Consider the following 72,089-nt stretch of genomic DNA (forward strand, 5'->3'; position numbering starts at 1 on the left):
TTATTTCCTTTTCTACCGTTGGCCCCAAAGCGCTTGAAATGTCCACTTGCAAATTCCACAAAAAGAGGGTTTCCAATCTGCTCTGTCAAAAGGAAGGTTCAACTCTGTGAGTTGAACACACGCAACCCAAAGAAGTTACTGAGAATTCTTCTGTGTAGCATTAGATGAAGAAATCCCGTTTCCAACGAAATCCTCAAAGAGGTCCAAATATCCACTTGCAGACTTTACAAACAGAGTGTTTCCAAACTGTTCTATGAAAAGAAAGGTTACACTCTGTGAGTGGAACGCACACATCACAAAGCGGTTTCTGAGAATGATTCTCTCTAGTTTTTATACGAAGATATTTCCTTTTCTACCGTTGGCCACAAAGCGCTTGAAATGTCCACTTGCAAATTCCACAAAAAGAGGGTTTCAAATCTGCTCTGTCTAAAGGAAGGCTCAACTCTGTGAGTTGAACACACGCAACCCAAAGAAGTTACTGAGAATTCTTCTGTCTAGCATTAGATGAAGAAATCCCGTTTCCAACGAAATCCTCAAAGAGGTCCAAATATCCACTTGCAGACTTTACAAACAGAGTGTTTCCAAACTGTTCTATGAAAAGAAAGGTTACACTCTGTGAGTGGAACGCACACATCACAAAGTGGTTTCTGAGAATGATTCTCTCTAGTTTTTATACGAAGATATTTCCTTTTCTACCGTTGGCCTCAAAGCGCTTGAAATGTCCCCTTGCAAATTCCACAAAAAGAGGGTTTCAAATCTGCTCTGTCTAAAGGAAGGCTCAACTCTGTGAGTTGAACACACGCAACCCAAAGAAGTTACTGAGAATTCTTCTGTCTAGCATTAGATGAAGAAATCCCGTTTCCAACGAAATCCTCAAAGAGGTCCAAATATCCACTTGCAGACTTTACAAACAGACTGTTTCCAAACTGTTCTATGAAAAGAAAGGTTAAACTCTGTGAGTGGAACGCACACATCACAAAGTGGTTTCTGAGAACGATTCTCTCTAGTTTTTATACGAAGATATTTCCTTTTCTACCGTTGGCCCCAAAGCGCTTGAAATGTCCACTTGCAAATTCCACAAAAGAGGGTTTCCAATCTGCTCTGTCAAAAGGAAGGTTCAACTCTGTGAGTTGAACACACGCAACCCAAAGAAGTTACTGAGAATTCTTCTGTCTAGCATTAGATGAAGAAATCCCGTTTCCAACGAAATCCTCAAAGAGGTCCAAATATCCACTTGCAGACTTTACAAACAGAGTGTTTCCAAACTGTTCTATGAAAAGAAAGGTTAAACTCTGGGAGTGGAACGCACACATCACAAAGTGGTTTCTGAGAATGATTCTCTCTAGTTTTTATACGAAGATATTTCCTTTTCTACCGTTTACCCCAAAGCGCTTGAAATGTCGACTTGCAAATTCCACAAAAAGAGGGTTTCTAATCTGCTCTGTCAAAAGGAAGGTTCAACTCTGTGAGTTGAACACACGCAACCCATAGAAGTTACTGAGAATTCTTCTGTCTAGCATTAGATGAAGAATTCCCGTTTCCAACGAAATCCTCAAAGAGGTCCAAATATCCACTTGCAGACTTTAGAAACAGAGTGTTTCCAAACTGTTCTATGAAAGGAAAGGTTACACTCTGTGAGTGGAACGCACACATCACAAAGCGGTTTCTGAGAATGATTCTCTCTAGTTTGTATATGAAGATATTTCCTTTTCTACCGTTGGCCCCAAAGCGCTTGAAATGTCCACTTGCAAATTCCACAAAAAGAGGGTTTCAAATCTGCTCTGTCTAAAGGAATGTTCAACTCTGTGAGTTGAACACACGAAACCCAAAGAAGTTACTGAGAATTCTTCTGTCTAGCATTAGATGAAGAAATCCCGTTTCCAACGAAATCCACAAAGAGGTCCAAATATCCACTTGCAGACTTTACAAACAGAGTGTTTCCAAACTGTTCTATGAAAAGAAAGGTTACACTCTGTGGGTGGAACGCACACATCACAAAGCGGTTTCTGAGAATGATTCTCTCTAGTTTTTATACGAAGATATTTCCTTTTCTACCGTTGGCCCCAAAGCGCTTGAAATGTCCGCTTGCAAATTCCACAAAAAGAGGGTTTCGAATCTGCTCTGTCTAAAGGAAAGTTCAACTCTGTGAGTTGAACACACGCAACCCAAAGAAGTTACTGAGAATTCTTCTGCCTAGCATTAGATGAAGAAATCCCGTTTCCCACGAAATCCTCAAAGAGGTCCAAATATCCACTTGCAGACTTTACAAACAGAGTGTTTCCAAACTGTTCTATGAAAAGAATAGTTACACTCTGTTAGTGAAACGCACACATCACAAAGTGGTTTCTGAGAATGATTCTCTCTAGTTTTTATACGAAGATATTTCCTTTTCTACCGTGGGCGCCAAAGCGCTTGAAATGTCCACTTGCAAATTCCACAAAAAGAGGGTTTCAAATCTGCTCTGTCTACCGGAAGGTTCAACTCTGTGAGTTGAACACACGCAACCCAAAGAAGTTACTGAGAATTCTTCTGTCTAGCATTAGATGAAGAAATCCCGTTTCCAACGAAATCCTCAAAGAGGTCCAAATATCCACTTGCAGATTTTACAAACAGACTGTTTCCACACTGTTCTATGAAAAGAAAGGTTAAACTCTGTGAGTGGAATGCACACATCACAAAGTGGTTTCTGAGAATGATTCTCTCTAGTTTTTATACGAAGATATTTCCTTTTCTACCATTGGCCCCAAAGCGCTTGAAATGTCCACTTGCAAATTCCACAAAAAGAGGGTTTCCAATCTGCTCTGTCAAAAGGAAGGTTCAACTCTGTGAGTTGAACACACGAAACCCTAAGAAGTTACTGAGAATTCTTCTGTCTAGCATTAGATGAAGAAATCCCGTTTCCAACGAAATCCTCAAAGAGGTCCAAATATCCACTTGCAGACTTTACAAAGAGAGTGTTTCCAAACTGTTCTATGAAAAGAAAGGTTACACTCTGTGAGTGGTATGCACACATCACAAAGCGGTTTCTGAGAATGATTCTCTCTAGTTTTTATACGAATATATTTCCTTTTCTACCGTTGGCCCCAAAGCGCTTGTAATGTCCACTTGCAAATTCCACAAAAAGAGGGTTTCAAATCTGCTCTGTCTAAAGGAAGGCTCAACTCTGTGAGTTGAACACACGCAACCCAAAGAAGTTACTGAGAATTCTTCTGTCTAGCATTAGATGAAGAAATCCCGTTTCCAACGAAATCCTCAAAGAGGTCCAAATATCCACTTGCAGATTTTACAAACAGATGTTTCCAAACTGTTCTATGAAAAGAAAGGTTAAACTGTGTGAGTGGAACGCACACATCACAAAGTGGTTTCTGAGAATGATTCTCTCTAGTTTTTATACGAAGATATTTCCTTTTCTACCGTGGGCGCCAAAGCGCTTGAAATGTCCACTTGCAAATTCCACAAAAAGAGGGTTTCGAATCTGCTCTGTCTAAAGGAAGGTTCAACTCTGTGAGTTGAACACATGCAACCCAAAGAAGTTACTGAGAATTCTTCTGCCTAGCTTTAGATGAAGAAATCCCGTTTCCAACGAAATCCTCAAAGAGGTCCAAATATCCACTTGCAGACTTTACAAACAGAGTGTTTCCAAACTGTTCTATGAAAAGAAAGGTTACACTCTGTGAGTGGAACGCACACATCACAAATCGGTTTCTGAGAATGATTCTCTCTAGTTTTTATACGAAGATATTTCCTTTTCTACCGTTGGCCCCAAAGCGCTTGAAATGTCCACTTGCAAATTCCACAAAAAGAGGGTTTCAAATCTGCTCTGTCTAAAGGAAGGCTCAACTCTGTGAGTTGAACACACGCAACCCAAAGAAGTTACTGAGAATTCTTCTGTCTAGCACTAGATGAAGAAATCCCGTTTCCAACGAAATCCTCAAAGAGGTCCAAATATCCACTTGCAGACTTTACAAACAGATGTTTCCAAACTGTTCTATGAAAAGAAAGGTTAAACTCTGTGAGTGGAACGCACACATCACAAAGTGGTTTCTGAGAATGATTCTCTCTAGTTTTTATACGAAGATATTTCCTTTTCTACCGTGGGCGCTAAAGCGCTTGAAATGTCCACTTGCAAATTCCACAAAAAGAGGGTTTCAAATCTGCTCTGTCTAAAGGAAGGTTCAACTCTGTGAGTTGAACACACGCAACCCAAAGAAGTTACTGAGAATTCTTCTGCCTAGCATTAGATGAAGAAATCCCGTTTCCAGCGAAATCCTCAAAGAGGTCCAAATATCCACTTGCAGACTTTACAAACAGAGTGTTTCCAAACTGTTCTATGAAAAGAAAGGTTAAACACTGTGAGTGAAACGCACACATCACAAAGTGGTTTCTGAGAATGATTCTCTCTAGTTTTTATACGAAGATATTTCCTTTTTTACTGTTGGCCCGAAAGCCCTTGAAATGTCCTCTTGCAAATTCCACAGAAAGAGGGTTTCAAATCTGCTCTGTCAAAAGGAAGGTTCAACTCTGTGAGTTGAACACACGCAACCCAAAGAAGTTACTGAGAATTCTTCTGTCTAGCATTAGATGAAGAAATCCCGTTTCCAACGAAATCCTCAAAGAGGTCCAAATATCCACTTGCAGACTTTACAAATAGAGTGTTTCCAAACTGTTCTATGAAAAGAAAGGTTACACTCTGTGAGTGGAACGCACACATCACAAAGCGGTTTCTGAGAATGATTCTCTCTAGTTTTTATACGAAGATATTTCCTTTTCTACCGTTGGCCCCAAAGCGCTTGAAATGTCCACTTGCAAATTCCACAAAAAGAGGGTTTCAAATCTGCTCTGTCTAAAGGAAGGCTCAACTCTGTGAGTTGATCACACGCAACCCAAAGAAGTTACTGAGAATTCTTCTTTCTAGAATTAGATGAAGAAATCCCGTTTCCAACGAAATCCTCAAAGAGGTCCAAATATCCACTTGCAGACTTTACAAACAGAGTGTTTCCAAACTCTTCTATGAAAAGAAAGGTTAAACTCGGTGAATGGAACGCACACGTCACATAGTGGTTTCGGAGAATGATTCTATCAAGTTTTTATACGAAGATATTTCCTTTTCTACCGTTGGTCCCAAAGCGCTTGAAATGTCCACTTGCAAATTCCACAAAAAGAGGGTTTCTATTTTGCTCTGTGTAAAGGAAGGTTCAACTCTGTGAGTTGAACACAGGCAACCCAAAGAAGTTACTGAGAATTCCTCTTCCTAGGATTAGATGAAGAAATCCCGTTTCCAACGATATCCTGAAAGAGGTCCAAATATCCACTTGTAGACTTTACAAACATAGTGTTTCCAAACAGTTCTATGAAAATAAAAGTTAAACTCTGTGAGAGGATAGAACAAATCACAAGGTGGTTTCTGAAAATGATTCTCTCTAGCTTTTATACGAAGGTATTTCCCTTTCTGCCATTGGGCCCAATGCGCTTGAAATGTCCACTTGCAAAATCCAAAAAAAGAGGGTTTCAAATCTGCTCTGTCTAAAGGAAGGTTCAAATCTGTGAGTTGAACACACGCAACCCAAAGAAGTTACTTAGAATTCTTTTGTCTAGCATTAGATTAAGAAATCCCGTATCCAACGAAATCCTCAAAGAGGTCCAAATATCCACTTGCAGACTTTACAAACAGAGTGTTTCCAAACTGTTCTATGAAAAGAAAGGTTAAACTCTGTGAGTGGAACGCACACGTCGCAAAGTGGTTTCCGCGACTGATTCTCTCTAGTTTTTATACGAAGATATTTCCTTTTCTACCGTTGGACCCAAAGCGCTTGAAATGTCCACTTGCAAATTCCACAAAAAGATGGTTTCAAATCTGCTCTGTCTAAAGGAAGGTTCAACTCTGTGAGTTGAACACACGCAACCCAAAGAAGTTACTGAGAATTCTTCTGTCTAGCATTAGATGTAGAAATCCCGTTTCCAACGAAATCCTCAAAGAGGTCCAGATATGCACTTGCAGAATTTACAAAAAGAGTGTTTCCAAACTGTTCTATGAAACGAAAGGTTAAACTCTGTGAGTGGAACGAACACATCAGAAAGTGGTTTCCGATAATGATTCTCTCTAGTTTTTATACGAAGATATTTCCTTTTCTACCTTTGGCCCCAAAGTGCTTGAAATGTCCACTTGAAAATTCCACAAAAAGTCGGTTTCAAACCTGCTCTGTCTAAAGGAAGGTTCAACTCTCTGAGGTGAACACACGAAACCCAAAGAAGTTACTGAGAATTCTTTTGTCTAGCATTAGATGAAGAAATCCCTTTTCCAACGAAATCCTCAAAGAGGTCCAAATATCCACTTGCAGTCTGTAAAAACGGAGTGTTTCCAAACTGTTCTATGAAAAGAAAGGTTAAACTCTGTGAGTGGAACGAACACATCACAAAGTGGTTTCCGAGAATGATTCTCTCTAGTTTTTATAGGAAGATATTTCTTTTCTGCCGTTGACCCCAAAGCGCTTGAAACGTCCACTTGCAAATTCCACAAAAAGAGGGTTTCTAATCTACTCTGTCTAAAGGAAGGTTCAACTCTGTGAGTTGAACACACGCCACCAAAGAAGCTACTGAGAATTCTTCTTTCTAGCATTAGATGAAGAAATCCCGTTTCCAGCGAAATCCTCAAAGACGTCCAAATATCCACTTGCAGACTTTACAAACAGAGTTTTTCCAAACTGTTCTATGAATAGAAATGTTAAACTCTGTGAGTGGAACGTACACATCACAAAGTGGTTTCCGAGAATGATTCTCTCTAGTTTGTATACGAAGATATTTCCTTTTCTACCGCTGGCCCCAAAGAACTAGATATGTCCACTTGCAAATCCCACAACAAGAGAGTTTCAAATCTGCTCTGTCTAAAGGAAGGTTCAAATCTGTGACTTGAACACACGCAACCCAAAGAAGTTACTGAGAATTCTTCTTTCTAGAATTAGATGAAGAAATCCCGTTTCCAACGAAATCCTCAAAGAGGTCCAAATATCCACTTGCAGACTTTACAAACAGAGTGTTTCCAAACTGTTCCATGAAAAGAAATGTTAAACTCGGTGACAGGAATGCACACATCACAAAGTGCTTTCTGAGAAAGATTCTCTCTAGTTTGTATACGAAGATATTTCCTTTCCTACCGTTTACCCCAAAGCGCTTGAAATGTCTTCTTGCAAATTCCACAAAAAGAGGGTTTCTAATCTGCTCTGTCAAAAGCAAGGTTCATCTCTGTGAGTTGAACACACGCAACCCATAGAAGTTACTGAGAATTCTTCTGTCTACCATTAGATGAAGAATTCCCGTTTCCAACGAAATCCTCAAAGAGGTCCAAATATCCACTTGCAGACTTTAGAAACAGAGTGTTTCCAAACTGTTCTATGAAAAGAAAGGATACACTCTGTGAGTGGAACGCACACATCACAAAGCGGTTTCTGAGAATGATTCTCTCTAGTTTGTATATGAAGATATTTCCTTTTCTACCGTTGGCCCCAAAGCGCTTGAAATGTCCACTTGCAAATTCCACAAAAAGAGGGTTTCAAATCTTCTCTGTCTAAAGGAAGGTTCAACTCTGTGAGTTGAACACACGAAACCCAAAGAAGTTACTGAGAATTCTTCTGTCTAGCATTAGATGAAGAAATCCCGTTTCCAACGAAATCCTCAAAGAGGTCCAAATATCCACTTGCAGACTTTACAAACAGAGTGTTTCCAAACTGTTCTATGAAAAGAAAGGTTACACTCTGTGAGTGGAACGCACACATCACAAAGCGGTTTCTGAGAATGATTCTCTCTAGTTTTTATACGAAGATATTTCCTTTTCTACCGTTGGCCCCAAAGCGCTTGAAATGTCCACTTGCAAATTCCACAAAAGAGGGTTTCCAATCTGCTCTGTCAAAAGGAAGGTTCAACTCTGTGAGTTGAACACACGCAACCCAAAGAAGTTACTGAGAATTCTTCTGTCTAGCATTAGATGAAGAAATCCCGTTTCCAACGAAATCCTCAAAGAGGTCCAAATATCCACTTGCAGACTTTACAAACAGAGTGTTTCCAAACTGTTCTATGAAAAGAAAGGTTACACTCTGGGAGTGGAACGCACACATCACAAAGTGGTTTCTGAGAATGATTCTCTCTAGTTTTTATACGAAGATATTTCCTTTTCTACCGTTTACCCCAAAGCGCTTGAAATGTCGACTTGCAAATTCCACAAAAAGAGGGTATCTAATCTGCTCTGTCAAAAGGAAGGTTCAACTCTGTGAGTTGAACACACGCAACCCATAGAAGTTACTGAGAATTCTTCTGTCTAGCATTAGATGAAGAATTCCCGTTTCCAACGAAATCCTCAAAGAGGTCCAAATATCCACTTGCAGACTTTAGAAACAGAGTGTTTCCAAACTGTTCTATGAAAGGAAAGGTTACACTCTGTGAGTGGAACGCACACATCACAAAGCGGTTTCTGAGAATGATTCTCTCTAGTTTGTATATGAAGATATTTCCTTTTCTACCGTTGGCCCCAAAGCGCTTGAAATGTCCACTTGCAAATTCCACAAAAAGAGGGTTTCCAATCTGCTCTGTCAAAAGGAAGGTTCAACTCTGTGAGTTGAACACACGCAACCCAAAGAAGTTACTGAGAATTCTTCTGTGTAGCATTAGATGAAGAAATCCCGTTTCCAACGAAATCCTCAAAGAGGTCCAAATATCCACTTGCAGACTTTACAAACAGAGTGTTTCCAAACTCTTCTATGAAATGAAAGGTTACACTCTGTGAGTGGAACGCACACATCACAAAGCGGTTTCTGAGAATGATTCTCTCTAGTTTTTATACGAAGATATTTCCTTTTCTACCGTTGGCCCCAAAGCGCTTGAAATGTCCACTTGCAAATTCCACAAAAAGAGGGTTTCAAATCTGCTCTGTCTAAAGGAAGGCTCAACTCTGTGAGTTGAACACACGCAACCCAAAGAAGTTACTGAGAATTCTTCTGTCTAGCATTAGATGAAGAAATCCCGTTTCCAACGAAATCCTCAAAGAGGTCCAAATATCCACTTGCAGACCTTACAAACAGAGTGTTTCCAAACTGTTCTATGAAAAGAAAGGTTACACTCTGTGAGTGGAACGCACACATCACAAAGTGGTTTCTGAGAACGATTCTCTCTAGTTTTTATACGAAGATATTTCCTTTTCTACCGTTGGCCCCAAAGCGCTTGAAATGTCCACTTGCAAATTCCACAAAAGAGGGTTTCCAATCTGCTCTGTCAAAAGGAAGGTTCAACTCTGTGAGTTGAACACACGCAACCCAAAGAAGTTACTGAGAATTCTTCTGTCTAGCATTAGATGAAGAAATCCCGTTTCCAACGAAATCCTCAAAGAGGTCCAAATATCCACTTGCAGACTTTACAAACAGAGTGTTTCCAAACTGTTCTATGAAAAGAAAGGTTAAACTCTGGGAGTGGAACGCACACATCACAAAGTGGTTTCTGAGAATGATTCTCTCTAGTTTTTATACGAAGATATTTCCTTTTCTACCGTTTACCCCAAAGCGCTTGAAATGTCGACTTGCAAATTCCACAAAAAGAGGGTATCTAATCTGCTCTGTCAAAAGGAAGGTTCAACTCTGTGAGTTGAACACACGCAACCCATAGAAGTTACTGAGAATTCTTCTGTCTAGCATTAGATGAAGAATTCCCGTTTCCAACGAAATCCTCAAAGAGGTCCAAATATCCACTTGCAGACTTTAGAAACAGAGTGTTTCCAAACTGTTCTATGAAAGGAAAGGTTACACTCTGTGAGTGGAACGCACACATCACAAAGCGGTTTCTGAGAATGATTCTCTCTAGTTTGTATATGAAGATATTTCCTTTTCTACCGTTGGCCCCAAAGCGCTTGAAATGTCCACTTGCAAATTCCACAAAAAGAGGGTTTCAAATCTGCTCTCTCTAAAGGAAGGTTCAACTCTGTGAGTTGAACACACGAAACCCAAAGAAGTTACTGAGAATTCTTCTGTCTAGCATTAGATGAAGAAATCCCGTTTCCAACGAAATCCACAAAGAGGTCCAAATATCCACTTGCAGACTTTACAAACAGAGTGTTTCCAAACTGTTCTATGAAAAGAAAGGTTACACTCTGTGGGTGGAACGCACACATCACAAAGCGGTTTCTGAGAATGATTCTCTCTAGTTTTTATACGAAGATATTTCCTTTTCTACCGTTGGCCCCAAAGCGCTTGAAATGTCCGCTAGCAAATTCCACAAAAAGAGGGTTTCGAATCTGCTCTGTCTAAAGGAAGGTTCAACTCTGCGAGTTGAACACACGCAACCCAAAGAAGTTACTGAGAATTCTTCTGCCTAGCATTAGATGAAGAAATCCCGTTTCCCACGAAATCCTCAAAGAGGTCCAAATATCCACTTGCAGACTTTACAAACAGAGTGTTTCCAAACTGTTCTATGAAAAGAATAGTTACACTCTGTGAGTGGAACGCACACATCACAAAGTGGTTTCTGAGAATGATTCTCTCTAGTTTTTATACGAAGATATTTCCTTTTCTACCGTGGGCGCCAAAGCGCTTCAAATGTCCACTTGCAAATTCCACAAAAAGAAGGTTTCAAATCTGCTCTGTCTACAGGAAGGTTCAACTCTGTGAGTTGAACACACGCAACCCAAAGAAGTTACTGAGAATTCTTCTGCCTAGCATTAGATGAAGAAATCCCGTTTCCAACGAAATCCTCAAAGAGGTCCAAATATCCACTTGCAGATTTTACAAACAGACTGTTTCCACACTGTTCTATGAAAAGAAAGGTTAAACTCTGTGAGTGGAACGCACACATCACAAAGTGGTTTCTGAGAATGATTCTCTCTAGTTTTTATACGAAGATATTTCCTTTTCTACCGTTGGCCCCAAAGCGCTTGAAATGTCCACTTGCAAATTCCACAAAAAGAGGGTTTCCAATCTGCTCTGTCAAAAGGAAGGTTCAACTCTGTGAGTTGAACACACGCAACCCAAAGAAGTTACTGAGAATTCTTCTGTCTAGCATTAGATGAAGAAATCCCGTTTCCAACGAAATCCTCAAAGAGGTCCAAATATCCACTTGCAGACTTTACAAACAGAGTGTTTCCAAACTGTTCTATGAAAAGAAAGGTTAAACTCTGTGAGTGGAATGCACACATCACAAAGTGGTTTCTGAGAATGATTCTCTCTAGTTTTTATACGAAGATATTTCCTTTTCTACCGTTTACCCCAAAGCGCTTGAAATGTCGACTTGCAAATTCCACAAAAAGAGGGTTTCTAATCTGCTCTGTCAAAAGGAAGGTTCAACTCTGTGAGTTGAACACACGCAACCCATAGAAGTTACTGAGAATTCTTCTGTCTAGCATTAGATGAAGAATTCCAGTTTCCAACGAAATCCTCAAAGAGGTCCAAATATCCACTTGCAGACTTTAGAAACAGAGTGTTTCCAAACTGTTCTATGAAAAGAAAGGTTACACTCTGTGAGTGGAACGCACACATCACAAAGCGGTTTCTGAGAATGATTCTCTCTAGTTTGTATATGAAGATATTTCCTTTTCTACCGTTGGCCCCAAAGCGCTTGAAATGTCCACTTGCAAATTCCACAAAAAGAGGGTTTCAAATCTGCTCTGTCTAAAGGAAGGTTCAACTCTGTGATTTGAACACACAAAACCCTAAGAAGTTACTGAGAATTCTTCTGTCTAGCATTAGATGAAGAAATCCCGTTTCCAACGAAATCCTCAAAGAGGTCCAAATATCCACTTGCAGACTTTACAAAGAGAGTGTTTCCAAACTGTTCTATGAAAAGAAAGGTTACACTCTGTGAGTGGAACGCACACATCACAAAGCGGTTTCTGAGAATGATTCTCTCTAGTTTTTATACGAATATATTTCCTTTTCTACAGTTGGCCCCAAAGCGCTTGAAATGTCCGCTTGCAAATTCCCCAAAAAGAGGGTTTCAAATCTGCTCTGTCTAAAGGAAGGCTCAACTCTGTGAGTTGAACACACACAACCCAAAGAAGTTACTGAGAATTCTTCTGATTAGCATTAGATGAAGAAATCCCGTTTCCAACGAAATCCTCAAAGAGGTCCAAATATCCACTTGCAGACTTTAGAAACAGACGGTTTACAAACTGTTCTATGAAAAGAAAGGTTAAACTCTGTGAGTGGAACGCACACATCACAAAGTGGTTTCTGAGAATGATTCTCTCTAGTTTTTATACGAAGATATTTCCTTTTCTACCGTTGGCCCCAAAGCGCTTGAAATGTCCACTTGCAAATTCCACAAAAAGAGGGTTTCCAATCTGCTCTGTCAAAAGGAAGGTTCAACTCTGTGAGTTTAACACACTCAACCCAAAGAAGTTACTGAGAATTCTTCTGTGTAGCATTAGATGAAGAAATCCCGTTTCCAACGAAATCCTCAAAGAGGTCCAAATATCCACTTGCAGACTTTACAAACAGAGTGTTTCCAAACTGTTCTATGAAAAGAAAGGTTACACTCTGTGAGTGGAATGCACACATCACAAAGCGGTTTCTGAGAATGATTCTCTCTAGTTTTTATACGAAGATATTTCCTTTTCTACCGTTGGCCCCAAAGCGCTTGTAATGTCCACTTGCAAATTCCACAAAAAGAGGGTTTCAAATCTGCTCTGTCTAAAGGAAGGCTCAACTCTGTGAGTTGAACACACGCAACCCAAAGAAGTTACTGAGAATTCTTCTGTCTAGCATTAGATGAAGAAATCCCGTTTCCAACGAAATCCTCAAAGAGGTCCAAATATCCACTTGCAGATTTTACAAACAGATGTTTCCAAACTGTTCTATGAAAGGAAAGGTTAAACTGTGTGAGTGGAACGCACACATCACAAAGTGGTTTCTGAGAATGATTCTCTCTAGTTTTTATACGAAGATATTTCCTTTTCTATCGTGGGCGCCAAAGCGCTTGAAATGTCCACTTGCAAATTCCACAAAAAGAGGGTTTCGAATCTGCTCTGTCTAAAGGAAGGTTCAACTCTGTGAGTTGAACACACGCAACCCAAAGAAGTTGCTGAGAATTCTTCTGCCTAGCTTTAGATGAAGAAATCCCGTTTCCAACGAAATCCTCAAAGAGGTCCAAATATCCACTTGCAGACATTACAAACAGAGTGTTTCCAAACTGTTCTATGAAAAGAAAGGTTACACTCTGTGAGTGGAACGTACACATCACAAAGCGGTTTCTGAGAATGATTCTCTCTAGTTTTTATACGAAGATATTTCCTTTTCTACCGTTGGCCCCAAAGCGCTTGAAATGTCCACTTGCAAATTCCACAAAAAGAGGGTTTCAAATCTGCTCTGTCTAAAGGAAGGCTCAACTCTGTGAGTTGAACACACGCAACCCAAAGAAGTTACTGAGAATTCTTCTGTCTAGCACTAGATGAAGAAATCCCGTTTCCAACGAAATCCTCAAAGAGGTCCAAATATCCACTTGCAGACTTTACAAACAGATGTTTCCAAACTGTTCTATGAAAAGAAAGGTTAAACTCTGGGAGTGGAACGCACACATCACAAAGTGGTTTCTGAGAATGATTCTCTCTAGTTTTTATACGAAGATATTTCCTTTTTTACTGTTGGCCCGAAAGCCCTTGAAATGTCCTCTTGATACTTCCACAGAAAGAGGGTTTCAAATCTGCTCTGTCAAAAGGAAGGTTCAACTCTGTGAGTTGAACGCACGCAACCCAAAGAAGTTACTGAGAATTCTTCTGTCTAGCATTAGATGAAGAAATCCCGTTTCCAACGAAATCCTCAAAGAGGTCCAAATATCCACTTGCAGACTTTACAAATAGAGTGTTTCCAAACTGTTCTATGAAAAGAAAGGTTACACTCTGTGAGTGGAACGCACACATCACAAAGCGGTTTCTGAGAATGATTCTCTCTTGTTTTTATACGAAGATATTTCCTTTTCTACCGTTGGCCCCAAAGCGCTTGAAATGTCCATTTGCAAATTCCACAAAAAGAGGGTTTCAAATCTGCTCTGTCTAAAGGAAGGCTCAACTCTGTGAGTTGATCACAGGCAACCCAAAGAAGTTACTGAGAATTCCTCTTCCTAGGATTAGATGAAGAAATCCCGTTTCCAACGATATCCTGAAAGAGGTCCAAATATCCACTTGTAGACTTTACAAACATAGTGTTTCCAAACAGTTCTATGAAAATAAAAGTTAAACTCTGTGAGAGGATAGAACAAATCACAAGGTGGTTTCTGAAAATGATTCTCTCTAGCTTTTATACGAAGGTATTTCCCTTTCTGCCATTGGGCCCAAAGCGCTTGAAATGTCCACTTGCAAAATCCAAAAAAAGAGGGTTTCAAATCTGCTCTGTCTAAAGGAAGGTTCAAATCTGTGAGTTGAACACACGCAACCCAAAGAAGTTACTTAGAATTCTTTTCTCTAGCATTAGATGAAGAAATCCCGTATCCAACGAAATCCTCAAAGAGGTCCAAATATCCACTTGCAGACTTTACAAACAGAGTGTTTCCAAACTGTTCTATGAAAAGAAAGGTTAAACTCTGTGAGTGGAACGAACACATCAGAAAGTGGTTTCCGAGAATGATTCTCTCTAGTTTTTATACGAAGATATTTCCTTTTCTACCTTTGGCCCCAAAGTGCTTGAAATGTCCACTTGAAAATTCCACAAAAAGTCGGTTTCAAACCTGCTCTGTGTAAAGGAAGGTTCAACTCTCTGAGGTGAACACACGAAACCCAAAGAAGTTACTGAGAATTCTTTTGTCTAGCATTAGATGAAGAAATCCCTTTTCCAACGAAATCCTCAAAGAGGTCCAAATATCCACTTGCAGTCTGTAAAAACGGAGTGTTTCCAAACTGTTCTATGAAAAGAAAGGTTAAACTCTGTGAGTGGAACGAACACATCACAAAGTGGTTTCCGAGAATGATTCTCTCTAGTTTTTATAGGAAGATATTTCTTTTCTGCCGTTGACTCCAAAGCGCTTGAAACGCCCACTTGCAAATTCCACAAAAAGAGGGTTTCTATTCTACTCTGTCTAAAGGAAGGTTCAACTCTGTGAGTTGAACACACGCAACCAAAGAAGCTACTGAGAATTCTTCTTTCTAGCATTAGATGAAGAAATCCCGTTTCCAACGAAATCCTCAAAGAGGTCCAAATATCCACTTGCAGACTTTACAAACAGAGTTTTTCCAAACTGTTCTATGAATAGAAATGTTAAACTCTGTGAGTGGAACGTACACATCACAAAGTGGTTTCCGAGAATGATTCTCTCTAGTTTGTATACGAAGATATTTCCTTTTCTACCGCTGGCCCCAAAGAACTAGATATGTCCACTTGCAAATCCCACAACAAGAGAGTTTCAAATCTGCTCTGTCTAAAGGAAGGTTCAAATCTGTGACTTGAACACACGCAACCCAAAGAAGTTACTGAGAATTCTTCTTTCTAGAATTAGATGAAGAAATCCCGTTTCCAACGAAATCCTCAAAGAGGTCCAAATATCCACTTGCAGACTTTACAAACAGAGTGTTTCCAAACTGTTCCATGAAAAGAAATGTTAAACTCGGTGACAGGAATGCACACATCACAAAGTGCTTTCTGAGAAAGATTCTCTCTAGTTTGTATACGAAGATATTTCCTTTCCTACCGTTGGCCCCAAAGCGCTTGAAATGTCCACTTGGAAATTCCACAAAAAGAGGGTTTCAAACCTTCTCTGTCTAAAGGAAGGTTCAACTCTGAGAGTTGAAGACGCGCAACCCAAAGAAGTTACTGTGAATTCTTTTGTGTAGCATTAGATGAAGAATTCCCGTTTCCAACGAAATCCTCAAAGAGGTCTAAATATCCACTTGCAGACTTTACAAACAGAGTGTTTCCAAACTGTTCTATGAAAAGAAAGGTTAAACTCGGTGAATGGAATGCACACATCAGAAAGTGGTTTCTGAGAATGATTCTATCTGGTTTGTATATGAAGATATTTCCTTTTCTACCGTTGGCCCCAAAGCACTTGAAATGTCCACTTGCAAATTCCACAACAAGAGGGTTTCACATCTGCTCTGTCAAAAGGAAGATTCAACTCTGTGAGTTGAACACACGCAACCCAAAGAAGTTACTGAGAATCCTTCTGTCTAGCATTAGATGAAGAAATCCCGTTTCCAACGAAATCCTCTAAGAGGTCCAAATATCCACATGCAGGCTTTACAAGCAGTGTGTTTCCAAACCAAACTCTTCTATGAAAAGAAAGGTTAAACTCTGTTAGTGGGACGCACACATCACAAAGTGGTTTCCGCGACTGATTCTCTCTAGTTTTTATACGAAGATATTTCCTTTTCTACCGTTGGCCCAAAGCGCTTGAAATGTTCTCTTCAAATTCCACAAAAAGAGAGTTTCAAATCTGCTCTGTCTAAAGGAAGGTTCAACTGTGTGAGTTGAACACACTCAACCAAAAGAAGTTACTGAGAATTCTTTTGTCTAGCATTAGATGAAGAAATCCGTTTCCAACGAAATCCTCAAAGAGGTCCAAATATCCACTTGCAGTCTGTAAAAACGGAGTGTTTCCAAACTGTTCTATGAAAAGAAAGGTTAAACTCTGTGAGTGGAATGCACACATCACAAAGGGTTTCTGAGATTGATTCTCTCTAGTTTTTATCCGAACATATTTCATTTTCTACCGTTGGCCCCAAAGCCCTTGAAATGTCCACTTGCAAATACCAGAAAAAGAGGGTTTCAAATCTGCTCTGTCTAAAGGAAGTTTCAACTCTGTGAGTTGAACACACGCAACCCAAAGAAGTTACTGAGAATTCTTCTTTCTGGAATTAGATGAAGAAATCCCGTTTCCAACGAAATCCTCAAAGAGGTCCAGATATCCACTTGCAGACTTTACAAACAGAGTGTTTCCAAACTGTTCTATGAAAAGAAAGGTTAAACTCTGTGAGTGGAACGCACACATCACAAAGTGGTTTCCGAGAATGATTCCCTCTAGTTTGTATACGAAGATATTTCCTTTTCTACCTTTGGCCCCAAAGTGCTTGAAATGTCCACTTGGAAATTCCACAAAAAGAGGGTTTCAAACATGCTCTGTCTAAAGGAAGCTTCAACTCTGAGAGTTGAACACACGCAACCCAAAGAAGTTACTGAGAATTCTTTTGTCTAGCATTAGATGAAGAAAACCCTTTTCCAACGAAATACTCTTAGAGGTCCAAATATCCACTTGCAGACTTTACAAACAGAGTGTTTCCAAACTGTTCTATGAAAAGAAAGGTTAAACTCTGTCAGTGGAGAGCACACATCACCAAGTGGTTTCCGAGACAGATTCTCTCTAGTTTGTATACGAAGATATTTCCTTTCCTACCATTGGCATCAAAGCGCTTGAAATGTCCACTTGCAAATTCCAGAAAAAGAGGGTTTCAAACCTGCTCTGTCTAAAGGAAGGTTCAACTCTGAGAGTTTAACACACGCAACCCAAAGAAGTTACTGAGAATTCTTCTTTCTAGAATTAGATGAAGAAATCCCGTTTCCAACGAAATCCTCAAAGAGGTCCAAATATCCACTTGCAGACTTTACAAACAGAGTGTTTCCAAGCTCTTCTATGAAAAGAAAGGTTAAACTCGGTGAATGGAACGCACACATCACAAAGTGGTTTCTGAGAATGATTCTATCTAGTTTGTATATGAACATATTTCCTTTTCTACCGTTGGCCCCAAAGCGCTTGAAATGTCCACTTGCAAATCCCACAACAAGAGGGTTTCAAATCTGCTTTGTCTAAAGGAAGGTTCAACTCTGTGAGTTGAACACACGCAACCCAAAGAAGCTACTGAGAATTCTTCTTTCTAGAATTAGATGAAGAAATCCCGTTTCCAACGAAATCCTCAAAGAGGTCCAAATATCCACTTGCAGACTTTACAAACAGAGTTTTTCCAAACTGTTCTATGAAAAGAAAGGTTAAACTGTGTGAGTGGAATGTACACATCACAAAGTGGTTTCCAAGAATGATTCTCTCTAGCTTGTATACGAAGATATTTCCTTTTCTACCGTTGGCCCCAAAGCGCTTGAAATGTCCACTTGCAAATTCCACAAAAAGAGGGTTTCAAATCTGCTCTCTCTAAAGGAAGGTTCAACTCTGTGAGTTGAACACACGCAACCCAAAGAAGTTACTGAGAATTCTTCTGTCTAGCATTAGATGAAGAAATCCCGTTTCCAATGATATCCTCAAAGAGGTCCAAATATCCACTTGCAGACTTTACAAACAGAGTGTTTCCAAACTGTTCTATGAAAGAAAGGTTAAACTCGGTGAATGGAACGCACACGTCACAAAGTGGTTTCGGAGAATGATTCTATCAAGTTTTTACACGAAGATATTTCCTTTTCTACCGTTGGTCCCAAAGCGCTTGAAATGTCCACTTGCAAATTCCACAAAAAGAGGGTTTCTATTTTGCTCTGTGTAAAGGAAGGTTCAACTCTGTGAGTTGAACACAGGCAACCCAAAGAAGTTACTGAGAATTCCTCTTCCTAGGATTAGATGAAGAAATCCCGTTTCCAACGATATCCTGAAAGAGGTCCAAATATCCACTTGCAGACTTTACAAACAGAGTGTTTCCAAACAGTTCTATGAAAATAAAAGTTAAACTCTGTGAGTGGAACGAACAAATCACAAGGTGGTTTCTGAAAATGATTCTCTCTAGCTTTTATACGAAGGTATTTCCCTTTCTGCCATTGGCCCCAAAGCGCTTGAAATGTCCACTTGCAAAATCCACAAAAAGAGGGTTTCAAATCTGCTCTGTCTGAAGGAAGGTTCAAATCTGTGAGTTGAACACACGCAACCCAAAGAAGTTACTTAGAATTCTTTTGTCTAGCATTAGATGAAGAAATCCCGTTTCCAACGAAATCCTCAAAGAGGTCCAAATATCCACTTGCAGACTTTACAAACAGAGTGTTTCCAAACTGTTCTATGAAAAGAAAGGTTAAACTCTGTGAGTGGAATGAACACATCACAAAGTGGTTTCCGAGAATGTTTCTCCCCAGTTTTTATACGAAGATATTTCCTTTTCTGCCGTTGACCCAAAAGCGCTTGAAATGTCCACTTGCAAATTCCACAACAAGAGGGTTTCAAATCTACTCTGTCTAAAGGAAGGTTCAACTCTGTGAGTTGAACACACGCAACCAAAGAAGCTACTGAGAATTCTTCTTTCTAGAATTAGATGAAGAAATCCCGTTTCCAATGAAATCCTCAAAGAGGTACAAATATCCACTTGCAGACTTTACAAACAGAGTGTTTCCAAACTGTTCTATGAAAAGAAAGGTTAAACTCGGTGACAGGAATGCACACATCACAAAGTAGTTTCTGAGAAAGATTCTCTCTAGTTTGTTTACGAAGATATTTCCTTTCCTACCGTTGGCCCCAAAGCGCTTGAAAGGTCCACTTGGAAATTCCACAAATAGAGGGTTTCAAACCTGCTCTGTCTAAAGGAAGGTTCCACTCTGTGAGTTGAACATACGCAACCCAAAGAAGTTACTGAGAATTCTTTTGTCTAGCATTAGATGAAGAAATCCCGTTTCCAACGAAATCCTCAAAGAGGTCGAAATATCCACTTGCAGACTTTACAAACAGAGTGTTTCCAAACTGTTCTATGAAAAGAAAGGTTAAACTCGGTGAATGGAATGCACACATCACAAAGTGGTTTCTGAGAATGATTCTATCTAGTTTGTATATGAAGATATTTCCTTTTCTACAGTTGGCCCCAATGCGCTTGAAATGTCCACTTGCAAATTCCACAAAAAGAGGGTTTCAAAACTGCTCTGTCTAAAGGAAGGTTCAACTCTGTGAGTTGAACACACGCAACCCAAAGAAGTTACTGAGAATTCTTTTGTCTAGCATTAGATGAAGAAATCCCTTTTCCAACGAAATCCTCAAAGAGGTCCAAATATCCACTTGCAGACTTTACAAACAGAGTGTTTCCAAACTGTTCTATGAAAAGAAAGGTTACACTCTGTGAGTGGAACGCACACATCACAAAGCGGTTTCTGAGAATGATTCTCTCTAGTTTTTATACGAAAATATTTCCTTTTCTACCGTTGTCCCCAAAGCGCTTGAAATGTCCACTTGCAAATTCCACAAAAAGAGGGTTTCAAATCTGCTCTGTCTAAAGGAAGGCTCAACTCTGTGAGTTGAACACACGCAACCCAAAGAAGTTACTGAGAATTCTTCTGTCTAGCATTAGATGAAGAATTCCCCTTTCCAACGAAATCCTCAAAGAGGTCCAAATATCCACTTGCAGACTTTACAAACAGAGTGTTTCCAAACTGTTCTATGAAAAGAAAGGTTACACTCTGTGAGTGGAACGCACACATCACAAAGTGGTTTCTGAGAATGATTCTCTCTAGTTTTTATACGAAGATATTTCCTTTTCTACCGTGGGCGCCAAAGCGCTTGAAATGTCCACTTGCAAATTCCACAAAAAGAGAGTTTCAAATCTGCTCTGTCTACAGGAAGGTTCAACTCTGTGAGTTGAACACACGCAACCCAAAGAAGTTACTGAGAATTCTTTTGTCTAGCATTAGATGAAGAAATCCCGTTTCCAACGAAATCCACAAAGAGGTCCAAATATCCACTTGCAGACTTTACAAACAGAGTGTTTCCAAACTGTTCTATGAAAAGAAAGGTTACACTCTGTGAGTGGAACGCACACATCACAAAGCGGTTTCTGAGAATGATTCTCTCTAGTTTTTATACGAAGATATTTCCTTTTCTACCGTTGGCCCCAAAGCGCTTGAAATGTCCACTTGCAAATTCCACAAAAAGAGGGTTTCAAATCTGCTCTGTCTAAAGGAAGGCTCAACTCTGTGAGTTGAACACACACAACACAAAGAAGTTACTGAGAATTCTTCTGTCTAGCATTAGATGAGAAATCCCGTTTCCAACGAAATCCTCAAAGAGGTCCAAGTATCCACTTGCAGACTTTACAAACAGAGTGTTTCCAAACTGTTCCATGAAAAGAAAGGTTATACTCTGTGAGTGGAACGCACACATCACAAAATGGTTTCTGAGAATGATTCTCTCTAGTTTTTATACGAAGATATTTCCTTTTCTACCGTGGGCGCCAAAGCGCTTGAAATGTCCACTTCCAAATTCCACAAAAAGAGGGTTTCAAATCTGCTCTGTCTACAGGAAGGTTCAACTCTGTGAGTTGAACACACGCAACCCAAAGAAGTTACTGAGAATTCTTTTCTCTAGCATTAGATGAAGAAATCCCGTTTCCAACGAAATCCTCAAAGAGGTCCAAATATCCACTTGCAGACTTCACAAACAGAGTGTTTCCAATCTGTTCTATGAAAAGAAAGGTTACACTCTGTGAGTGGAACGCACACATCACAAAGCGGTTTCTGAGAATGATTCTCTCTAGTTTTTATACGAAGATATTTCCTTTTCTACCGTTGGCCTCAAAGCGCTTGAAATGTCCACTTGCAAATTCCACAAAAAGAGTGTTTCAAATCTGCTCTGTCTAAAGGAAGGCTCAACTCTGTGAGTTGAACACACGCAACCCAAAGAAGTTACTGAGAATTCTTCTGTCTAGCATTAGATGAAGAAATCCCGTTTCCAACGAAATCCTCAAAGAGGTCCAAATATCCACTTGCACACTTTACAAACAGACTGTTTCCAAACTGTTCTATGAAAAGAAAGTTTAAACTCTGTGAGTGGAACGCACACATCACAAAGTGGTTTCTGAGAATGATTCTCTCTAGTTTTCATACGAGGATATTTCCTTTTCTACCGTTTACCCCAAAGCGCTTGAAATGTCTTCTTGCAAATTCCACAAAAAGAGGGTTTCTAATCTGCTCTGTCAAAAGCAAGGTTCAACTCTGTGAGTTGAACACACGCAACCCATAGAAGTTACTGAGAATTCTTCTGTCTACCATTAGATGAAGAATTCCCGTTTCCAACGAAATCCTCAAAGAGGTCCAAATATCCACTTGCAGACTTTAGAAACAGAGTGTTTCCAAACTGTTCTATGAAAAGAAAGGATACACTCTGTGAGTGGAACGCACACATCACAAAGCGGTTTCTGAGAATGATTCTCCCTAGTTTGTATAAGAAGATATTTCCTTTTCTACCGTTGGCCCCAAAGCGCTTGAAATGTCCACTTGCAAATTCCACAAAAAGAGGGTTTCAAATCTGCTCTGTCTAAAGGAAGGTTCAACTCTGTGAGTTGAACACACGAAACCCAAAGAAGTTACTGAGAATTCTTCTGTGTAGCATTAGATGAAGAAATCCCGTTTCCAACGAAATCCTCAAAGAGGTCCAAATATCCACTTGCAGACTTTACAAACAGAGTGTTTCCAAACTGTTCTATGAAAAGAAAGGTTACACTCTGTGAGTGGAATACACACATCACAAAGCGGTTTCTGAGAATGATTCTCTCTAGTTTTTATACGAAGATATTTCCTTTTCTACCGTCGGCCCCAAAGCGCTTGTAATGTCCACTTGCAAATTCCACAAAAAGAGGGTTTCAAATCTGCTCTGTCTAAAGGAAGGCTCAACTCTGTGAGTTGAACACACGCAACACAAAGAAGTTACTGAGAATTCTTCTGTCTAGCATTAGATGAAGAAATCCCGTTTCCAACGAAATCCTCAAAGAGGTCCAAATATCCACTTGCAGATTTTACAAACAGATGTTTCCAAACTGTTCTATGAAAAGAAAGGTTAAACTGTGTGAGTGGAACGCACACATCACAAAGTGGTTTCTGAGAATGATTCTCTCTAGTTTTTATACGAAGATATTTCCTTTTCTACCGTGGGCGCCAAAGCCCTTGAAATGTCCACTTGCAAATTCCACAAAAAGAGGGTTTCGAATCTGCACTGTCTAAAGGAAGGTTCAACTCTGTGAGTTGAACACACGCAACCCAAAGAAGTTACTGAGAATTCTTCTGCCTAGCTTTAGATGAAGAAATCCCGTTTCCAACGAAATCCTCAAAGAGGTCCAAATATCCACCTGCAGACTTTACAAACAGAGTGTTTCCAAACTGTTCTATGAAAAGAAAGGTTACACTCTGTGAGTGGAACGCACACATCACAAAGCGGTTTCTGAGAATGATTCTCTCTAGTTTTTATACGAAGATATTTCCTTTTCTACCGTAGGCCCCAAAGCGCTTGACATGTCCACTTGCAAATTCCACAAAAAGAGGGTTTCCAATCTGCTCTGTCAAAAGGAAGGTTCAACTCTGTGAGTTGAACACACGCAACCCAAAGAAGTTACTGAGAATTCTTCTGTCTAGCATTAGATGAAGAAATCCCGTTTCCAACGAAATCCTCAAAGAGGTCCAAATATCCACTTGCAGACTTTACAAACAGAGTGTTTCCAAACTGTTCTATGAAAAGAAAGGTTACACTCTGTGAGTGGAGCGCACACATCACAAAGCGGTTTCTGAGAATGATTCTCTCTAGTTTTTATACGAAGATATTTCCTTTTCTACCGTTGGCCCCAAAGCGCTTGAAATGTCCACTTGCAAATTCCACAAAAAGAGGGTTTCAAATCTGCTCTGTCTAAAGGAAGGCTCAACTCTGAGAGTTGAACACACGCAACCCAAAGAAGTTACTGAGAATTCTTCTGTCTAGCACTAGATGAAGAAATCCCGTTTCCAACGAAATCCTCAAAGAGGTCAAAATATCCACTTGCAGACTTTACAAACAGATGTTTCCAAACTGTTCTATGAAAAGAAAGGTTAAACTCTGTGAGTGGAACGCACACATCACAAAGTGGTTTCTGAGAATGATTCTCTCTAGTTTTTATACGAAGATATTTCCTTTTCTACCGTGGGCGCCAAAGCGCTTGAAATGTCCACTTGCAAATTCCACAAAAAGAGGGTTTCAAATCTGCTCTGTCTAAAGGAAGGTTCAACTCTGTGAGTTGAACACACGCAACCCAAAGAAGTTACTGAGAATTCTTCTGCCTAGCATTAGATGAAGAAATCCCGTTTCCAACGAAATCCTCAAAGAGGTCCAAATATCCCCTTGCAGACTTTACAAACAGATGTTTCCAAACTGTTCTCTGAAAAGAAAGGTTAAACACTGTGAGTGAAACGCACACATCACAAAGTGGTTTCTGAGAATGATTCTCTCTAGTTTTTATACGAAGATATTTCCTTTTCTACTGTTGGAACCATAGCCCTTGAAATGTCCTCTTGCAACTTCCACAGAAATAGGGTTTCAAATCTGCTCTGTCAAAAGGATGGTTCAACTCTGTCAGTTGAACACACGCAACCCAAAGAAGTTACTGAGAATTCTTCTGTCTAGCATTAGATGAAGAAATCCCGTTTCCAACGAAATCCTCAAAGAGGTCCAAATATCCACTTGCAGACTTTACAAACAGAGTGTTTCCAAACTGTTCTATGAAAAGAAAGGTTAAACTCGGTGACAGGAATGCACACATCACAAAGTAGTTTCTGAGAAAGATTCTCTCTAGTTTGTTTACGAAGATATTTCCTTTCCTACCGTTGGCCCCAAAGCGCTTGAAAGGTCCACTTGGAAATTCCACAAATAGAGGGTTTCAAACCTGCTCTGTCTAAAGGAAGGTTCCACTCTGTGAGTTGAACATACGCAACCCAAAGAAGTTACTGAGAATTCTTTTGTCTAGCATTAGATGAAGAAATCCCGTTTCCAACGAAATCCTCAAAGAGGTCGAAATATCCACTTGCAGACTTTACAAACAGAGTGTTTCCAAACTGTTCTATGAAAAGAAAGGTTAAACTCGGTGAATGGAATGCACACATCACAAAGTGGTTTCTGAGAATGATTCTATCTAGTTTGTATATGAAGATATTTCCTTTTCTACAGTTGGCCCCAATGCGCTTGAAATGTCCACTTGCAAATTCCACAAAAAGAGGGTTTCAAAACTGCTCTGTCTAAAGGAAGGTTCAACTCTGTGAGTTGAACACACGCAACCCAAAGAAGTTACTGAGAATTCTTTTGTCTAGCATTAGATGAAGAAATCCCTTTTCCAACGAAATCCTCAAAGAGGTCCAAATATCCACTTGCAGACTTTACAAACAGAGTGTTTCCAAACTGTTCTATGAAAAGAAAGGTTACACTCTGTGAGTGGAACGCACACATCACAAAGCGGTTTCTGAGAATGATTCTCTCTAGTTTTTATACGAAAATATTTCCTTTTCTACCGTTGTCCCCAAAGCGCTTGAAATGTCCACTTGCAAATTCCACAAAAAGAGGGTTTCAAATCTGCTCTGTCTAAAGGAAGGCTCAACTCTGTGAGTTGAACACACGCAACCCAAAGAAGTTACTGAGAATTCTTCTGTCTAGCATTAGATGAAGAATTCCCCTTTCCAACGAAATCCTCAAAGAGGTCCAAATATCCACTTGCAGACTTTACAAACAGAGTGTTTCCAAACTGTTCTATGAAAAGAAAGGTTACACTCTGTGAGTGGAACGCACACATCACAAAGTGGTTTCTGAGAATGATTCTCTCTAGTTTTTATACGAAGATATTTCCTTTTCTACCGTGGGCGCCAAAGCGCTTGAAATGTCCACTTGCAAATTCCACAAAAAGAGAGTTTCAAATCTGCTCTGTCTACAGGAAGGTTCAACTCTGTGAGTTGAACACACGCAACCCAAAGAAGTTACTGAGAATTCTTTTGTCTAGCATTAGATGAAGAAATCCCGTTTCCAACGAAATCCACAAAGAGGTCCAAATATCCACTTGCAGACTTTACAAACAGAGTGTTTCCAAACTGTTCTATGAAAAGAAAGGTTACACTCTGTGAGTGGAACGCACACATCACAAAGCGGTTTCTGAGAATGATTCTCTCTAGTTTTTATACGAAGATATTTCCTTTTCTACCGTTGGCCCCAAAGCGCTTGAAATGTCCACTTGCAAATTCCACAAAAAGAGGGTTTCAAATCTGCTCTGTCTAAAGGAAGGCTCAACTCTGTGAGTTGAACACACACAACACAAAGAAGTTACTGAGAATTCTTCTGTCTAGCATTAGATGAGAAATCCCGTTTCCAACGAAATCCTCAAAGAGGTCCAAGTATCCACTTGCAGACTTTACAAACAGAGTGTTTCCAAACTGTTCCATGAAAAGAAAGGTTATACTCTGTGAGTGGAACGCACACATCACAAAATGGTTTCTGAGAATGATTCTCTCTAGTTTTTATACGAAGATATTTCCTTTTCTACCGTGGGCGCCAAAGCGCTTGAAATGTCCACTTCCAAATTCCACAAAAAGAGGGTTTCAAATCTGCTCTGTCTACAGGAAGGTTCAACTCTGTGAGTTGAACACACGCAACCCAAAGAAGTTACTGAGAATTCTTTTCTCTAGCATTAGATGAAGAAATCCCGTTTCCAACGAAATCCTCAAAGAGGTCCAAATATCCACTTGCAGACTTCACAAACAGAGTGTTTCCAATCTGTTCTATGAAAAGAAAGGTTACACTCTGTGAGTGGAACGCACACATCACAAAGCGGTTTCTGAGAATGATTCTCTCTAGTTTTTATACGAAGATATTTCCTTTTCTACCGTTGGCCTCAAAGCGCTTGAAATGTCCACTTGCAAATTCCACAAAAAGAGTGTTTCAAATCTGCTCTGTCTAAAGGAAGGCTCAACTCTGTGAGTTGAACACACGCAACCCAAAGAAGTTACTGAGAATTCTTCTGTCTAGCATTAGATGAAGAAATCCCGTTTCCAACGAAATCCTCAAAGAGGTCCAAATATCCACTTGCACACTTTACAAACAGACTGTTTCCAAACTGTTCTATGAAAAGAAAGTTTAAACTCTGTGAGTGGAACGCACACATCACAAAGTGGTTTCTGAGAATGATTCTCTCTAGTTTTCATACGAGGATATTTCCTTTTCTACCGTTTACCCCAAAGCGCTTGAAATGTCTTCTTGCAAATTCCACAAAAAGAGGGTTTCTAATCTGCTCTGTCAAAAGCAAGGTTCAACTCTGTGAGTTGAACACACGCAACCCATAGAAGTTACTGAGAATTCTTCTGTCTACCATTAGATGAAGAATTCCCGTTTCCAACGAAATCCTCAAAGAGGTCCAAATATCCACTTGCAGACTTTAGAAACAGAGTGTTTCCAAACTGTTCTATGAAAAGAAAGGATACACTCTGTGAGTGGAACGCACACATCACAAAGCGGTTTCTGAGAATGATTCTCCCTAGTTTGTATAAGAAGATATTTCCTTTTCTACCGTTGGCCCCAAAGCGCTTGAAATGTCCACTTGCAAATTCCACAAAAAGAGGGTTTCAAATCTGCTCTGTCTAAAGGAAGGTTCAACTCTGTGAGTTGAACACACGAAACCCAAAGAAGTTACTGAGAATTCTTCTGTGTAGCATTAGATGAAGAAATCCCGTTTCCAACGAAATCCTCAAAGAGGTCCAAATATCCACTTGCAGACTTTACAAACAGAGTGTTTCCAAACTGTTCTATGAAAAGAAAGGTTACACTCTGTGAGTGGAATACACACATCACAAAGCGGTTTCTGAGAATGATTCTCTCTAGTTTTTATACGAAGATATTTCCTTTTCTACCGTCGGCCCCAAAGCGCTTGTAATGTCCACTTGCAAATTCCACAAAAAGAGGGTTTCAAATCTGCTCTGTCTAAAGGAAGGCTCAACTCTGTGAGTTGAACACACGCAACACAAAGAAGTTACTGAGAATTCTTCTGTCTAGCATTAGATGAAGAAATCCCGTTTCCAACGAAATCCTCAAAGAGGTCCAAATATCCACTTGCAGATTTTACAAACAGATGTTTCCAAACTGTTCTATGAAAAGAAAGGTTAAACTGTGTGAGTGGAACGCACACATCACAAAGTGGTTTCTGAGAATGATTCTCTCTAGTTTTTATACGAAGATATTTCCTTTTCTACCGTGGGCGCCAAAGCCCTTGAAATGTCCACTTGCAAATTCCACAAAAAGAGGGTTTCGAATCTGCACTGTCTAAAGGAAGGTTCAACTCTGTGAGTTGAACACACGCAACCCAAAGAAGTTACTGAGAATTCTTCTGCCTAGCTTTAGATGAAGAAATCCCGTTTCCAACGAAATCCTCAAAGAGGTCCAAATATCCACCTGCAGACTTTACAAACAGAGTGTTTCCAAACTGTTCTATGAAAAGAAAGGTTACACTCTGTGAGTGGAACGCACACATCACAAAGCGGTTTCTGAGAATGATTCTCTCTAGTTTTTATACGAAGATATTTCCTTTTCTACCGTAGGCCCCAAAGCGCTTGACATGTCCACTTGCAAATTCCACAAAAAGAGGGTTTCCAATCTGCTCTGTCAAAAGGAAGGTTCAACTCTGTGAGTTGAACACACGCAACCCAAAGAAGTTACTGAGAATTCTTCTGTCTAGCATTAGATGAAGAAATCCCGTTTCCAACGAAATCCTCAAAGAGGTCCAAATATCCACTTGCAGACTTTACAAACAGAGTGTTTCCAAACTGTTCTATGAAAAGAAAGGTTACACTCTGTGAGTGGAGCGCACACATCACAAAGCGGTTTCTGAGAATGATTCTCTCTAGTTTTTATACGAAGATATTTCCTTTTCTACCGTTGGCCCCAAAGCGCTTGAAATGTCCACTTGCAAATTCCACAAAAAGAGGGTTTCAAATCTGCTCTGTCTAAAGGAAGGCTCAACTCTGAGAGTTGAACACACGCAACCCAAAGAAGTTACTGAGAATTCTTCTGTCTAGCACTAGATGAAGAAATCCCGTTTCCAACGAAATCCTCAAAGAGGTCCAAATATCCACTTGCAGACTTTACAAACAGATGTTTCCAAACTGTTCTATGAAAAGAAAGGTTAAACTCTGTGAGTGGAACGCACACATCACAAAGTGGTTTCTGAGAATGATTCTCTCTAGTTTTTATACGAAGATATTTCCTTTTCTACCGTGGGCGCCAAAGCGCTTGAAATGTCCACTTGCAAATTCCACAAAAAGAGGGTTTCAAATCTGCTCTGTCTAAAGGAAGGTTCAACTCTGTGAGTTGAACACACGCAACCCAAAGAAGTTACTGAGAATTCTTCTGCCTAGCATTAGATGAAGAAATCCCGTTTCCAACGAAATCCTCAAAGAGGTCCAAATATCCCCTTGCAGACTTTACAAACAGATGTTTCCAAACTGTTCTCTGAAAAGAAAGGTTAAACACTGTGAGTGAAACGCACACATCACAAAGTGGTTTCTGAGAATGATTCTCTCTAGTTTTTATACGAAGATATTTCCTTTTCTACTGTTGGAACCATAGCCCTTGAAATGTCCTCTTGCAACTTCCACAGAAATAGGGTTTCAAATCTGCTCTGTCAAAAGGATGGTTCAACTCTGTCAGTTGAACACACGCAACCCAAAGAAGTTACTGAGAATTCTTCTGTCTAGCATTAGATGAAGAAATCCCGTTTCCAACGAAATCCTCAAAGAGGTCCAAATATCCACTTGCAGACTTTACAAACAGAGTGTTTCCAAACTGTTCTATGGAAAGAAAGGTTAAACTCTGTGAGTGGAACGCACACATCACAAAGTGGTTTCTGAGAATGATTCTCTCTAGTTTTTATACGAAGATATTTCCTTTTCTACCATTGGCCCCAAAGCGCTTGAAATGTCCACTTGCAAATTCCACAAAAAGAGGGTTTCAAATCTGCTCTGTCTAAAGGAAGGTTCAACTCTGTGAGTTGAACACACGCAACCCAAAGAAGTTACTGAGAATTCTTCTGTCTAGCATTAGATGAAGAAGTCCCGTTTCCAACGAAATCCTCACAGAGGTCCAAATATTCACTTGCAGACTTTACAAACAGAGTGTTTCCAAACTGTTCTATGAAAAGAAAGGTTAAACTCTGTGAGTGGAACGCACACATCACAAAGCGGTTTCTGAGAATGATTCTCTCTGGTTTTTATACGAAGATATTTCCTTTTCTGCCGTTGGCCCCAAAGCGCTTGAAATGTCCACTTGCAAATTACACAAAAAGAGGGTTTCAAATCTGCTCTCTCTAAAGGAAGGCTCAACTCTGTGAGTTGAACACATGCAACCCAAAGAAGTTACTGAGAATTCTTCTGTCTAACATTAGATTAAGAAATCCCGTTTCCAACGAAATCCTCAAAGAGGTCCAAATATCCACTTGCACACTTTACAAACAGAGTGTTTCCAAACTGTTCTATGAAAAGAAAGGTTAAACTCTGTGAGTGGAACGCACACATCACAAAGTGGTTTCTGAGAATGATTCTCTCTAGTTTTTATACGAAGATATTTCCTTTTCTACCGTGGGCGCCAAAGCGCTTGAAATGTCCACTTGCAAATTCCACAAAAAGAGGGTTTCAAATCTGCTCTGTCTAAAGGAAGGTTCAACTCTGTGAGTTGAACACACGCAACCCAAAGAAGTTACTGAGAATTCTTCTGTCTAGCATTAGATGAAGAAATCCCGTTTCCAACGAAATCCTCAAAGAGGTCCAAATATCCACTTGCAGACTTTACAAACAGAGTGTTTCCAAACTGTTCTATGAAAAGAAAGGTTACACTCTGTGAGTGGTATGCACACATCACAAAGCGGTTTCTGAGAATGATTCTCTCTAGTTTTTATACCAAGATATTTCCTTTTCTACCGTTGACCCCAAAGCGCTTGAAATGTCCACTTGCAAATTGCACAAAAAGACGGTTTCAAATCTGCTCTGTCTAAAGGAAGGCTCAACTCTGCGAGTTGAACACACGCAACCCAAAGAAGTTACTGAGAATTCTTCTGTCTAGCATTAGATGAAGAAATCCCGTTTCCAACGAAATCCTCAAAGAGGTCCAAATATCCACTTACAGACTTTACAAACAGAGTGTTTCCAAACTGTTCTATGAAAGGTTAAACTCTGTGAGTGGAACGCACACATCACAAAGTGGTTTCTGAGAATGATTCTCTCTAGTTTTTATACGAAGATATTTCCTTTTCTACCGTGGGCGCCAAAGCGCTTGAAATGTCCACTTGCAAATTCCACAAAAAGAGGGTTTCGAATCTGCTCTGTCTAAAGGAAGGTTCAACTCTGTGAGTTGAACACACGCAACCCAAAGATGTTACTGAGAATTCTTCTGCCTAGCATTAGATGAAGAAATCCCGTTTCCAACGAAATCCTCAAAGTGGTCCAAATATCCACTTGCAGACTTTACAAACAGAGTGTTTCCAAACTGTTCTATGAAAAGAAAGGTTACACTCTGTGAGTGGAACGCACACATCACAAAGCGGTTTCTGAGAATGATTCTCTCTAGTTTTTATACGAAGATATTTCCTTTTCTACCGTTGGCCCCAAAGCGCTTGACATGTCCACTTGCAAATTCCACAAAAAGAGGGTTTCCAATCTGCTCTGTCTAAAGGAAGGCTCAACTCTGTGAGTTGAACACACGCAACCCAAAGAAGTTACTGAGAATTCTTCTGTCTAGCATTAGATGAAGAAATCCCGTTTCCAACGAAATCCTCAAAGAGGTCCAAATATCCACTTACAGACTTTACAAACAGAGGGTTTCCAAACTGTTCTATGAAAAGAAAGGTTAAACTCTGTGAGTGGAACGCACACATCACAAAGTGGTTTCTGAGAATGATTCTCTCTAGTTTTTATACGAAGATATTTCCTTTTCTACCGTTGGCCCCAAAGCGCTTGAAATGTCCACTTGCAAATTCCACAAAAAGAGGGTTTCAAATCTGCTCTGTCTAAAGGAAGGTTCAACTCTGTGAGTTGAACACGCAACCCAAAGAAGTTACTGAGAATTCTTCTGTCTAGCATTAGATGAAGAAGTCCCGTTTCCAACGAAATCCTCACAGAGGTCCAAATATCCACTTGCAGACTTTACAAACAGAGTGTTTCCAAACTGTTCTATGAAAAGAAAGGTTACACTCTGTGAGTGGAACGCACACATCACAAAGCGGTTTCTGAGAATGATTCTCTCTGGTTTTTATACGAAGATATTTCCTTTTCTGCCGTTGGCCCCAAAGCGCTTGAAATGTCCACTTGCAAATTACACAAAAAGAGGGTTTCAAATCTGCTCTCTCTAAAGGAAGGCTCAACTCTGTGAGTTGAACACACGCAACCCAAAGAAGTTACTGAGAATTCTTCTGTCTAACATTAGATGAAGATATCCCGTTTCCAACGAAATCCTCAAAGAGGTCCAAATATCCACTTACAGACTTTACAAACAGAGTGTTTCCAAACTGTTCTATGAAAAGAAAGGTTAAACTCTGTGAGTGGAACGCACACATCACAAATTGGTTTCTGAGAATGATTCTCTCTAGTTTTTATACGAAGATATTTCCTTTTCTACCGTGGGCGCCAAAGCGCTTGAAATGTCCACTTGCAAATTCCACAAAAAGAGGGTTTCAAATCTGCTCTGTCTAAAGGAAGGTTCAACTCTGTGAGTTGAACACACGCAACCCAAAGAAGTTACTGAGAATTCTTCTGTCTAGCATTAGATGAAGAAATCCCGTTTCCAACGAAATCCTCAAAGAGGTCCAAATATCCACTTGCAGACTTTACAAACAGAGTGTTTCCAAACTGTTCTATGAAAAGAAAGGTTACACTCTGTGAGTGGAACGCACACATCACAAAGCGGTTTCTGAGAATGATTCTCTCCAGTTTTTATACGAAGATATTTCCTTTTCTACCGTTGGCCCCAAAGCGCTTGAAATGTCCACTTGCAAATTCCACAAAAAGAGGGTTTCAAATCTGCTCTGTCTAAAGGAAGGCTCAACTCTGTGAGTTGAACACACGCAACCCAAAGAAGTTACTGAGAATTCTTCTGTCTAGCACTAGACGAAGAAATCCCGTTTCCAACGAAATCCTCAAAGAGGTCCAAATATCCACTTGCAGACTTTACAAACAGATGTTTCCAAACTGTTCTATGAAAAGAAAGGTTAAACTCTGTGAGTGGAATGCACACATCACAAAGAGGTTTCTGAGAATGATTCTCTCTAGTTTTTATACGAAGATATTTCCTTTTCTACTGTTGCCCCAAAGCGCTTGAAATGTCCACTTGCAAATTCCACAAAAAGAGGGTTTCAAATCTGCTCTGTCTAAAGGAAGGCTCAACTCTGTGAGTTGAACACACGCAACCCAAAGAAGTTACTGAGAATTCTTCTGTCTAGCACTAGATGAAGAAACCCGTTTCCAACGAAATCCTCAAAGAGGTCCAAATATCCACTTGCACACTTTACAAACAGAGTGTTTCCAAACTGTTCTATGAAAAGAAAGGTTAAACTCTGTGAGTGGAACGCACACATCACAAAGTGGTTTCTGAGAATGATTCTCTCTAGTTTTTATACGAAGATATTTCCTTTTCTACCGTGGGCGCCAAAGCGCTTGAAATGTCCACTTGCAAATTCCACAAAAAGAGGGTTTCAAATCTGCTCTGTCTAAAGGAAGGTTCAACTCTGTGAGTTGAACACACGCAACCCAAAGACGTTACTGAGAATTCTTCTGCCTAGCATTAGATGAAGAAATCCCGTTTCCAACGAAATCCTCAAAGAGGTCCAAATATCCACTTGCAGACTTTACAAACAGAGTGTTTCCAAACTGTTCTATGAAAAGAAAGGTTAAACACTGTGAGTGAAACGCACATATCACAAAGTGGTTTCTGAGAATGATTCTCTCTAGTTTTTATACGAAGATATTTCCTTTTCTACTGTTGGAACCAAAGCCCTTGAAATGTCCTCTTGCAACTTCCACAGAAAGAGGGTTTCAAATCTGCTCTGACAAAAGGAAGGTTCAACTCAGTGAGTTGAACACAGGCAACCCAAACAAGTTACTGAGAATTCTTCTGTCTAGCATTAGATGAAGAAATCCCGTTTCCAACGAAATCCTCAAAGAGGTCCAAATATCCACTTGCAGACTTTACAAACAGAGTGTTTCCAAACTGTTCTATGAAAAGAAAGGTTAAACTCTGTGAGTGGAACGCACACATCCCAAAGTGGTTTCTGAGAATGATTCTCTCTAGTTTTTATACGAAGATATTTCCTTTTCTACCGTGGGCTCCAAAGCGCTTGAAAAGTCCACTTGCAAATTCCACAAAAAGAGGGTTTCAAATCTACTCTGTCTACAGGAAGGTTCAACTCTGTGAGTTGAACACACGCAACCCAAAGAAGTTACTGAGAATTCTTCTGTCTAGCATTAGATGAAGAAATCCCGTTTCCAACGAAATCTTCACAGAGCTCCAATTATCCACTTGCAGACTTTACAAACAGAGGGTTTCCAAACTGTTCTATGAAAAGAAAGGTTACACTCTGTGAGTGGTACGCACACATCACAAAGCGGTTTCTGAGAATGATTCTCTCTAGTTTTTATACGAAGATATTTCCTTTTCTACCGTTGTCCCCAAAGCGCTTGAAATGTCCACTTGCAAATTCCACAAAAAGAGGGTTTCAAATCTGATCTGTGTAATGGAAGGCTCAACTCTGTGAGTTGAACACACGCAACCCAAAGAAGTTACTGAGAATTCTTCTGTCTAGCATTAGATGAAGAAATCCCGTTTCCAACGAAATCCTCAAAGAGGTCCAAATGTCCACTGGCAGACTTTACAAACAGAGTGTTTCCAAACTGTTCTATGAAAAGAAAGGTTACACTCTGTGAGTGGAACGCACACATCACAAAGCAGTTTCTGAGAATGATTCTCTCTAGTTTTTATACGAAGATATTTCCTTTTATACCGTTGGCCCAAAATCGCTTGAAATGTCCACTTGCAAATTCCACAAAAAGAGGGTTTCAAATCTGCTCTGTCAAAAGGAAGGTTCAACTCTGTGAGTTGAACACACGCAACCCAAAGAAGTTACTGAGAATTCTTCTGCCTAGCATTAGATGAAGAAATCCCGTTTCCAACGAAATCCTCAAAGAGGTCCAAATATCCACTTGCAGACTTTACAAACAGAGTGTTTCCAAACTGTTCTATGAAAAGAAAGGTTAAACACTGTGAGTGAAACGCACACATCACAAAGTGGTTTCTGAGAATGATTCTCTCTAGTTTTTATACGAAGATATTTCCTTTTCTACTGTTGGAACCAAAGCCCTTGAAATGTCCTCTTGCAACTTCCACAGAAAGAGGGTTTCAAATCTGCTCTGTCAAAAGGAAGGTTCAACTCTGTGAGTTGAACACACGCAACCCAAAGAAGTTACTGAGAATTCTTCTGTCTAGCATTAGATGAAGAAATCCCGTTTCCAACGAAATCCTCAAAGAGGTCCAAATATCCACCTGCAGACTTTACAAACAGAGTGTTTCCAAACTGTTCTATGAAAAGAAAGGTTAAACTCTGTGAGTGGAACGCACACATCACAAAGTGGTTTCTGAGAATGATTCTCTCTAGTTTTTATACGAAGATATTTCCTTTTCTACCGTGGGCGCCAAAGCGCTTGAAATGTCCACTTGCAAATTCCACAAAAAGAGGGTTTCGAATCTGCTCTGTCTAAAGGAAGGTTCAACTCTGTGAGTTGAACACACGCAACCCAAAGATGTTACTGAGAATTCTTCTGCCTAGCATTAGATGAAGAAATCCCGTTTCCAACGAAATCCTCAAAGAGGTCCAAATATCCACTTGCAGACTTTACAAACAGAGTGTTTCCAAACTGTTCTATGAAAAGAAAGGTTACACTCTGTGAGTGGAACGCACACATCACAAAGCGGTTTCTGAGAATGATTCTCTCTAGTTTTTATACGAAGATATTTCCTTTTCTACCGTTGGCCCCAAAGCGCTTGACATGTCCACTTGCAAATTCCACAAAAAGCGGGTTTCCAATCTGCTCTGTCAAAAGGAAGGTTTAACTCTGTGAGTTGAACACACGCAACCCAAAGAAGTTACTGAGAATTCTTCTGTCTAGCATTAGATGAAGAAATCCCGTTTCCTACGAAATCCTCAAAGAGGTCCAAATATCCACTTGCAGACTTTACAAACAGAGTGTTTCCAAACTTTCTATGAAAAGAAAGGTTACACTCTGTGAGTGGAACGCACATATCACAAAGCGGTTTCTGAGAATGATTCTCTCCAGTTTTTATACGAAGATATTTCCTTTTCTACCGTTGGCCCCAAAGCGCTTGAAATGTCCACTTGCAAATTCCACAAAAAGAGGGTTTCAAATCTCCTCTGTCTAAAGGAAGGCTCAACTCTGTGAGTTGAACACACGCAACCAAAAGAAGTTACTGAGAATTCTTCTGTCTAGCACTAGACGAAGAAATCCCGTTTCCAACGAAATCCTCAAAGAGGTCCAAATATCCACTTGCAGACTTTACAAACAGATGTTTCCAAACTGTTCTATGAAAAGAAAGGTTAAACTCTGTGAGTGGAACGCACACATCACAAAGTGGTTTCTGAGAATGATTCTCTCTAGTTTTTATACGAAGATATTTCCTTTTCTACCGTGGGCGCCAAAGCGCTTGAAATGTCCACTTGCAAATTCCACAAAAAGAGGGTTTCAAATCTGCTCTGTCTAAAGGAAGGTTCAACTCTGTGAGTTGAACACACGCAATCCAAAGAAGTTACTGAGAATTCTTCTGCCTAGCATTAGATGAAGAAATCCCGTTTCCAACGAAATCCTCAAAGAGGTCCAAATGTCCACTGGCAGACTTTACAAACAGAGTGTTTCAAAACAGTTCTATGAAAAGAAAGGTTACACTCTGTGAGTGGAACGCACACATCACAAAGCAGTTTCTGAGAATGATTCTCTCTAGTTTTTATACGAAGATATTTCCTTTTCTACCATTGGCCCCAAAGCGCTTGAAATGTCCACTTGCAAATTCCACAAAAAGAGGGTTTCAAATCTGCTCTGTCTAAAGGAAGGCTCAACTCTGTGAGTTGAACACACGCAACCCAAAGAAGTTACTGAGAATTCTTCTGTCTAGCATTAGATGAAGAAATCCCGTTTCCAACGAAATCCTCAAAGAGGTCCAAATATCCACTTACAGACTTTACAAACAGAGTGTTTCCAAACTGTTCTATGAAAAGAAAGGTTAAACTCTGTGAGTGGAACGCACACATCACAAAGTGGTTTCTGAGAATGATTCTCTCTAGTTTTTATACGAAGATATTTCCTTTTCTACCGTTGGCCCCAAAGCGCTTGAAATGTCCACTTGCAAATTCCACAAAAAGAGGGTTTCAAATCTGCTCTGTCTAAAGGAAGGTTCAACTCTGTGAGTTGAACACGCAACCCAAAGAAGTTACTGAGAATTCTTCTGTCTAGCATTAGATGAAGAAGTCCCGTTTCCAACGAAATCCTCACAGAGGTCCAAATATCCACTTGCAGACTTTACAAACAGAGTGTTTCCAAACTGTTCTATGAAAAGAAAGGTTACACTCTGTGAGTGGAACGCACACATCACAAAGCGGTTTCTGAGAATGATTCTCTCTGGTTTTTATACGAAGATATTTCCTTTTCTGCCGTTGGCCCCAAAGCGCTTGAAATGTCCACTTGCAAATTACACAAAAAGAGGGTTTCAAATCTGCTCTCTCTAAAGGAAGGCTCAACTCTGTGAGTTGAACACACGCAACCCAAAGAAGTTACTGAGAATTCTTCTGTCTAGCATTAGATGAAGAAATCCCGTTTCCAACGAAATCCTCAAAGAGGTCCAAATATCCACTTGCACACTTTACAAACAGAGTGTTTCCAAACTGTTCTATGAAAAGAAAGGTTAAACTCTGTGAGTGGAACGCACACATCACAAAGTGGTTTCTGAGAATGATTCTCTCTAGTTTTTATACGAAGATATTTCCTTTTCTACCGTGGGCGCCAAAGCGCTTGAAATGTCCACTTGCAAATTCCACAAAAAGAGGGTTTCAAATCTGCTCTGTCTAAAGGAAGGTTCAACTCTGTGAGTTGAACACACGCAACCCAAAGAAGTTACTGAGAATTCTTCTGTCTAGCATTAGATGAAGAAATCCCGTTTCCAACGAAATCCTCAAAGAGGTCCAAATATCCACTTGCAGACTTTACAAACAGAGTGTTTCCAAACTGTTCTATGAAAAGAAAGGTTACACTCTGTGAGTGGTATGCACACATCACAAAGCGGTTTCTGAGAATGATTCTCTCTAGTTTTTATACCAAGATATTTCCTTTTCTACCGTTGACCCCAAAGCGCTTGAAATGTCCACTTGCAAATTGCACAAAAAGATGGTTTCAAATCTGCTCTGTCTAAAGGAAGGCTCAACTCTGCGAGTTGAACACACGCAACCCAAAGAAGTTACTGAGAATTCTTCTGTCTAGCATTAGATGAAGAAATCCCGTTTCCAACGAAATCCTCAAAGAGGTCCAAATATCCACTTACAGACTTTACAAACAGAGTGTTTCCAAACTGTTCTATGAAAAGAAAGGTTAAACTCTGTGAGTGGAACGCACACATCACAAAGTGGTTTCTGAGAATGATTCTCTCTAGTTTTTATACGAAGATATTTCCTTTTCTACCGTGGGCGCCAAAGCGCTTGAAATGTCCACTTGCAAATTCCACAAAAAGAGGGTTTCGAATCTGCTCTGTCTAAAGGAAGGTTCAACTCTGTGAGTTGAACACACGCAACCCAAAGATGTTACTGAGAATTCTTCTGCCTAGCATTAGATGAAGAAATCCCGTTTCCAACGAAATCCTCAAAGAGGTCCAAATATCCACTTGCAGACTTTACAAACAGAGTGTTTCCAAACTGTTCTATGAAAAGAAAGGTTACACTCTGTGAGTGGAACGCACACATCACAAAGCGGTTTCTGAGAATGATTCTCTCTAGTTTTTATACGAAGATATTTCCTTTTCTACCGTTGGCCCCAAAGCGCTTGAAATGTCCACTTGCAAATTCCACAAAAAGAGGGTTTCAAATCTGCTCTGTCTAAAGGAAGGTTCAACTCTGTGAGTTGAACACGCAACCCAAAGAAGTTACTGAGAATTCTTCTGTCTAGCATTAGATGAAGAAGTCCCGTTTCCAACGAAATCCTCACAGAGGTCCAAATATCCACTTGCAGACTTTACAAACAGAGTGTTTCCAAACTGTTCTATGAAAAGAAAGGTTACACTCTGTGAGTGGAACGCACACATCACAAAGCGGTTTCTGAGAATGATTCTCTCTGATTTTTATACGAAGATATTTCCTTTTCTGCTGTTGGCCCCAAAGCGCTTGAAATGTCCACTTGCAAATTACACAAAAAGAGGGTTTCAAATCTGCTCTCTCTAAAGGAAGGCTCAACTCTGTGAGTTGAACACACGCAACCCAAAGAAGTTACTGAGAATTCTTCTGTCTAGCATTAGATGAAGAAATCCCGTTTCCAACGAAATCCTCAAAGAGGTCCAAATATCCACTTGCACACTTTACAAACAGAGTGTTTCCAAACTGTTCTATGAAAAGAAAGGTTAAACTCTGTGAGTGGAACGCACACATCACAAAGTGGTTTCTGAGAATGATTCTCTCTAGTTTTTATACGAAGATATTTCCTTTTCTACCGTGGGCGCCAAAGCGCTTGAAATGTCCACTTGCAAATTCCACAAAAAGAGGGTTTCAAATCTGCTCTGTCTAAAGGAAGGTTCAACTCTGTGAGTTGAACACACGCAACCCAAAGAAGTTACTGAGAATTCTTCTGTCTAGCATTAGATGAAGAAATCCCGTTTCCAACGAAATCCTCAAAGAGGTCCAAATATCCAGTTGCAGACTTTACAAACAGAGTGTTTCCAAACTGTTCTATGAAAAGAAAGGTTACACTCTGTGAGTGGAACGCACACATCACAAAGCGGTTTCTGAGAATGATTCTCTCCAGTTTTTATACGAAGATATTTCCTTTTCTACCGTTGGCCCCAAAGCGCTTGAAATGTCCACTTGCAAATTCCACAAAAAGAGGGTTTCAAATCTGCTCTGTCTAAAGGAAGGCTCAACTCTGTGAGTTGAACACAAGCAACCCAAAGAAGTTACTGAGAATTCTTCTGTGTAGCACTAGACGAAGAAATCCCGTTTCCAACGAAATCCTCAAAGAGGTCCAAATATCCACTTGCAGACTTTACAAACAGATGTTTCCAAACTATTCTATGAAAAGAAAGGTTAAACTCTGTGAGTGGAACGCACACATCACAAAGAGGTTTCTGAGAATGATTCTCTCTAGTTTTTATACGAAGATATTTCCTTTTCTACCGTTGGCCCCAAAGCGCTTGAAATGTCCACTTGCAAATTCCACAAAAAGAGGGTTTCAAATCTGCTCTGTCTAAAGGAAGGCTCAACTCTGTGAGTTGAACACACGCAACCCAAAGAAGTTACTGAGAATTCTTCTGTCTACCACTAGATGAAGAAATCCCGTTTCCAACGAAATCTTCAAAGAGGTCCAAATATCCACTTGCAGACTTTACAAACAGATGTTTCCAAACTGTTCTATGAAAAGAAAGGTTAAACTCTGTGAGTGGAACGCACACATCACAAAGAGGTTTCTGAGAATGATTCTCTCTAGTTTTTATACGAAGATATTTCCTTTTCCACCGTTGGCCCCAAAGCGCTTGAAATGTCCACTTGCAAATTCCACAAAAAGAGGGTTTCAAATCTGCTCTGTCTAAAGGAAGGCTCAACTCTGTGAGTTGAACACACGCAACCCAAAGAAGTTACTGAGAATTCTTCTGTCTAGCACTAGATGAAGAAATCCCGTTTCCAACGAAATCCTCAAAGAGGTCCAAATATCCACTTGCAGACTTTACAAACAGATGTTTCCAAACTGTTCTATGAAAAGAAAGGTTAAACTCTGTGAGTGGAACGCACACATCACAAAGCGGTTTCTGAGAATGATTCTCTCTAGTTTTTATACTAAGATATTTCCTTTTCTACCGTAGGCCCCAAAGCGCTTGACATGTCCACTTGCAAATTCCACAAAAAGAGGGTTTCCAATCTGCTCTGTCAAAAGGAAGGCTCAACTCTGTGAGTTGAACACACGCAACCCATAGAAGTTACTGAGAATTCTTCTGTCTAGCATTAGATGAAGAAATCCCGTTTCCAACGAAATCCTCAAAGAGGTCCAAATATCCACTTGCAGACTTTACAAACAGAGTGTTTCCAAACTGTTCTATGAAAAGAAAGGTTACACTCTGTGACTGGAACGCACACATCACAAAGCGGTTTCTGAGAATGATTCTCTCCAGTTTTTATACGAAGATATTTCCTTTTCTACCGTTGGCCCCAAAGCGCTTGAAATGTCCACTTGCAAATTCCACAAAAAGAGGGTTTCAAATCTGCTCTGTCTAAAGGAAGGCTCAACTCTGAGAGTTGAACACACGCAACCCAAAGAAGTTACTGAGAATTCTTCTGTCTAGCACTAGATGAAGAAATCCCGTTTCCAACGAAATCCTCAAAGAGGTCAAAATATCCACTTGCAGACTTTACAAACAGATGTTTCCAAACTGTTCTATGAAAAGAAAGGTTAAACTCTGTGAGTGGAACGCACACATCACAAAGTGGTTTCTGAGAATGATTCTCTCTAGTTTTTATACGAAGATATTTCCTTTTCTACCGTGGGCGCCAAAGCGCTTGAAATGTCCACTTGCAAATTCCACAAAAAGAGGGTTTCAAATCTGCTCTGTCTAAAGGAAGGTTCAACTCTGTGAGTTGAACACACGCAACCCAAAGAAGTTACTGAGAATTCTTCTGCCTAGCATTAGATGAAGAAATCCCGTTTCCAACGAAATCCTCAAAGAGGTCCAAATATCCCCTTGCAGACTTTACAAACAGATGTTTCCAAACTGTTCTATGAAAAGAAAGGTTAAACACTGTGAGTGAAACGCACACATCACAAAGTGGTTTCTGAGAATGATTCTCTCTAGTTTTTATACGAAGATATTTCCTTTTCTACTGTTGGAACCAAAGCCCTTGAAATGTCCTCTTGCAACTTCCACAGAAAGAGGGTTTCAAATCTGCTCTGTCAAAAGGAAGGTTCAACTCTGTCAGTTGAACACATGCAACCCAAAGAAGTTACTGAGAATTCTTCTGTCTAGCATTAGATGAAGAAATCCCGTTTCCAACGAAATCCTCAAAGAGGTCCAAATATCCACTTGCAGACTTTACAAACAGAGTGTTTCCAAACTGTTCTATGGAAAGAAAGGTTAAACTCTGTGAGTGGAACGCATACATCACAAAGTGGTTTCTGAGAATGATTCTCTCTAGTTTTTATACGAAGATATTTCCTTCTCTACCGTGGGCTCCAAAGCGCTTGAAAAGTCCACTTGCAAATTCCACAAAAAGAGGGTTTCAAATCTGCTCTGTCTAAAGGAAGGCTCAACTCTGTGAGTTGAACACACGCAACCCAAAGAAGTTACTGAGAATTCTTCTGTCTAGCACTAGACGAAGAAATCCCGTTTCCAACGAAATCCTCAAAGAGGTCCAAATATCCACTTGCAGACTTTAAAAACAGATGTTTCCAAACTGTTCTATGAAAGGAAATGTTAAACTCTGTGAGTGGAATGCACACATCACAAAGAGGTTTCTGAGAATGATTCTCTCTAGTTTTTATACGAAGATATTTCCTTTTCTACCATTGGCCCCAAAGCGCTTGAAATGTCCACTTGCAAATTCCACAAAAAGAGGGTTTCAAATCTGCTCTGTCTAAAGGAAGGCTCAACTCTGTGAGTTGAACACACGCAACCCAAAGAAGTTACTGAGAATTCTTCTGTCTAGCACTAGATGAAGAAATCCCGTTTCCAACGAAATCCTCAAAGAGGTCCAAATATCCACTTGCAGACTTTACAAACAGATGTTTCAAAACTGTTCTATGAAAAGAAAGATTAAACTCTGTGAGTGGAACGCACACATCACAATGTGGTTTCTGAGAATGATTCTCTCTAGTTTTTATACGAAGATATTTCCTTTTCTACCGTGGGCGCCAAAGCGCTTGAAATGTCCACTTGCAAATTCCACAAAAAGAGGGTTTCAAATCTGCTCTGTCTAAAGGAAGGTTCAACTCTGTGAGTTGAACACACGCAACCCAAAGAAGTTACTGAGAATTCTTCTGCCTCGCATTAGATGAAGAAATCCCGTTTCCAACGAAATCCTCAAAGAGGTCCAAATATCCACTTGCAGACTTTACAAACAGAGTGTTTCCAAACTGTTCTATGAAAAGAAAGGTTAAACACTGTGAGTGAAACGCACACATCACAAAGTGGTTTCTGAGAATGATTCTCTCTAGTTTTTATACGAAGATATTTCCTTTTCTACTGTTGGAACCAAAGCCCTTGAAATGTCCTCTTGCAACTTCCACAGAAAGAGGGTTTCAAATCTGCTCTGTCAAAAGGAAGGTTCAACTCTGTGAGTTGAACACACGCAACCCAAAGAAGTTACTGAGAATTCTTCTGTCTAGCATTAGATGAAGAAATCCCGTTTCCAACGAAATCCTCAAAGAGGTCCAAATATCCACTTGCAGACTTTACAAACAGAGTGTTTCCAAACTGTTCTATGAAAAGAAAGGTTAAACTCTGTGAGTGGAACGCACACATCACAAAGTGGTTTCTGAGAATGATTCTCTCTAGTTTTTATACGAAGATATTTCCTTTTCTACCGTGGGCTCCAAATCGCTTGAAAAGTCCACTTGCAAATTCCACAAAAAGAGGGTTTCAAATCTACTCTGTCTAAAGGAAGGTTCAACTCTGTGAGTTGAACACACGCAACCCAAAGAAGTTACTGAGAATTCTTCTGTCTAGCATTAGATGAAGAAATCCCGTTTCCAACGAAATCTTCACAGAGCTCCAATTATCCACTTGCAGACTTTACAAACAGAGGGTTTCCAAACTGTTCTATGAAAAGAAAGGTTACACTCTGTGAGTGGTACGCACACATCACAAAGCGGTTTCTGAGAATGATTCTCTCTAGTTTTTATACGAAGATATTTCCTTTTCTACCGTTGTCCCCAAAGCGCTTGAAATGTCCACTTGCAAATTCCACAAAAAGAGGGTTTCAAATCTGATCTGTCTAATGGAAGGCTCAACCCTGTGAGTTGAACACACGCAACCCAAAGAAGTTACTGAGAATTCTTCTGTCTAGCATTAGATGAAGAAATCCCGTTTCCAACGAAATCCTCAAAGAGTTCCAAATGTCCACTGGCAGACTTTACAAACAGAGTGTTTCCAAACTGTTCTATGAAAAGAAAGGTTACACTCTGTGAGTGGAACGCACACATCACAAAGCAGTTTCTGAGAATGATTCTCTCTAGTTTTTATACGAAGATATTTCCTTTTCTACCGTTGGCCCCAAATCGCTTGAAATGTCCACTTGCAAATTCCACAAAAAGAGGGTTTCAAATCTGCTCTGTCTAAAGGAAGGCTCAACTCTGTGAGTTGAACACACGCAACCCAAAGAAGTTACTGAAAATTCTTCTGTCTAGCATTAGATGAAGAAATCCCGTTTCCAACGAAATCCTCAAAGAGGTCCAAATATCCACTTACAGACTTTACAGAGTGTTTCCAAACTGTTCTATGAAAAGAAAGGTTAAACTCTGTGAGTGGAACGCACACATCACAAAGTGGTTTCTGAGAATGATTCTCTCTAGTTTTTATACGAAGATATTTCCTTTTCTACCGTTGGCCCCAAAGCGCTTGAAATGTCCACTTGCAAATTCCACAAAAAGAGGGTTTCAAATCTGCTCTGTCTAAAGGAAGGTTCAACTCTGTGAGTTGAACACGCAACCCAAAGAAGTTACTGAGAATTCTTCTGTCTAGCATTAGATGAAGAAGTCCCGTTTCCAACGAAATCCTCACAGAGGTCCAAATATCCACTTGCAGACTTTACAAACAGAGTGTTTCCAAACTGTTCTATGAAAAGAAAGGTTACACTCTGTGAGTGGAATGCACACATCACAAAGCGGTTTCTGAGAATGATTCTCTCTGGTTTTTATACGAAGATATTTCCTTTTCTGCCGTTGGCCCCAAAGCGCTTGAAATGTCCACTTGCAAATTCCACAAAAAGAGGGTTTCAAATCTGCTCTCTCTAAAGGAAGGCTCAACTCTGTGAGTTGAACACACGCAACCCAAAGAAGTTACTGAGAATTCTTCTGTCTAACATTAGATGAAGAAATCCCGTTTCCAACGAAATCCTCAAAGAGGTCCAAATATCCACTTGCACACTTTACAAACAGAGTGTTTCCAAACTGTTCTATGAAAAGAAAGGTTAAACTCTGTGAGTGGAACGCACACATCACAAAGTGGTTTCTGAGAATGATTCTCTCTAGTTTTTATACGAAGATATTTCCTTTTCTACCGTGGGCGCCAAAGCGCTTGAAATGTCCACTTGCAAATTCCACAAAAATAGGGTTTCAAATCTGCTCTGTCTAAAGGAAGGTTCAACTCTGTGAGTTGAACACACGCAACCCAAAGAAGTTACTGAGAATTCTTCTGTCTAGCATTAGATGAAGAAATCCCGTTTCCAACGAAATCCTCAAAGAGGTCCAAATATCCACTTGCAGACTTTACAAACAGAGTGTTTCCAAACTGTTCTATGAAAAGAAAGGTTACACTCTGTGAGTGGTATGCACACATCACAAAGCGGTTTCTGAGAATGATTCTCTCTAGTTTTTATACCAAGATATTTCCTTTTCTACCGTTGATCCCAAAGCGCTTGAAATGTCCACTTGCAAATTGCACAAAAAGACGGTTTCAAATCTGCTCTGTCTAAAGGAAGGCTCAACTCTGCGAGATGAACACACGCAACCCAAAGAAGTTACTGAGAATTCTTCTGTGTAGCACTAGACGAAGAAATCCCGTTTCCAACGAAATCCTCAAAGAGGTCCAAATATCCACTTGCAGACTTTACAAACAGATGTTTCCAAACTATTCTATGAAAAGAAAGGTTAAACTCTGTGAGTGGAACGCACACATCACAAAGAGGTTTCTGAGAATGATTCTCTCTAGTTTTTATACGAAGATATTTCCTTTTCTACCGTTGGCCCCAAAGCGCTTGAAATGTCCACTTGCAAATTCCACAAAAAGAGGGTTTCAAATCTGCTCTGTCTAAAGGAAGGCTCAACTCTGTGAGTTGAACACACGCAACCCAAAGAAGTTACTGAGAATTCTTCTGTCTACCACTAGATGAAGAAATCCCGTTTCCAACGAAATCTTCAAAGAGGTCCAAATATCCACTTGCAGACTTTACAAACAGATGTTTCCAAACTGTTCTATGAAAAGAAAGGTTAAACTCTGTGAGTGGAACGCACACATCACAAAGAGGTTTCTGAGAATGATTCTCTCTAGTTTTTATACGAAGATATTTCCTTTTCCACCGTTGGCCCCAAAGCGCTTGAAATGTCCACTTGCAAATTCCACAAAAAGAGGGTTTCAAATCTGCTCTGTCTAAAGGAAGGCTCAACTCTGTGAGTTGAACACACGCAACCCAAAGAAGTTACTGAGAATTCTTCTGTCTAGCACTAGATGAAGAAATCCCGTTTCCAACGAAATCCTCAAAGAGGTCCAAATATCCACTTGCAGACTTTACAAACAGATGTTTCCAAACTGTTCTATGAAAAGAAAGGTTAAACTCTGTGAGTGGAACGCACACATCACAAAGCGGTTTCTGAGAATGATTCTCTCTAGTTTTTATACTAAGATATTTCCTTTTCTACCGTAGGCCCCAAAGCGCTTGACATGTCCACTTGCAAATTCCACAAAAAGAGGGTTTCCAATCTGCTCTGTCAAAAGGAAGGCTCAACTCCGTGAGTTGAACACACGCAACCCATAGAAGTTACTGAGAATTCTTCTGTCTAGCATTAGATGAAGAAATCCCGTTTCCAACGAAATCCTCAAAGAGGTCCAAATATCCACTTGCAGACTTTACAAACAGAGTGTTTCCAAACTGTTCTATGAAAAGAAAGGTTACACTCTGTGACTGGAACGCACACATCACAAAGCGGTTTCTGAGAATGATTCTCTCCAGTTTTTATACGAAGATATTTCCTTTTCTACCGTTGGCCCCAAAGCGCTTGAAATGTCCACTTGCAAATTCCACAAAAAGAGGGTTTCAAATCTGCTCTGTCTAAAGGAAGGCTCAACTCTGAGAGTTGAACACACGCAACCCAAAGAAGTTACTGAGAATTCTTCTGTCTAGCACTAGATGAAGAAATCCCGTTTCCAACGAAATCCTCAAAGAGGTCAAAATATCCACTTGCAGACTTTACAAACAGATGTTTCCAAACTGTTCTATGAAAAGAAAGGTTAAACTCTGTGAGTGGAACGCACACATCACAAAGTGGTTTCTGAGAATGATTCTCTCTAGTTTTTATACGAAGATATTTCCTTTTCTACCGTGGGCGCCAAAGCGCTTGAAATGTCCACTTGCAAATTCCACAAAAAGAGGGTTTCAAATCTGCTCTGTCTAAAGGAAGGTTCAACTCTGTGAGTTGAACACACGCAACCCAAAGAAGTTACTGAGAATTCTTCTGCCTAGCATTAGATGAAGAAATCCCGTTTCCAACGAAATCCTCAAAGAGGTCCAAATATCCCCTTGCAGACTTTACAAACAGATGTTTCCAAACTGTTCTATGAAAAGAAAGGTTAAACACTGTGAGTGAAACGCACACATCACAAAGTGGTTTCTGAGAATGATTCTCTCTAGTTTTTATACGAAGATATTTCCTTTTCTACTGTTGGAACCAAAGCCCTTGAAATGTCCTCTTGCAACTTCCACAGAAAGAGGGTTTCAAATCTGCTCTGTCAAAAGGAAGGTTCAACTCTGTCAGTTGAACACATGCAACCCAAAGAAGTTACTGAGAATTCTTCTGTCTAGCATTAGATGAAGAAATCCCGTTTCCAACGAAATCCTCAAAGAGGTCCAAATATCCACTTGCAGACTTTACAAACAGAGTGTTTCCAAACTGTTCTATGGAAAGAAAGGTTAAACTCTGTGAGTGGAACGCATACATCACAAAGTGGTTTCTGAGAATGATTCTCTCTAGTTTTTATACGAAGATATTTCCTTCTCTACCGTGGGCTCCAAAGCGCTTGAAAAGTCCACTTGCAAATTCCACAAAAAGAGGGTTTCAAATCTGCTCTGTCTAAAGGAAGGCTCAACTCTGTGAGTTGAACACACGCAACCCAAAGAAGTTACTGAGAATTCTTCTGTCTAGCACTAGACGAAGAAATCCCGTTTCCAACGAAATCCTCAAAGAGGTCCAAATATCCACTTGCAGACTTTAAAAACAGATGTTTCCAAACTGTTCTATGAAAGGAAATGTTAAACTCTGTGAGTGGAATGCACACATCACAAAGAGGTTTCTGAGAATGATTCTCTCTAGTTTTTATACGAAGATATTTCCTTTTCTACCATTGGCCCCAAAGCGCTTGAAATGTCCACTTGCAAATTCCACAAAAAGAGGGTTTCAAATCTGCTCTGTCTAAAGGAAGGCTCAACTCTGTGAGTTGAACACACGCAACCCAAAGAAGTTACTGAGAATTCTTCTGTCTAGCACTAGATGAAGAAATCCCGTTTCCAACGAAATCCTCAAAGAGGTCCAAATATCCACTTGCAGACTTTACAAACAGATGTTTCAAAACTGTTCTATGAAAAGAAAGATTAAACTCTGTGAGTGGAACGCACACATCACAATGTGGTTTCTGAGAATGATTCTCTCTAGTTTTTATACGAAGATATTTCCTTTTCTACCGTGGGCGCCAAAGCGCTTGAAATGTCCACTTGCAAATTCCACAAAAAGAGGGTTTCAAATCTGCTCTGTCTAAAGGAAGGTTCAACTCTGTGAGTTGAACACACGCAACCCAAAGAAGTTACTGAGAATTCTTCTGCCTCGCATTAGATGAAGAAATCCCGTTTCCAACGAAATCCTCAAAGAGGTCCAAATATCCACTTGCAGACTTTACAAACAGAGTGTTTCCAAACTGTTCTATGAAAAGAAAGGTTAAACACTGTGAGTGAAACGCACACATCACAAAGTGGTTTCTGAGAATGATTCTCTCTAGTTTTTATACGAAGATATTTCCTTTTCTACTGTTGGAACCAAAGCCCTTGAAATGTCCTCTTGCAACTTCCACAGAAAGAGGGTTTCAAATCTGCTCTGTCAAAAGGAAGGTTCAACTCTGTGAGTTGAACACACGCAACCCAAAGAAGTTACTGAGAATTCTTCTGTCTAGCATTAGATGAAGAAATCCCGTTTCCAACGAAATCCTCAAAGAGGTCCAAATATCCACTTACAGACTTTACAGAGTGTTTCCAAACTGTTCTATGAAAAGAAAGGTTAAACTCTGTGAGTGGAACGCACACATCACAAAGTGGTTTCTGAGAATGATTCTCTCTAGTTTTTATACGAAGATATTTCCTTTTCTACCGTTGGCCCCAAAGCGCTTGAAATGTCCACTTGCAAATTCCACAAAAAGAGGGTTTCAAATCTGCTCTGTCTAAAGGAAGGTTCAACTCTGTGAGTTGAACACGCAACCCAAAGAAGTTACTGAGAATTCTTCTGTCTAGCATTAGATGAAGAAGTCCCGTTTCCAACGAAATCCTCACAGAGGTCCAAATATCCACTTGCAGACTTTACAAACAGAGTGTTTCCAAACTGTTCTATGAAAAGAAAGGTTACACTCTGTGAGTGGAATGCACACATCACAAAGCGGTTTCTGAGAATGATTCTCTCTGGTTTTTATACGAAGATATTTCCTTTTCTGCCGTTGGCCCCAAAGCGCTTGAAATGTCCACTTGCAAATTCCACAAAAAGAGGGTTTCAAATCTGCTCTCTCTAAAGGAAGGCTCAACTCTGTGAGTTGAACACACGCAACCCAAAGAAGTTACTGAGAATTCTTCTGTCTAACATTAGATGAAGAAATCCCGTTTCCAACGAAATCCTCAAAGAGGTCCAAATATCCACTTGCACACTTTACAAACAGAGTGTTTCCAAACTGTTCTATGAAAAGAAAGGTTAAACTCTGTGAGTGGAACGCACACATCACAAAGTGGTTTCTGAGAATGATTCTCTCTAGTTTTTATACGAAGATATTTCCTTTTCTACCGTGGGCGCCAAAGCGCTTGAAATGTCCACTTGCAAATTCCACAAAAATAGGGTTTCAAATCTGCTCTGTCTAAAGGAAGGTTCAACTCTGTGAGTTGAACACACGCAACCCAAAGAAGTTACTGAGAATTCTTCTGTCTAGCATTAGATGAAGAAATCCCGTTTCCAACGAAATCCTCAAAGAGGTCCAAATATCCACTTGCAGACTTTACAAACAGAGTGTTTCCAAACTGTTCTATGAAAAGAAAGGTTACACTCTGTGAGTGGTATGCACACATCACAAAGCGGTTTCTGAGAATGATTCTCTCTAGTTTTTATACCAAGATATTTCCTTTTCTACCGTTGATCCCAAAGCGCTTGAAATGTCCACTTGCAAATTGCACAAAAAGACGGTTTCAAATCTGCTCTGTCTAAAGGAAGGCTCAACTCTGCGAGATGAACACACGCAACCCAAAGAAGTTACTGAGAATTCTTCTGTCTAGCATTAGATGAAGAAATCCCGTTTCCAACGAAATCCTCAAAGAGGTCCAAATATCCACTTACAGACTTTACAAACAGATTGTTTCCAAACTGTTCTATGAAAAGAAAGGTTAAACTCTGTGAGTGGAACGCACACATCACAAAGTGGTTTCTGAGAATGATTCTCTCTAGTTTTTATACGAAGATATTTCCTTTTCTACCGTGGGCGCCAAAGCGCTTGAAATGTCCACTTGCAAATTCCACAAAAAGAGGGTTTCGAATCTGCTCTGTCTAAAGGAAGGTTCAACTCTGTGAGTTGAACACACGCAACCCAAAGATGTTACTGAGAATTCTTCTGTCTAGCATTAGATGAAGAAATCCCGTTTCCAACGAAATCCTCAAAGAGGTCCAAATATCCACTTGCAGACTTTACAAACAGAGTGTTTCCAAACTGTTCTATGAAAAGAAAGGTTACACTCTGTGAGTGGAACGCACACATTACAAAGCGGTTTCTGAGAATGATTCTCTCTAGTTTTTATACGAAGATATTTCCTTTTCTACCGTTGGCCCCAAAGCGCTTGACATGTCCACTTGCAAATTCCACAAAAAGAGGGTTTCCAATCTGCTCTGTCAAAAGGAAGGTTCAACTCTGTGAGTTGAACACAAGCAACCCAAAGAAGTTACTGAGAATTCTTCTGTCTAGCATTAGATGAAGAAATCCCGTTTCCAACGAAATCCTCAAAGAGGTCCAAATATCCACTTGCAGACTTTACAAACAGAGTGTTTCCAAACTGTTCTACGAAAAGAAAGGTTACACTCTGTGAGTGGAACGCACACATCACAAAGCGGTTTCTGAGAATGATTCTCTCCAGTTTTTATACGAAGATATTTCCTTTTCTACCGTTGGCCCCAAAGCGCTTGAAATGTCCACTTGCAAATTCCACAAAAAGAGGGTTTCAAATCTGCTCTGTCTAAAGGAAGGCTCAACTCTGTGAGTTGAACACACGCAACCCAAAGAAGTTACTGAGAATTCTTCTGTCTAGCACTAGACGAAGTAATCCCGTTTCCAACGAAATCCTCAAAGAGGTCCAAATATCCACTTGCAGACTTTACAAACAGATGTTTCCAAACTGTTCTATGAAAAGAAATGTTAAACTCTGTGAGTGGAACGCACACATCACAAAGAGGTTTCTGAGAATGATTCTCTCTAGTTTTTATACGAAGATATTTCCTTTTCTACCGTTGGCCCCAAAGCGCTTGAAATGTCCACTTGCAAATTCCACAAAAAGAGGGTTTCAAATCTGCTCTGTCTAAAGGAAGGCTCAACTCTGTGAGTTGAACACACGCAACCCAAAGAAGTTACTGAGAATTCTTCTGTCTAGCACTAGATGAAGAAATCCCGTTTCCAACGAAATCCTCAAAGAGGTCCAAATATCCACTTGCAGACTTTACAAACTGATGTTTCCAAACTGTTCTATGAAAAGAAAGGTTAAACTCTGTGAGTGGAACGCACACATCACAAAGTGGTTTCTGAGAATGATTCTCTCTAGTTTTTATACGAAGATATTTCCTTTTCTACCGTGGGCGCCAAAGCGCTTGAAATGTCCACTTGCAAATTCCACAAAAAGAGGGTTTCAAATCTGCTCTGTCTAAAGGAAGGTTCAACTCTGTGAGTTGAACACCCGCAACCCAAAGAAGTTACTGAGAATTCTTCTGCCTAGCATTAGATGAAGAAATCCCGTTTCCAACGAAATCCTCAAAGAGGTCCAAATATCCACTTGCAGACTTTACAAACAGAGTGTTTCCAAACTGTTCTATGAAAAGAAAGGTTAAACACTGTGAGTGAAACGCACACATCACAAAGTGGTTTCTGAGAATGATTCTCTCTAGTTTTTATACGAAGATATTTCCTTTTCTACTGTTGGAACCAAAGCCCTTGAAATGTCATCTTGCAACTTCCACAGAAAGAGGGTTTCAAATCTGCTCTGTCAAAAGGAAGGTTCAACTCTGTGAGTTGAACACACGCAACCCAAAGAAGTTACTGAGAATTCTTCTGTCTAGCATTAGATGAAGAAATCCCGTTTCCAACGAAATCCTCAAAGAGGTCCAAATATCCACTTGCAGACTTTACAAACAGAGTGTTTCCAAACTGTTCTATGAAAAGAAAGGTTAAACTCTGTGAGTGGAACGCACACATCACAAAGTGGTTTCTGAGAATGATTCTCTCTAGTTTTTATACGAAGATATTTCCTTTTCTACCGTGGGCTCCAAAGCGCTTGAAAAGTCCACTTGCAAATTCCACAAACAGAGGGTTTCAAATCTACTCTGTCTAAAGGAAGGTTCAACTCTGTGAGTTGAACACACGCAACCCAAAGAAGTTACTGAGAATTCTTCTGTCCAGCATTAGATGAAGAAATCCCGTTTCCAACGAAATCTTCACAGAGCTCCAATTATCCACTTGCAGACTTTACAAACAGAGGGTTTCCAAACTGTTCTATGAAAAGAAAGGTTACACTCTGTGAGTGGTACGCACACATCACAAAGCGGTTTCTGAGAATGATTTTCTCTAGTTTTTATACGAAGATATTTCCTTTTCTACCGTTGGCCCCAAAGCGCTTGAAATGTCCACTTGCAAATTCCACAAAAAGAGGGTTCAAATCTGATCTGTCTAATGGAAGGCTCAACTCTGTGAGTTGAACACACGCAACCCAAAGAAGTTACTGAGAATTCTTCTGTCTAGCATTAGATGAAGAAATCCCATTTCCAACGAAATCCTCAAAGAGTTCCAAATGTCCACTGTCAGACTTTACAAACAGAGTGTTTCCAAACTGTTCTATGAAAAGAAAGGTTACACTCTGTGAGTGGAACGCACACATCACAAAGCAGTTTCTGAGAATGATTCTCTCTAGTTTTTATACGAAGATATTTCCTTTTCTACCGTTGGCCCCAAATCGCTTGAAATGTCCACTTGCAAATTCCACAAAAAGAGGGTATCAAATCTGCTCTGTCTAAAGGAAGGCTCAACTCTGTGAGTTGAACACACGCAACCCAAAGAAGTTACTGAGAATTCTTCTGTCTAGCATTAGATGAAGAAATCCCGTTTCCAACGAAATCCTCAAAGAGGTCCAAAGATCCACTTACAGACTTTACAGAGTGTTTCCAAACTGTTCTATGAAAAGAAAGGTTAAACTCTGTGAGTGGAACGCACACATCACAAAGTGGTTTCTGAGAATGATTCTCTCTAGTTTTTATACGAAGATATTTCCTTTTCTACCGTTGGCCCCAAAGCGCTTGAAATGTCCACTTGCAAATTCCACAAAAAGAGGGTTTCAAATCTGCTCTGTCTAAAGGAAGGTTCAACTCTGTGAGTTGAACACGCAACCCAAAGAAGTTACTGAGAATTCTTCTGTCTAGCATTAGATGAAGAAGTCCCGTTTCCAACGAAATCCTCACAGAGGTCCAAATATCCACTTGCAGACTTTACAAACAGAGTGTTTCCAAACTGTTCTATGAAAAGAAAGGTTACACTCTGTGAGTGGAACGCACACATCACAAAGCGGTTTCTGAGAATGATTCTCTCTGGTTTTTATACGAAGATATTTCCTTTTCTGCCGTTGGCCCCAAAGCGCTTGAAATGTCCACTTGCAAATTCCACAAAAAGAGGGTTTCAAATCTGCTCTGTCTAAAGGAAGGCTCAATTTTGTGAGTTGAACACGCAACCCAAAGAAGTTACCGAGAATTCTTCTGTCTAGCACTAGACGAAGAAATCCCGTTTCCAACGAAATCGTCAAAGAGGTACAAATATCCACTTGCAGACTTTACAAACAGATGTTTCCAAACTGTTCTATGAAAAGAAAGGTTAAACTCTGTGAGTGGAACGCACACATCACAAAGTGGTTTCTGAGAATGATTCTCTCTAGTTTTTATACGAAGATATTTCCTTTTCTACCGTGGGCGCCAAAGCGCTTGAAATGTCCACTTGCAAATTCCACAAAAAGAGGGTTTCAAATCTGCTCTGTCTAAAGGAAGGTTCAACTCTGTGAGTTGAACACACGCAACCCAAAGAAGTTACTGAGAATTCTTCTGCCTAGCATTAGATGAAGAAATCCCGTTTCCAACGAAATCTTCAAAGAGGTCCAAATATCCACTTGCAGACTTTACAAACAGAGTGTTTCCAAACTGTTCTATGAAAAGAAAGGTTAAACACTGTGAGTGAAACGCACACATCACAAAGTGGTTTCTGAGAATGATTCTCTCTAGTTTTTATACGAAGATATTTCCTTTTCTACTGTTGGAACCAAAGCCCTTGAAATGTCCTCTTGCAACTTCCACAGAAAGAGGGTTTCAAATCTGCTCTGTCAAAAGGAAGGTTCAACTCTGTGAGTTGAACACACGCAACCCAAAGAAGTTACTGAGAATTCTTCTGTCTAGCATTAGATGAAGAAATCCCGTTTCCAACGAAATCCTCAAAGAGGTCCAAATATCAACTTGCAGACTTTACAAACAGAGTGTTTCCAAACTGTTCTATGAAAAGAAAGGTTAAACTCTGTGAGTGGAACGCACACATCACAAAGTAGTTTCTGAGAATGATTCTCTCTAGTTTTTATACGAAGATATTTCCTTTTCTACCGTGGGCTCCAAAGCGCTTGAAAAGTCCACTTGCAAATTCCACAAAAAGAGGGTTTCAAATCTACTCTGTCTAAAGGAAGGTTCAACTCTGTGAGTTGAACACACGCAACCCAAAGAAGTTACTGAGAATTCTTCTGTCTAGCATTAGATGAAGAAATCCCGTTTCCAACGAAATCTTCACAGAGCTCCAATTATCCACTTGCAGACTTTACAAACAGAGTGTTTCCAAACTGTTCTATGAAAAGAAAGGTTACACTCTGTGAGTGGTACGCACACATCACAAAGCGGTTTCTGAGAATGATTCTCTCTAGTTTTTATACGAAGATATTTCCTTTTCTACCGTTGTCCCCAAAGCGCTTGAAATGTGCACTTGCAAATTCCACAAAAAGAGGGTTTCAAATCTGCTCTGTCTAAAGGAAGGCTCAACTCGGTGAGTTGAACACACGCAACCCAAAGAAGTTACTGAGAATTCTTCTGTCTAGCATTAGATGAAGAAATCCCGTTTCCAACGAAATCCTCAAAGAGGTCCTAATGTCCACTAGCAGACTTTACAAACAGAGTGTTTCCAAACTGTTCTATGAAAAGAAAGGTTACACTCTGTGAGTGGAACGCACACATCACAAAGCAGTTTCTGAGAATGATTCTCTCTAGTTTTTATACGAAGATATTTCCTTTTCTGCCGTTGGCCCCAAAGCGCTTGAAATGTCCACTTGCAAATTACACAAAAAGAGGGTTTCAAATCTGCTCTCTCTAAAGGAAGGCTCAACTCTGTGAGTTGAACACACGCAACCCAAAGAAGTTACTGAGAATTCTTCTGTCTAGCATTAGATGAAGAAATCCCGTTTCCAACGAAATCCTCAAAGAGGTCCAAATATCCACTTGCAGACTTTACAAACAGAGTGTTTCCAAACTGTTCTATGAAAAGAAAGGTTAAACTCTGTGAGTGGAACGCACACATCACAAAGTGGTTTCTGAGAATGATTCTCTCTAGTTTTTATACGAAGATATTTCCTTTTCTACCGTGGGCGCCAAAGCGCTTGAAATGTCCACTTGCAAATTCCACAAAAAGAGGGTTTCAAATCTGCTCTGTCAAAAGGAATGTTCAACACTGTGAGTTGAACACACGCAACCCAAAGAAGTTACTGAGAATTCTTCTGTCTACCATTAGATGAAGAAATCCCGTTTCCAACGAAATCCTCAAAGAGGTCCAAATATCCACTTGCAGACTTTACAAACAGAGTGTTTCCAAACTGTTCTATGAAAAGAAAGGTTACACTCTGTGAGTGGTATGCACACATCACAAAGCGGTTTCTGAGAATGATTCTCTCTAGTTTTTATACCAAGATATTTCCTTTTCTACCGTTGACCCCAAAGCGCTTGAAATGTCCACTTGCAAATTGCACAAAAAGACGGTTTCAAATCTGCTCTGTCTAAAGGAAGGCTCAACTCTGCGAGTTGAACACACGCAACCCAAAGAAGTTACTGAGAATTCTTCTGTCTAGCATTAGATGAAGAAATCCCGTTTCCAACGAAATCCTCAAAGAGGTCCAAATATCCACTTACAGACTTTACAAACAGAGTGTTTCCAAACTGTTCTATGAAAAGAAAGGTTAAACTCTGTGAGTGGAACGCACACATCACAAAGTGGTTTCTGAGAATGATTCTCTCTAGTTTTTATACGAAGATATTTCCTTTTCTACCGTGGGCGCCAAAGCGCTTGAAATGTCCACTTGCAAATTCCACAAAAAGAGGGTTTCGAATCTGCTCTGTCTAAAGGAAGGTTCAACTCTGTGAGTTGAACACACGCAACCCAAAGATGTTACTGAGAATTCTTCTGCCTAGCATTAGATGAAGAAATCCCGTTTCCAACGAAATCCTCAAAGAGGTCCAAATATCCACTTGCAGACTTTACAAACAGAGTGTTTCCAAACTGTTCTATGAAAAGAAAGGTTACACTCTGTGAGTGGAACGCACACATCACAAAGCGGTTTCTGAGAATGATTCTCTCTAGTTTTTATACGAAGATATTTCCTTTTCTACCGTTGGCCCCAAAGCGCTTGACATGTCCACTTGCAAATTCCACAAAAAGAGGGTTTCCAATCTGCTCTGTCAAAAGGAAGGTTCAACTCTGTGAGTTGAACACACGCAACCCAAAGAAGTTACTGAGAATTCTTCTGTCTAGCATTAGATGAAGAAATCCCGTTTCCAACGAAATCCTCAAAGAGGTCCAAATATCCACTTGCAGACTTTACAAACAGAGTGTTTCCAAACTGTTCTATGAAAAGAAAGGTTAAACTCTGTGAGTGGAACGCACACATCACAAAGCGGTTTCTGAGAATGATTCTCTCCAGTTTTTATACGAAGATATTTCCTTTTCTACCGTTGGCCCCAAAGCGCTTGAAATGTCCACTTGCAAATTCCACAAAAAGAGGGTTTCAAATCTGCTCTGTCTAAAGGAAGGCTCAACTCTGTGAGTTGAACACACGCAACCCAAAGAAGTTACTGAGAATTCTTCTGTCTAGCACTAGACGAAGAAATCCCGTTTCCAACGAAATCCTCAAAGAGGTCCAAATATCCACTTGCAGACTTTACAAACAGATGTTTCCAAACTGTTCTATGAAAAGAAAGGTTAAACTCTGTGAGTGGAACGCACACATCACAAAGTGGTTTCTGAGAATGATTCTCTCTAGTTTTTATACGAAGATATTTCCTTTTCTACCGTGGGCGCCAAAGCGCTTGAAATGTCCACTTGCAAATTCCACAAAAAGAGGGTTTCAAATCTGCTCTGTCTAAAGGAAGGTTCAACTCTGTGAGTTGAACACACGCAACCCAAAGAAGTTACTGAGAATTCTTCTGCCTAGCATTAGATGAAGAAATCCCGTTTCCAACGAAATCCTCAAAGAGGTCCAAATATCCACTTGCAGACTTTACAAACAGAGTGTTTCCAAACTGTTCTATGAAAAGAAAGGTTAAACACTGTGAGTGAAACGCACACATCACAAAGTGGTTTCTGAGAATGATTCTCTCTAGTTTTTATACGAAGATATTTCCTTTTCTACTGTTGGAACCAAAGCCCTTGAAATGTACTCTTGCAACTTCCACAGAAAGAGGGTTTCAAATCTGCTCTGTCAAAAGGAAGGTTCAACTCTGTCAGTTGAACACACGCAACCCAAAGAAGTTACTGAGAATTCTTCTGTCTAGCATTAGATGAAGAAATCCCGTTTCCAACGAAATCCTCAAAGAGGTCCAAATATCCACTTGCAGACTTTACAAACAGAGTGTTTCCAAACTGTTCTATGGAAAGAAAGGTTAAACTCTGTGAGTGGAACGCACACATCACAAAGTGGTTTCTGAGAATGATTCTCTCTAGTTTTTATACGAAGATATTTCCTTCTCTACCGTGGGCTCCAAAGCGCTTGAAAAGTCCACTTGCAAATTCCACAAAAAGAGGGTTTCAAATCTGCTCTGTCTAAAGGAAGGCTCAACTCTGTGAGTTGAACACACGCAACCCAAAGAAGTTACTGAGAATTCTTTTGTCTAGCATTAGATGAAGAAATCCCGTTTCCAACGAAATCCTCAAAGAGGTCCAAATGTCCACTGGCAGACTTTACAAACAGAGTGTTTCCAAACAGTTCTATGAAAAGAAAGGTTACACTCTGTGAGTGGAACGCACACATCACAAAGCAGTTTCTGAGAATGATTCTCTCTAGTTTTTATACGAAGATATTTCCTTTTCTACCGTTGTCCCCAAAGCGCTTGAAATGTCCACTTGCAAATTCCACAAAAAGAGGGTTTCAAATCTGCTCTGTCTAAAGGAAGGCTCAACTCTGTGAGTTGAACACACGCAACCCAAAGAAGTTACTGAGAATTCTTCTGTCTAGCATTAGATGAAGAAATCCCGTTTCCAACGAAATCCTCAAAGAGGTCCAAATATCCACTTACAGACTTTACAAACAGAGTGTTTCCAAACTGTTCTATGAAAAGAAAGGTTAAACTCTGTGAGTGGAATGCACACATCACAAAGTGGTTTCTGAGAATGATTCTCTCTAGTTTTTTACGAAGATATTTCCTTTTCTACCGTTGGCCCCAAAGCGCTTGAAATGTCCACTTGCAAATTCCACAAAAAGAGGGTTTCAAATCTGCTCTGTCTAAAGGAAGGTTCAACTCTGTGAGTTGAACACGCAACCCAAAGAAGTTACTGAGAATTCTTCTGTGTAGCATTAGATGAAGAAATCCCGTTTCCAACGAAATCCTCAAAGAGGTCCAAATATCCACTTGCAGACTTTACAAACAGAGTGTTTCCAAACTGTTCTATGAAAAGAAAGGTTAAACTCTGTGAGTGGAACGCACATATCACAAAGCGGTTTCTGAGAATGATTCTCTCCAGTTTTTATACGAAGATATTTCCTTTTCTACCGTTGGCCCCAAAGCGCTTGAAATGTCCACTTGCAAATTCCACAAAAAGAGGGTTTCAAATCTGCTCTGTCTAAAGGAAGGCTCAACTCTGTGAGTTGAACACACGCAACCCAAAGAAGTTACTGAGAATTCTTCTGTCTAGCACTAGACGAAGAAATCCCGTTTCCAACGAAATCCTCAAAGAGGTCCAAATATCCACTTGCAGACTTTACAAACAGATGTTTCCAAACTGTTCTATGAAAAGAAAGGTTAAACTCTGTGAGTGGAACGCACACATCACAAAGTGGTTTCTGAGAATGATTCTCTCTAGTTTTTATACGAAGATATTTCCTTTTCTACCGTGGGCGCCAAAGCGCTTGAAATGTCCACTTGCTAATTCCACAAAAAGAGGGTTTCAAATCTGCTCTGTCTAAAGGAAGGTTCAACTCTGTGAGTTGAACACACGCAACCCAAAGAAGTTACTGAGAATTCTTCTGCCTAGCATTAGATGAAGAAATCCCGTTTCCAACGAAATCCTCAAAGAGGTCCAAATATCCACTTGCAGACTTTACAAACAGAGTGTTTCCAAACTGTTCTATGAAAAGAAAGGTTAAACACTGTGAGTGAAACGCACACATCACAAAGTGGTTTCTGAGAATGATTCTCTCTAGTTTTTATACGAAGATATTTCCTTTTCTACTGTTGGAACCAAAGCCCTTGAAATGTACTCTTGCAACTTCCACAGAAAGAGGGTTTCAAATCTGCTCTGTCAAAAGGAAGGTTCAACTCTGTCAGTTGAACACACGCAACCCAAAGAAGTTACTGAGAATTCTTCTGTCTAGCATTAGATGAAGAAATCCCGTTTCCAACGAAATCCTCAAAGAGGTCCAAATATCCACTTGCAGACTTTACAAACAGAGTGTTTCCAAACTGTTCTATGGAAAGAAAGGTTAAACTCTGTGAGTGGAACGCACACATCACAAAGTGGTTTCTGAGAATGATTCTCTCTAGTTTTTATACGAAGATATTTCCTTCTCTACCGTGGGCTCCAAAGCGCTTGAAAAGTCCACTTGCAAATTCCACAAAAAGAGGGTTTCAAATCTGCTCTGTCTAAAGGAAGGCTCAACTCTGTGAGTTGAACACACGCAACCCAAAGAAGTTACTGAGAATTCTTTTGTCTAGCATTAGATGAAGAAATCCCGTTTCCAACGAAATCCTCAAAGAGGTCCAAATGTCCACTGGCAGACTTTACAAACAGAGTGTTTCCAAACAGTTCTATGAAAAGAAAGGTTACACTCTGTGAGTGGAACGCACACATCACAAAGCAGTTTCTGAGAATGATTCTCTCTAGTTTTTATACGAAGATATTTCCTTTTCTACCGTTGTCCCCAAAGCGCTTGAAATGTCCACTTGCAAATTCCACAAAAAGAGGGTTTCAAATCTGCTCTGTCTAAAGGAAGGCTCAACTCTGTGAGTTGAACACACGCAACCCAAAGAAGTTACTGAGAATTCTTCTGTCTAGCATTAGATGAAGAAATCCCGTTTCCAACGAAATCCTCAAAGAGGTCCAAATATCCACTTACAGACTTTACAAACAGAGTGTTTCCAAACTGTTCTATGAAAAGAAAGGTTAAACTCTGTGAGTGGAATGCACACATCACAAAGTGGTTTCTGAGAATGATTCTCTCTAGTTTTTTACGAAGATATTTCCTTTTCTACCGTTGGCCCCAAAGCGCTTGAAATGTCCACTTGCAAATTCCACAAAAAGAGGGTTTCAAATCTGCTCTGTCTAAAGGAAGGTTCAACTCTGTGAGTTGAACACGCAACCCAAAGAAGTTACTGAGAATTCTTCTGTGTAGCATTAGATGAAGAAATCCCGTTTCCAACGAAATCCTCAAAGAGGTCCAAATATCCACTTGCAGACTTTACAAACAGAGTGTTTCCAAACTGTTCTATGAAAAGAAAGGTTAAACTCTGTGAGTGGAACGCACATATCACAAAGCGGTTTCTGAGAATGATTCTCTCCAGTTTTTATACGAAGATATTTCCTTTTCTACCGTTGGCCCCAAAGCGCTTGAAATGTCCACTTGCAAATTCCACAAAAAGAGGGTTTCAAATCTGCTCTGTCTAAAGGAAGGCTCAACTCTGTGAGTTGAACACACGCAACCCAAAGAAGTTACTGAGAATTCTTCTGTCTAGCACTAGACGAAGAAATCCCGTTTCCAACGAAATCCTCAAAGAGGTCCAAATATCCACTTGCAGACTTTACAAACAGATGTTTCCAAACTGTTCTATGAAAAGAAAGGTTAAACTCTGTGAGTGGAACGCACACATCACAAAGTGGTTTCTGAGAATGATTCTCTCTAGTTTTTATACGAAGATATTTCCTTTTCTACCGTGGGCGCCAAAGCGCTTGAAATGTCCACTTGCTAATTCCACAAAAAGAGGGTTTCAAATCTGCTCTGTCTAAAGGAAGGTTCAACTCTGTGAGTTGAACACACGCAACCCAAAGAAGTTACTGAGAATTCTTCTGCCTAGCATTAGATGAAGAAATCCCGTTTCCAACGAAATCCTCAAAGAGGTCCAAATATCCACTTGCAGACTTTACAAACAGAGTGTTTCCAAACTGTTCTATGAAAAGAAAGGTTAAACACTGTGAGTGAAACGCACACATCACAAAGTGGTTTCTGAGAATGATTCTCTCTAGTTTTTATACGAAGATATTTCCTTTTCTACTGTTGGAACCAAAGCCCTTGAAATGTACTCTTGCAACTTCCACAGAAAGAGGGTTTCAAATCTGCTCTGTCAAAAGGAAGGTTCAACTCTGTCAGTTGAACACACGCAACCCAAAGAAGTTACTGAGAATTCTTCTGTCTAGCATTAGATGAAGAAATCCCGTTTCCAACGAAATCCTCAAAGAGGTCCAAATATCCACTTGCAGACTTTACAAACAGAGTGTTTCCAAACTGTTCTATGGAAAGAAAGGTTAAACTCTGTGAGTGGAACGCACACATCACAAAGTGGTTTCTGAGAATGATTCTCTCTAGTTTTTATACGAAGATATTTCCTTCTCTACCGTGGGCTCCAAAGCGCTTGAAAAGTCCACTTGCAAATTCCACAAAAAGAGGGTTTCAAATCTGCTCTGTCTAAAGGAAGGCTCAACTCTGTGAGTTGAACACACGCAACCCAAAGAAGTTACTGAGAATTCTTTTGTCTAGCATTAGATGAAGAAATCCCGTTTCCAACGAAATCCTCAAAGAGGTCCAAATGTCCACTGGCAGACTTTACAAACAGAGTGTTTCCAAACAGTTCTATGAAAAGAAAGGTTACACTCTGTGAGTGGAACGCACACATCACAAAGCAGTTTCTGAGAATGATTCTCTCTAGTTTTTATACGAAGATATTTCCTTTTCTACCGTTGTCCCCAAAGCGCTTGAAATGTCCACTTGCAAATTCCACAAAAAGAGGGTTTCAAATCTGCTCTGTCTAAAGGAAGGCTCAACTCTGTGAGTTGAACACACGCAACCCAAAGAAGTTACTGAGAATTCTTCTGTCTAGCATTAGATGAAGAAATCCCGTTTCCAACGAAATCCTCAAAGAGGTCCAAATATCCACTTACAGACTTTACAAACAGAGTGTTTCCAAACTGTTCTATGAAAAGAAAGGTTAAACTCTGTGAGTGGAATGCACACATCACAAAGTGGTTTCTGAGAATGATTCTCTCTAGTTTTTTACGAAGATATTTCCTTTTCTACCGTTGGCCCCAAAGCGCTTGAAATGTCCACTTGCAAATTCCACAAAAAGAGGGTTTCAAATCTGCTCTGTCTAAAGGAAGGTTCAACTCTGTGAGTTGAACACGCAACCCAAAGAAGTTACTGAGAATTCTTCTGTCTAGCATTAGATGAAGAAGTCCCGTTTCCAACGAAATCCTTCCAGAGGTCCAAATATCCACTTGCAGACTTTACAAACAGAGTGTTTCCAAACTGTTCTATGAAAAGAAAGGTTACACTCTGTGTGTGGAACGCACACATCACAAAGCGGTTTCTGAGAATGATTCTCTCCGGTTTTTATACGAAGATATTTCCTTTTCTGCCGTTGGCCCCAAAGCGCTTGAAATGTCCACTTGCAAATTCCACAAAAAGAGGGTTTCAAATCTGCTCTGTCTAAAGGAAGGCTCAACTCTGTGAGTTGAACACACGCAACCCAAAGAAGTTACTGAGAATTCTTCTGTCTAGCATTAGATGAAGAAATCCCGTTTCCAACAAAATCCTCAAAGAGGTCCAAATATCCACTTTCAGACTTTACAAACAGAGTGTTTCCAAACTGTTCTATGAAAAGAAAGGTTAAACTCTGTGAGTGGAACGCACACATCACAAAGCGGTTTCTGAGAATGATTCTCTCTAGTTTTTATACCAAGATATTTCCTTTTCTACCGTTGACCCCAAAGCGCTTGAAATGTCCACTTGCAAATTCCACAAAAAGAGGGTTTCAAATCTGCTCTGTCTAAAGGAAGGTTCAACTCTGTGAGTTGAACACGCAACCCAAAGAAGTTACTGAGAATTCTTCTGTCTAGCATTAGATGAAGAAGTCCCGTTTCCAACGAAATCCTCAAAGAGGTCCAAATATCCACTTGCAGACTTTACAAACAGAGTGTTTCCAAACTGTTCTATGAAAAGAAAGGTTACACTCTGTGAGTGGAACGCACACATCACAAAGCGGTTTCTGAGAATGATTCTCTCTGGTTTTTATACGAAGATATTTCCTTTTCTGCCTTTGGCCCCAAAGCGCTTGAAATGTCCACTTGCAAATTCCACAAAAAGAGGGTTTCAAAACTGCTCTGACTAAAGGAAGGTTCAACTCTGTGAGTTGAACACACGCAACCCGAAGAAGTTACTGAGAATTCTTCTGTCTAGCATTAGATGAAGAAATCCCGTTTCCAATGAAATCCTAAAAGAGGTCCAAATATCCACTTGCAGACTTTAAAAAACAGAGTGTTTCCAAACTGTTCTATGAAAAGAAAGGTTACACTCTGTGAGTGGAACGCACACATCACAAAGCGGTTTCTGAGAATGATTCTCTCCAGTTTTTATACGAAGATATTTCCTTTTCTACCGTTGGCCCCAAAGCACTTGACATGTCCACTTGCAAATTCCACAAAAAGAGGGTTTCCAATCTGCTCTGTCAAAAGGAAGGTTCAACTCTGTGAGTTGAACACACGCAACCCAAAGAAGTTACTGAGAATTCTTCTGTCTAGCATTAGATGAAGAAATCCCGTTTCCAACGAAATCCTCAAAGAGGTCCAAATATCCACTTGCAGACTTTACAAACAGAGTGTTTCCAAACTGTTCTATGAAAAGAAAGGTTACACTCTGTGAGTGGAACGCACACATCACAAAGTGGTTTCTGAGAATGATTCTCTCCAGTTTTTATACGAAGATATTTCCTTCTCTACCGTGGGCTCCAAAGCGCTTGAAAAGTCCACTTGCAAATTCCACAAAAAGAGGGTTTCAAATCTGCTCTGTCTAAAGGAAGGCTCAACTCTGTGAGTTGAACACACGCAACCCAAAGAAGTTACTGAGAATTCTTCTGTCTAGCATTAGATGAAGAAATCCCGTTTCCAACGAAATCCTCAAAGAGGTCCAAATGTCCACTGGCAGACTTTACAAACAGAGTGTTTCAAAACAGTTCTATGAAAAGAAAGGTTACACTCTGTGAGTGGAACGCACACATCACAAAGCGGTTTCTGAGAATGATTCTCTCTAGTTTTTATACGAAGATATTTCCTTTTCTACCATTGGCCCCAAAGCGCTTGAAATGTCCACTTGCAAATTCCACAAAAAGAGGGTTTCAAATCTGCTCTGTCTAAAGGAAGGTTCAACTCTGTGAGTTGAACACGCAACCCAAAGAAGTTACTGAGAATTCTTCTGTCTAGCATTAGATGAAGAAGTCCCGTTTCCAACGAAATCCTCACAGAGGTCCAAATATCCACTTGCAGACTTTACAAACAGAGTGTTTCCAAACTGTTCTATGAAAAGAAAGGTTACACTCTGTGAGTGGAACGCACACATCACAAAGCGGTTTCTGAGAATGATTCTCTCTGGTTTTTATACGAAGATATTTCCTTTTCTGCCGTTGGCCCCAAAGCGCTTGAAATGTCCACTTGCAAATTACACAAAAAGAGGGTTTCAAATCTGCTCTCTCTAAAGGAAGGCTCAACTCTGTGAGTTGAACACACGCAACCCAAAGAAGTTACTGAGAATTCTTCTGTCTAGCATTAGATGAAGAAATCCCGTTTCCAACGAAATCCTCAAAGAGGTCCAAATATCCACTTGCAGACTTTACAAACAGAGTGTTTCCAAACTGTTCTATGAAAAGAAAGGTTAAACTCTGTGAGTGGAACGCACACATCACAAAGTGGTTTCTGAGAATGATTCTCTCTAGTTTTTATACGAAGATATTTCCTTTTCTACCGTGGGCGCCAAAGCGCTTGAAATGTCCACTTGCAAATTCCACAAAAAGAGGGTTTCAAATCTGCTCTGTCTAAAGGAAGGTTCAACTCTGTGAGTTGAACACACGCAACCCAAAGAAGTTACTGAGAATTCTTCGGTCTAGCATTAGATGAAGAAATCCCGTTTCCAACGAAATCCTCAAAGAGGTCCAAATATCCACTTGCAGACTTTACAAACAGAGTGTTTCCAAACTGTTCTATGAAAAGAAAGGTTACACTCTGTGAGTGGTATGCACACATCACAAAGCGGTTTCTGAGAATGATTCTCTCTAGTTTTTATACCATGATATTTCCTTTTCTACCGTTGACCCCAAAGCGCTTGAAATGTCCACTTGCAAATTGCACAAAAAGATGGTTTCAAATCTGCTCTGTCTAAAGGAAGGCTCAACTCTGCGAGTTGAACACACGCAACCCAAAGAAGTTACTGAGAATTCTTCTGTCTAGCATTAGATGAAGAAATCCCGTTTCCAACGAAATCCTCAAAGAGGTCCAAATATCCACTTACAGACTTTACAAACAGAGTGTTTCCAAACTGTTCTATGAAAAGAAAGGTTAAACTCTGTGAGTGGAACGCACACATCACAAAGTGGTTTCTGAGAATGATTCTCTCTAGTTTTTATACGAAGATATTTCCTTTTCTACCGTGGGCGCCAAAGCGCTTGAAATGTCCACTTGCAAATTCCACAAAAAGAGGGTTTCGAATCTGCTCTGTCTAAAGGAAGGTTCAACTCTGTGAGTTGAACACACGCAACCCAAAGATGTTACTGAGAATTCTTCTGCCTAGCATTAGATGAAGAAATCCCGTTTCCAACGAAATCCTCAAAGAGGTCCAAATATCCACTTGCAGACTTTACAAACAGAGTGTTTCCAAACTGTTCTATGAAAAGAAAGGTTACACTCTGTGAGTGGAACGCACACATCACAAAGCGGTTTCTGAGAATGATTCTCTCTAGTTTTTATACGAAGATATTTCCTTTTCTACCGTTGGCCCCAAAGCGCTTGACATGTCCACTTGCAAATTCCACAAAAAGAGGGTTTCCAATCTGCTCTGTCAAAAGGAAGGTTCAACTCTGTGAGTTGAACACACGCAACCCAAAGAAGTTACTGAGAATTCTTCTGTCTAGCATTAGATGAAGAAATCCCGTTTCCAACGAAATCCTCAAAGAGGTCCAAATATCCACTTGCAGACTTTACAAACAGAGTGTTTCCAAACTGTTCTATGAAAAGAAAGGTTACACTCTGTGAGTGGAACGCACATATCACAAAGCGGTTTCTGAGAATGATTCTCTCCAGTTTTTATACGAAGATATTTCCTTTTCTACCGTTGGCCCCAAAGCGCCTGAAATGTCGACTTGCAAATTCCACAAAAAGAGGGTTTCAAATCTGCTCTGTCTAAAGGAAGGCTCAACTCTGTGAGTTGAACACACGCAACCCAAAGAAGTTACTGAGAATTCTTCTGTCTAGCACTAGACGAAGAAATCCCGTTTCCAACGAAATCCTCAAAGAGGTCCAAATATCCACTTGCAGACTTTACAAACAGATGTTTCCAAACTGTTCTATGATAAGAAAGGTTAAACTCTGTGAGTGGAACGCACACATCACAAAGTGGTTTCTGAGAATGATTCTCTCTAGTTTTTATACGAAGATATTTCCTTCTCTACCGTGGGCTCCAAAGCGCTTGAAAAGTCCACTTGCAAATTCCACAAAAAGAGGGTTTCAAATCTGCTCTGTCTAAAGGAAGGCTCAACTCTGTGAGTTGAACACACGCAACCCAAAGAAGTTACTGAGAATTCTTCTGTCTAGCATTAGATGAAGAAATCCCGTTTCCAACGAAATCCTCAAAGAGGTCCAAATGTCCACTGGCAGACTTTACAAACAGAGTGTTTCAAAACAGTTCTATGAAAAGAAAGGTTACACTCTGTGAGTGGAACGCACACATCACAAAGCAGTTTCTGAGAATGATTCTCTCTAGTTTTTATACGAAGATATTTCCTTTTCTACCATTGGCCCCAAAGCGCTTGAAATGTCCACTTGCAAATTCCACAAAAAGAGGGTTTCAAATCTGCTCTGTCTAAAGGAAGGTTCAACTCTGTGAGTTGAACACGCAACCCAAAGAAGTTACTGAGAATTCTTCTGTCTAGCATTAGATGAAGAAGTCCCGTTTCCAACGAAATCCTCACAGAGGTCCAAATATCCACTTGCAGACTTTACAAACAGAGTGTTTCCAAACTGTTCTATGAAAAGAAAGGTTACACTCTGTGAGTGGAACGCACACATCACAAAGCGGTTTCTGAGAATGATTCTCTCTGGTTTTTATACGAAGATATTTCCTTTTCTGCCGTTGGCCCCAAAGCGCTTGAAATGTCCACTTGCAAATTACACAAAAAGAGGGTTTCAAATCTGCTCTCTCTAAAGGAAGGCTCAACTCTGTGAGTTGAACACACGCAACCCAAAGAAGTTACTGAGAATTCTTCTGTCTAGCATTAGATGAAGAAATCCCGTTTCCAACGAAATCCTCAAAGAGGTCCAAATATCCACTTGCAGACTTTACAAACAGAGTGTTTCCAAACTGTTCTATGAAAAGAAAGGTTAAACTCTGTGAGTGGAACGCACACATCGCAAAGTGGTTTCTGAGAATGATTCTCTCTAGTTTTTATACGAAGATATTTCCTTTTCTACCGTGGGCGCCAAAGCGCTTGAAATGTCCACTTGCAAATTCCACAAAAAGAGGGTTTCAAATCTGCTCTGTCTAAAGGAAGGTTCAACTCTGTGAGTTGAACACACGCAACCCAAAGAAGTTACTGAGAATTCTTCGGTCTAGCATTAGATGAAGAAATCCCGTTTCCAACGAAATCCTCAAAGAGGTCCAAATATCCACTTGCAGACTTTACAAACAGAGTGTTTCCAAACTGTTCTATGAAAAGAAAGGTTACACTCTGTGAGTGGTATGCACACATCACAAAGCGGTTTCTGAGAATGATTCTCTCTAGTTTTTATACCATGATATTTCCTTTTCTACCGTTGACCCCAAAGCGCTTGAAATGTCCACTTGCAAATTGCACAAAAAGATGGTTTCAAATCTGCTCTGTCTAAAGGAAGGCTCAACTCTGCGAGATGAACACACGCAACCCAAAGAAGTTACTGAGAATTCTTCTGTCTAGCATTAGATGAAGAAATCCCGTTTCCAACGAAATCCTCAAAGAGGTCCAAATATCCACTTACAGACTTTACAAACAGAGTGTTTCCAAACTGTTCTATGAAAAGAAAGGTTAAACTCTGTGAGTGGAACGCACACATCACAAAGTGGTTTCTGAGAATGATTCTCTCTAGTTTTTATACGAAGATATTTCCTTTTCTACCGTGGGCGCCAAAGCGCTTGAAATGTCCACTTGCAAATTCCACAAAAAGAGGGTTTCGAATCTGCTCTGTCTAAAGGAAGGTTCAACTCTGTGAGTTGAACACACGCAACCCAAAGATGTTACTGAGAATTCTTCTGCCTAGCATTAGATGAAGAAATCCCGTTTCCAACGAAATCCTCAAAGAGGTCCAAATATCCACTTGCAGACTTTACAAACAGAGTGTTTCCAAACTGTTCTATGAAAAGAAAGGTTACACTCTGTGAGTGGAACGCACACATCACAAAGCGGTTTCTGAGAATGATTCTCTCTAGTTTTTATACGAAGATATTTCCTTTTCTACCGTTGGCCCCAAAGCGCTTGACATGTCCACTTGCAAATTCCACAAAAAGAGGGTTTCCAATCTGCTCTGTCAAAAGGAAGGTTCAACTCTGTGAGTTGAACACACGCAACCCAAAGAAGTTACTGAGAATTCTTCTGTCTAGCATTAGATGAAGAAATCCCGTTTCCAACGAAATCCTCAAAGAGGTCCAAATATCCACTTGCAGACTTTACAAACAGAGTGTTTCCAAACTGTTCTATGAAAAGAAAGGTTACACTCTGTGAGTGGAACGCACATATCACAAAGCGGTTTCTGAGAATGATTCTCTCCAGTTTTTATACGAAGATATTTCCTTTTCTACCGTTGGCCCCAAAGCGCCAGAAATGTTGACTTGCAAATTCCACAAAAAGAGGGTTTCAAATCTGCTCTGTCTAAAGGAAGGCTCAACTCTGTGAGTTGAACACACGCAACCCAAAGAAGTTACTGAGAATTCTTCTGTCTAGCACTAGACGAAGAAATCCCGTTTCCAACGAAATCCTCAAAGAGGTCCAAATATCCACTTGCAGACTTTACAAACAGATGTTTCCAAACTGTTCTATGATAAGAAAGGTTAAACTCTGTGAGTGGAACGCACACATCACAAAGTGGTTTCTGAGAATGATTCTCTCTAGTTTTTATACGAAGATATTTCCTTTTCTACCGTGGGCGCCAAAGCGCTTGAAATGTCCACTTGCAAATTCCACAAAAAGAGGGTTTCAAATCTGCTCTGTCTAAAGGAAGGTTCAACTCTGTGAGTTGAACACACGCAACCCAAAGAAGTTACTGAGAATTCTTCTGTCTAGCATTAGATGAAGAAATCCCGTTTCCAACGAAATCCTCAAAGAGGTCCAAATATCCACTTGCAGACTTTACAAACAGAGTGTTTCCAAACTGTTCTATGAAAAGAAAGGTTACACTCTGTGAGTGGAACGCACACATCGCAAAGTGGTTTCTGAGAATGATTCTCTCCAGTTTTTATACGAAGATATTTCCTTTTCTACCGTTGGCCCCAAAGCGCTTGAAATGTCCACTTGCAAATTCCACAAAAAGAGGGTTTCAAATCTGCTCTGTCTAAAGGAAGGCTCAACTCTGTGAGTTGAACACACGCAACCCAAAGAAGTTACTGAGAATTCTTCTGTCTAGCACTAGACGAAGAAATCCCGTTTCCAACGAAATCCTCAAAGAGGTCCAAATATCCACTTGCAGACTTTACAAACAGATGTTTCCAAACTGTTCTATGAAAAGAAAGGTTAAACTCTGTGAGTGGAACGCACACATCACAAAGAGGTTTCTGAGAATGATTCTCTCTAGTTTTTATACGAAGATATTTCCTTTTCTACCGTTGGCCCGAAAGCGCTTGAAATGTCCACTTGCAAATTCCACAAAAAGAGGGTTTCAAATCTGCTCTGTCTAAAGGAAGGCTCAACTCTGTGAGTTGAACACACGCAACCCAAAGAAGTTACTGAGAATTCTTCTGTCTAGCACTAGATGAAGAAATCCCGTTTCCAACGAAATCCTCAAAGAGGTCCAAATATCCACTTGCAGACTTTACAAACAGATGTTTCCAAACTGTTCTATGAAAAGAAAGGTTAAACTCTGTGAGTGGAACGCACACATCACAAAGTGGTTTCTGAGAATGATTCTCTCTAGTTTTTATACGAAGATATTTCCTTTACTACCGTGGGCGCCAAAGCGCTTGAAATGTCCACTTGCAAATTTCACAAAAAGAGGGTTTCAAATCTGCTCTGTCTAAAGGAAGGTTCAACTCTGTGAGTTGAACACACACAACCCAAAGAAGTTACTGAGAATTCTTCTGCCTAGCATTAGATGAAGAAATCCCGTTTCCAACGAAATCCTCAAAGAGGTCCAAATATCCACTTGCAGACTTTACAAACAGAGTATTTCCAAACTGTTCTATGAAAAGAAAGGTTAAACACTGTGAGTGAAACGCACACATCACAAAGTGGTTTCTGAGAATGATTCTCTCTAGTTTTTATACGAAGATATTTCCTTTTCTACCGTGGGCGCCAAAGCGCTTGAAATGTCCACTTGCAAATTCCACAAAAAGAGGGTTTCAAATCTGCTCTGTCTAAAGGAAGGTTCAACTCTGTGAGTTGAACACACGCAACCCAAAGAAGTTACTGAGAATTCTTCTGTCTAGCATTAGATGAAGAAATCCCGTTTCCAACGAAATCCTCAAAGAGGTCCAAATATCCACTTGCAGACTTTACAAACAGAGTGTTTCCAAACTGTTCTATGAAAAGAAAGGTTACACTCTGTGAGTGGAACGCACACATCACAAAGTGGTTTCTGAGAATGATTCTCTCCAGTTTTTATACGAAGATATTTCCTTTTCTACCGTTGGCCCCAAAGCGCTTGAAATGTCCACTTGCAAATTCCACAAAAAGAGGGTTTCAAATCTGCTCTGTCTAAAGGAAGGCTCAACT

This window comes from Gorilla gorilla, chromosome 7, assembly GCF_029281585.2.
Source record: "Gorilla gorilla gorilla isolate KB3781 chromosome 7, NHGRI_mGorGor1-v2.1_pri, whole genome shotgun sequence".
Taxonomy (NCBI): Eukaryota; Metazoa; Chordata; class Mammalia; order Primates; family Hominidae; genus Gorilla; species Gorilla gorilla.